At 37.3% G+C, this 72,089-nt stretch overlaps 1 pseudogene; it reads right to left on the reverse strand.

Moving 5' to 3' along the window:
- Positions 1-18,849: 18,849 nt before the first annotated feature.
- LOC131901564 (sulfotransferase 2A1-like) lies at positions 18,850-57,104 on the reverse strand (annotated as a pseudogene).
- Positions 57,105-72,089: the final 14,985 nt, after the last annotated feature.

Here is a 72,089-nt window from a genome sequence, read left to right on the forward strand (position 1 = left end):
ATGGTCTTATTAAATAAAAACATGGAGCCAAATATAGGGGTAAAGCCTTAGAGAGATCAGGAAAACAGGAAAAGCTACCAGCCAACCTTACCTCACCAACTCTGTGGCTTCCAAACGAGAGATACTTTCTGTCTACCCATGCCACTTTATGCCTTGCTTTTCTAACGTCTTAATGGCTCTTAGAGCAACTACCTCATTGCCTTGTCACTGTCTGTCTGTACAGACCTCCAGATCTCTATAGTTGGTAATGGGATTAAAGGCATATGTCAACACACTTGAATCTCTTCCCTAGTATGTCCTTGAAAAAACAGAAACTCTGCCTGCTAAGTGATCAGATTAAGGCCATGTGCTACCTGAATTTGTTTACTTAAATGGCTGGTCTCTCACCCTTATTTCCATGGAAACTTTGTTTCTAAAAGCACAAATAAAATATCACCACATTTCAGCAGGAATAAAATGTTCTCACATTTCGCCTTTTTTCATCCAATAAAAATTTTAAAAAAGTAAAAATGTATAATTAATATAAGAAAAACTATATACAATAAGTACAATAACTATATTCAATATATACAAGCAATAAAAACATCAATAATGTCTAGTCCATTTGCATTTGACAGATTTAGAGAAAATATTCATTAATCTATTCTATTTTGGTAAGTCCAAAATGTATCTAATTCACTTTTTATCCTAACTTATATTACCAACAGAATACTATCTTATGATGTCTTTCAAACTTATACACTTAACATATCTTAGTGAGTTTCTTTTCTAAATTTCTTAAGTAGGAAATTTGTAACTACACCTATTTATTGTTTAACTCCCTTGGAGACCAAAGGAGGAAATAATATTACCTAGTAAAACAGGAAGTGCAAACAAGCGACTTCTAAAAAAATGAGAGTTCACAGAAACTGTCAGCTGCCTGGACGGTCATCTGAGGTTTCTCTGAATGTTGAGGCATCATCTTCAGCCTATGAGCTTAGGGTATCTGACAGACTCATTTGTGAAGTAGGGTGTATGCAAGGCCTACAGCTTGACATCATATTTGGTGCAAGTGTTCCATGTGCCATATAAACTTGAGTTCTACCAGTGTCCTATCATGATTCAGGAGTTTATGTTTTTGGTTTTGAGCCTAGCCTTTAAGGATTGAGCCATCTCTCAAGCCCAATTCACGATTTTAAATTCTGGAAATTGTTGTTGATTTTGGAATTCGGTTGTTCATTCTTCTCAGCTTGTGGGTGGCTTCTTCTCAGAATCCCATCATTCTCAGCTTATGGGTGGCTTCACCTCCTTTATTAAATGCCAGTCTACCATTGAGGGGATGGATTCCATCACCCTAGTTCCATCACTCCTTTGTAGCTAGAGTTTTCCTGCCTGGCCCACAGTCAGGACAAATCTCTCTCACCTGCCAGTCCCACAACCGCTCAGACCCAACCAAGTAAGCACAGAGACTTATATTGCTTACAAACTGTATGGCCGTGGCAGGCTTCTTGCTAACTGTTTCTTACAGCTTAAATTAATCCATTTCCATTAATCTATACCTTGCCACGTGGCTCGTGGCTTACAGGCATCTTCACATGCTGTTTCTCATCGTGGCGGCTGGCAGTGTCTCTCTGACTCAGCCTTCCACTTCCCAGCTTTATTCTCCTTGTCCCGCCTACACTACCTACCTAGCCAATGGCCAATCAGTGTTTTATTGATTGACTAATCAGCAACACATTTGCCATACAGAACATCCCACAGCACTTCCCCCCTCCCTTTTTTTTTTCAAAAAGGAAGGTTTTAACCTTAACAAAGTAAAATTACATATAATTTGGAAATTTGGGTGTAGCTTCTCTTACTACTTCCTGCTGGAGGGGGGCACTATATCTTATGGGGAAACAAAGAAAATTTTAGGATTATGGAGTAGTCCATGAGGGTGTATCGTCTGAGCCAGTTCCCTTCAAACCATTCTGGACATTGGATCATCTGGGCCATGGTGTCATCGAAGACCTTTCAGGGGGTCTTGGCTGGTCAAACCTGATGTATCTTAATCTGGAACAAATCCATAGCCTCTGGCTTTCTGTGAGAACAAAAGCAGAGACTCTTTTCCAAAGCAACATATCCTTATATCCAAATTTTGAAGTCAAGGTATCTTTAAAATATACATTTTGGCATAACTCAACAGCTTTTAAAATCAAATGTTTTTCTGCAGTTAAAAATCCCAAAGACAACACAATCCAGATTCTCTGTGTAATATCCATTTTTACATGGCTTATTATTTATACTACCTTTACTGTCTCTTTAAAGACTTTATTTTTAAAATGATATATTTGTTTATATAACTGTATATATCACCTTTTTGTCTCTTTCAAGCCTACGTATATTTTACACACATTTAAGCTATTACATCTGAATCTGTCTTATTGTGAATCTATTGCTTTAAACTGCAGCAGCTGTGGCTGCTGGCTCCACCCAGCTCAGCTTCCCAACATGGTGGTGGTAGGTTTTCCACCAGCTCAGGGAGGTATTGTGGGTCTATGCTTTTATCCAAACAGCGTGTAGCCCAGAAACCTCTTTTTTCGTTTTGTACTAGCAAAGGCTAAATCCACCATGCAGCTTAATGTGCCACTTGCAGAGGCCTCATTCCCGCCATACTGCAGGTTGATTACACACGCTAGGAACCCACCAGTAGCTCAAACCAGCAGCTGCCGCTCATTTGAGAGAGACAATTAGGAACTGTTTTTAGCTCTGCTTTAGAATCTTTTTTTCTCAGTTTTTAGGTGGAAACTCTTGCCACCATGTTGGATGCCATTTGTAGCTAGAGTTTTCCTGCCTGGCCCACAGTCAGGACAAATCTCTCTCACCTGCCAGTCCCACAACCGCTCAGACCCAACCAAGTAAGCACAGATACTTATATTGCTTACAAACTGTATGGCCGTAGCAGGCTTCTTGCTAACTGTTTCTTACAACTTAAATTAATCCATTTCCATTAATCTATACCTTGCCACGTGGCTCGTGGCTTACCGGCATCTTCACATGCTGTTTCTCATCGTGGCGGCTGGCAGTGTCTCTCTGACTCAGCCTTCCACTTCCCAGCTTTATTCTCCTCCTTGTCCCGCCTACACTACCTACCTAGCCAATGGCCAATCAGTGTTTTATTGATTGACTAATCAGCAACACATTTGCCATACAGAACATCCCACAGCACTCCTTCAAGAATAACTGTTTCAGTTACTGTTCCACTGCACACCAGAAGCCATCAGGGCACTGTTTGTTCAGCTGCCTTCCAATAAAGGGGCACTGTACCTTTTCTGGATTGCAAAGCCACTTTGGTAATTGTGCCATATTGTCTGGTCTCAGAGGACATCTGTTGGCAAAGCTGCAACCACACTTGTCATGGCAAGAATTCGTCATCCTTTGTTTTGTGTACTATTTGTCCATTTTGGACAGCACACTGTCAGCAGTCAATGTGAGGTCACTTTGTTGCCCAGCGGCTAGCTTTGCCACAAAATGTTCACTCCATATGCATTTCCTTCATTGCCCATATCTTCTCTTAAGTAGATTGTCTGTTCCTGGCAGCTAAGTGAAGCCTTTTTCTAGAATAAGTTAGTACTCTGTATGACCATTAACATCGTGACAAAAAATTTAATAAATATGTTATTATATATTAATCTTATAAATTTTGATATAAAATTCATATCTTAAGAAAAGTATAAATAATCTAAACAGAACCAAAAATTGAGATCAGTGGCAATAGAACAGTTCCTTAATTTTTTGGTTTTCTCCTGCCTATTATCAGAAGATGGCTCTTTCTTCTGACATGATACAGAGAATTTGCATTTTTCTTTTAACAACATGCTTGGGTTTAGAGAAGGAGAGAACCATTTTCCAACTTCAAAGCCAAGTTAATTTTTAATTGAAATGGGACTACTTAAAGATCATTTGTGTTAAGCATCTGTAGAGAAGAGTAGAAAAAAAAAGATTTAAGGAAGATTTATGAAATTTTATATCTCCTATCTGTCCTATTTCTTCAGATGTCTCTTTTATCCAGTATTCTTCAGATTCCTTAGCCTTCATTCTTCTGATAGACAAAAACAAAAACCTCTCCCCCAGTCTAATTTGGGGATGTTTCCGTTTTGGCTAGTTGTATCTGATTAAATGAAAAACATTTGTTACTTGTGTAAGTTAGTTTTCAATTGGATGGTCATACTGGTTGATGAACTATCACCTCTTCTAATTAAGAGGTCTTTCCTGTTCAAATCAATCCTTTATCACTTTTAATGATATCTATAGCTTTTCATCTCCTGTAGAAACAAAAGCAAAATATCATCCCCAATGTAAAACATGTCCTGGTTTCCATTCTGATTTGCACATCTATAAAGTATATAGGCTAATTTAATACTGTATTTTTTCTATTATCTAATGTCTCTCCACAGCTGTTCCTCTATTCTTATTAGCACTGAGAAAATTCAGTGCTAATAGAGCACTATGTAATCTATTTCTGGGGGTTTTTGTTACCTTTTTTCCATTTTTTAGCATATTCTTTAGAGTTGTATTTGATCTTTCTGTGACTACTTGGCCTGTAGGATTATGTGGTATACCTGTAATATGCTTTATCTTATAATAAGCAAAAAACAGTTTCATTTTAACAGAGACATATGATGGATCATTGTCAGTTTAATTTGTTCAGGTATACCCACAATAGCCATCACTTCTAGCAAATGTGTGATTACAGAATTAGCCATTTCAGAACCAAAAGCAGTTGCCCATTGAAATCCAGATTAAGTATCAATGATGTGGTATATATATTCCAACTTTCCAAATTCTGCAGAGTAAAACATCCATTTGCTAGATTTCTTTCCTCTGAGTACACTTTGGGTTAAATCCTGCTGGTAGTGGAGTTTGATTACAAATAGAACAAGTAGAACGTTTTCTTATAATTTCCTTGGCTTGTTGACAGGTTATGGAAAAATCCCTTTTTAAAAACCTTTACTATTATATGATTTTTTTTATGAAATTCTGAGGCCACCAGCAAATTTCCTATCAATAATTTGTCAATCTCATCATTACCTTGTGCTAGAGGGCCTGACAGACCTATATGGGATCAGATGTGAGTTACATATGAAGGATGCTTTCTATTCCTGATTATATCTTGTTACTGAATAAATAACAAAGTTAGTTCTGACTCATCAGGTATAAATTTTGCAGTCTCAATATGTAAGACTACCATTTCAGCATACTGAGAGTCAGGAACTATTTTGAGAGGTTCAGAAAAATCCATTAATACTAACAGAGTAGCATAAAATAATGGTTTTTGAACTGAATTATAAGGATTTGAATCACTTTACTTATTTTTTTTTATTTTTACCCTGCCTTTCCTGGTATGTTTTCATCTGTATAAAATGTATGGGCTTCAGATATGGGTGTTTCCTGAACAATTTGAGGCAGAATCCAATCAGCTCTCTTTATAAGTTGAATACTATCATTTTTGGGATATTTGCTGTTAATCTCTCCCCAAAATTTACAGCAAGTTCTTTGCCAAGGTTCACTTTCTGCCCAGAATTTGTCATTTTTATCTTTAGTTAAAGGCACTACAATTTCTGATGTGTCTATTCATGCTAATTGACAAAGTCTGAATTTTCCTTTTTAAATTTAGTAAGAGATCTTTTCCACATAATTTTTTTAATTTTTTACTCGTTTACTTGGTAGAAATATTCCTTCCAGTGTATTATCTTCCCTCTACACTAAAATTCCTGTAGGATAATGCTTACACTGCAAAATAACCAAGATGCAATCAAGCTTTGGATCCATATGATATACATGTCCTTCCTGTACTATCTATTCTACCAAGACCAATTCTCTCGGCTTTACCAGACAATTCTCTTGGACTATTTAAATTCTTATCACCTTTTAAGGTTTTGAAGAAATTACTCAGTTTATCATTTTTTTACCCCAATAGTTTGTGGATTGGAAATGTTTCCAAATAAACTTTGAAATTAATTAAGAATCTCTAATAGATCTCTTCTAATTTGCACCTATTCGGGTCTAATTTTTGGAGACCTATGTTATATTCTAAATAGTTAATGTAATCTCCTCTTTGTATCTTTTAAGGAGCAATTTGCAATCCCCAACAAGGCAAAATTTTATTTACTTCTTCAAACATTTGTTCTAAATTATCTGCATTTGAATCAGTTAGTAAAATATTATCTATGTAATGATAAATTATAGATTTGAGAAACTGTGTCTGTATTGCTTCCAATGGCTGTTGTACAAAATACTGGCACAGGGTTTTGCTATTCAACATTCCTTGTGGGATAACCCTCCATTGATATCTCTTAACCAGCTGAAAATTATTATAAATAGGCACCATGAAGACAAATCTTTCTCTGTCTTTTTTCTTGTAAGGCTATTGTAAAGAAATAGTCTTTTAAATCAATACCTATAATAGGCTATCTTTTAGTTAACAGAGTAAGCAAAGGAATTCCAGATTGTAGAGAGCACATTGGCTGAATTACTTTGTTAATTGCACTTAGGTCTGTTACCATTCTCCATTTACCAGATTTCTTTTTAATAACAAATATAGGAGAATTCCAAAGGCTGGTTGATTCTTTGATATGCTGGTCATTTAACTGTTCTTGTACCAGCTCTTCTAAAGCCTGCAGTTTCTCTGTTGTTAAAGGCCATTAATAAACCCATACATCTTATCTGTTAACCATTTTAAAGGTAGAACTGTTGGAGTCTTTGAAAGATAAACAGTTGTTGTGTCCTGTACTTGTACAATCTGGATTGCCAGTGATCTCTCTTTGTAATAAGACCTCCTAATATTTCTCTCAGAAACATGTGTTAGTTTATGGTTTGCTTCTGAGGTTGGAGGAATGCTAATCTGAGTATTCCATTGTTGTAATAGATCATGGCCCCATAAATTCATAGCTATATTAGCTACATATGGCTTTAATGTTTTTCTCTGTTCTTCTGGAACTATACATTTGAGCCATCTAGAACTCTGTTTCACTTGAGATAATGTTCCAAACCCTAACAGCTGAACATTATCTCCTGAAGAGGCAAATTTGGATGCCAAAATTCTGGTGCAATTATTGTAATATCCACATCTGTGTCTACCAAATCGTCCAAGAGGATATCATTTTCATATTTTTAATTTTTGTATTTGTTCATTTATAGAATTTTGCCAAAAAATTGCTTTATGGTTTCTCCTGAAATTTCTATTCTCTCTGCTATAGCTGTTTTATCACCCCGAGCAGCCTGGTTTATACAAATAGGCATTTGGCTATTTAATTGTTCTGAGAAGGGGTTTCTTCTATGTTGACAGGAAAGGTCTCAAATTAATTTGCTGTGGGTACCTGCATGAGACCTCTCTGGGTATTTTCCAAGGGCAGAGGAAAAGGATTACCTTGTCTGTCCCTTGTTAATATACACTCCTTGGTCCAATGTTTACCCTTACCACACCTTCTGCATAATCCAGAGTGGAGGGGCCTTCTGTTGCTGTTGTTTCTTGAATTAACATTCTTTCTAGGAACACCCTGTTTACACTCCCTTTTCAAATGACTTTGTTTCTTAAAACTGAAACATCTGACATTGTTTTTCCTCAAAGCTTTAGAAAGCACCTCTCCTCTCCACATCTCATCATGGTCATGAGACTCAATATTAATTGTTTCCCTGATCCAATACTCCAAGGGTGCTGATCTGGCCTTTACTGGTCTGATTATTCTTTTCCATGCTGCATTCACATTCTCAAAAGCCAAATATTCCATTATTATCTGTCTAGCTTCTGAATTTTGTAATATTCTATTTACTGCTGAAGACAGCCTTTGTAACAAATCCATGAAGGATTCTCTGGGGGCCCTGTATAACTTTTGTAAATGATTCATTTTTCTTTCTTGCTTACTCAATTCTCTCCCATGCATTCATGCCTCCATGCAGCATAAAATTAAGGTTTGGTTATCATATAAATATTGTCTTTGGATATTAGTGTATTTGCCTTCTCCAAGAAGCTGATCCTGGGGAATTTCCACAACTCCAGGCCTATATTTTTGCGGTATTGTTTTAGCTTCCTCTTTGAACCATATTATCCATTGTAATTGAGTCCCAGCTTCTAGGACAGCTGTAACTAATTCTTTCCAGTCCTGAGGGACAATTCTATTACAAGTTAACCACAAATTTAACATATGCTGTACAAATGGAGAATGCATACCATATGAGACTATAACTTCTTTACATCTCCTTGAGTCTAATATTTCCACTGGAGTCCTGTTAGCTTGTACATACCCTTGAAGAGGTAATTTCTATAAGGTTACCAGTAGATTAAGCTTGTTTGTTTGAAAACAGGCTGTATCTCTGAAATCATATAATTCAATACTGAAATAATTTCACCTTTATATTCTTCTGTCTGGGTCTAAATTTTTCTATAAGTCATTTAAACAGGTTTTTCTAAAGTCAATTGTAGATGAATTTCTAATCAGTCTTTTAAATAAGAAACATAGAGCTAAATACAGGAGTGAAAGTTTAAGAGATCAGAGAAATATGAATAGTCACCAGCTAATCTTAAATCACAATGCTGCTGTAGCTTCCAAAGCCAACCAGCTTCTTCCTGTCTAACATGTACCTTTATTGCCCTGCAGTTCTTCCTTCTCATTGGCTTTTAACACAGACAACTCACATCCTCATCACTGCCTGTCTGTGCAGACCTCCAAGTCTCTGTGATTGGCAATGGGATTAAAGACATGTTTCACCACTCTTTTCTGTGTCCTTGAACACACAGACTCTGCCTGCCATGTGATCTGATTAAGGGTGCGTGCTACCACTGCCTGACTTTTGTTTATGGCTGGCTATGTTTTCTGATCTCCAGGCAAACTTTATTTATTAACATACAAATAAAATATCACCACTGTCAGTCCTGAGAGGTTCACATTTAAATTCTTCTCTCTGGGTCACAATTTATATGATTCATTTTAACAAGTTTTTCTAAAACTCTTTCTTATAATGGCACTTAAGTTGACCAAATATTTTAATACTATAATAAAGATGATTAAACAAATAATACTCATAATTGCTGTTATTATACATCCCATCAACATTAATTATCCTCTCATTTAATTGTTCCATGTTCAGAATGCCTAATGTGTTATCAAACTGAGACCAAATTCCTTCCCTTGTAAAAATGTTTTCCATTTTTAATGTGGGAAAAAAATTCTCCTTTAACTAATTTTACCCTTTAAAATATCTTTATTGATTTACCAAATCTGTCTTCTGCATAGAACAGTAGAAGTCTGAGGAAATTTCAAAGCAGTTACCAAGTGTTGTGGCAGTACAAGATGGAAATCCAGAGAGAGACAGAGGTGGTGGGAGTCCGCTACCCACAAGTAGAGAGAACACCAAAGAGATTCTGGCCACATGCTTGGGCCTGAGTCATGCAACTGGTACTGGAGCCAGGGGCTCTGTAAGCCCAGAAGTAGTCTGGCTGCATGTAGCTCTGGCCACTTTGCAGCTTCAGCTGAGGGCAGTGCCCAGCTCTGGTGGTGCTGGGACCATGAAAGGCCACAGGCAATTGGATTTTCATGAATTCCTGCCCCACTGTTGGATACCAACTACAGATGAGTTTCTAAATGGTCTTATTAAATAAAAAACATGGAACCAAATATAGGGGTGACAGCCTTAGAGAGATCAGGGAAATAGGAAAAGCCACTAGCCAACCTTACCTCATCAAATCTACAGCTTCCAAATACGAGCTACTTCCTGTCTACCCAAACCTTTATATACCTTGCTTCTCTGCCCTCTTATTGGCTCTTAGCTTCCTTGTCACTGTCTGTCTGTACAGATATCAAGGTCTCTATAGTTGGTACTTGGATTAAAGGCTTGTATCACCACACTTGGCACTGCTCTCTAGTATGGGCTTGAAAACACAGAGATCCTGCCTGCTAAGTGATCAGATTAAGGGCATGCGCTGCCTGACTTGTTGACTTAAAATGGTTGGCCTTTTAACCCTGATCTCCAGACAAGCTTTATCAAAGCACAAATAACTATCACCACATTTCAGCACAAAGAAAATATCACCATATGGTCTAACAAAATTAATCTCTAATTTGCATTAATATACAAAATTTGTATACAACATACAAAAATTCAATCTGATGTAAAGTATTTAAAACTACTAGTTGATGTTTAAGATATGATTCAGTAACCTATCCTTTTTTCCTATCATTTCTATGACATTTTAGAGAAGATTGAGTAATCTACCTCTTTTCTATATCCTCTTTTTTTTCTTTCACAGTAGATTCAACAATCTACTTTTTTATCTTATCATTTCTATATTTTTATAGTAGATTTAATAATCAAATTTCTTAACTTATCATTTCCATATAACACATTTCTCTATCATACCCCTTACTTCTTTTAGAAAGATATAGATTATGACCAATAACAATTTTTAGCCAACCAATAAACATAAACAAACATCCATAATCTATTTTTGGGAATGTGCACACAGTTTTCCAGGCTACTTCCCTCTTATTGGTAGTGCTTGTAGTCTTAGGGGGACAGAAATAATATTTAGAATATGGTCAAGTCCTGTTTAGAGTGGTCTGTGAGGCAGTATCATCTCAGCTAACCATCTTGATATTGTCCTGAGCAGTTTGTATTCCCAAGCCATCTTTGTGTGGTGTTATTCAGATTAATGGAATTATCATAGTCTACATGGATTCATCATTGTAGGGTCTCATCATCTGTTTGGAGACTTCAAAGTTGCTGTTAGGTGTGGTCATGTTTAACTGCAGAAAACTAATAGAGCCTCAAACCTAAAATTATGTACAGGCTTGATGCAGCCTTTTTTGCTAGAATTGTCAGCACTCTATATGACCATTAATATCATGCCAAAATTATATATATATATATATATATATATATATATATATATATGTATATATATGTATACATATATATACATATATACATATATATATTATAAATTTTGTTATGAAATTTATACCTTAAGAAAAGTTTTAAAGAGTCAAAATATAACCAAAGTATCATGAGATTCATAACAATAGAATACTCCCTTAATTTTGGTTTTTCTTCTGTCTCATATAAGATGGATCTTCTGAAATGATACAGCAACTTTGCATTTTCATCTTAACAAACATGCTTGGGTATAGAGAAGGAGAGAGCCATTTTCTAACTCAAAAGTCAGCTTTAATTTTTAATTTAACTATGAGTATACAAAGACCATTTGTGTTAAGTGTCTGTAGAGAATAGAAGAAACAAACATTTAGGAAGATTTATGAAATTTTATCCTGTTAGATATGTGATACACTAATAGGCCAACTTACTCTTTTTCTTGGAATATTTTCTCTGCATGATTTTTCCTTTTACTTTAGATGTCTTATTTGTCCCGTGTTCTTCAGATTCTTTAGCCTTCCTTCTCCTGAAAGAAAAATACAACCGCTTCCCCAATCCTAACTTTGGGGGCTTTCCCTTTTCTAATATTCATCAAATTTGATTTGTTTTCTCTTTAAATTTTTGTTTTGTTTTCTAAAGCTGTAATTTTTTTGTTCTCTTTTCTATAGCTGTTCTACCACTCAGAGCAGTATGTTCTTTTTTTTTTTAAATAGGCATTAGGTTCTTTATTTACTCTAGAAAGGAGTTTTCTCCGTGATTACAAGAAAGGATTCAACAGAATTTGACATGGGGGGGCTGTGAAAGGCCCCTCAGGGAGTTTCCCAATGGCAAAGGCAAGGGATTACTTCATGTGTCCATTGTTGATCTACATTCGTTATTCCTGTATGTGCCTTTGCCACAACATAATCTGCATAATCAGCAGTTCTGTTGGGATTACTCCTAAATAAAAGGTTATTTATAGGAATGCCCTCTTTTCAGTCCCTTTCTTTGGTGACCTTGTTAGACTCAGTTAAGACATATATAAAAATTTTTCTTTCAAACTTCCAAAAATCAGCTTTTCTTTCTAAGCATCATCATGGCCATAAGATTCAATATTTATTGTAACTCAGATCCATTCATCAGAGGGTACTTGTCTTGCCTGTAACAGCCTAATTACCTTTTTGTATTGTGCATTAGAATTTTTAAAAGCCAGAGATTCAATTATTATCTGTCTAGCTTCTGAAATTGGTGTCATTGTATTTACTGCTGAAGGCAGTCTTTTCAAGAAATCATTGAGGGTTTCTTTTTGGCCCTGTATAACTTTAGTAAATGATTCATTCTTTTTCTATGTGTTCAGTTCCATCCCAAGCACTCAAGTATGCCATTCCGCATAAAGACAGAGTGTGGTCTTTATATGAAGATTGTCTTTGTATATAAGCATAATCACCTTCTCCAAGAAATTTGTCTTCCAAAATTTCTATACCTCTAGCTCTATTTTGTTGTTCAATGGTCTTAGTCTCATCTTTCCACCAGATTCTCCATAGTAATTGAATACCAGCCTCTAAACTGCTATAACCAAATTTCTCCAGTCTTGGGGGATAATTCTATTACAAGTTGATTATGGGTTGAACATCAGCTTCATGAAAGATGAGTGGATGCCATATGAGATGGTTGCTTCTAAGAATCTCCTGAAATTTAACATTTGCTCATGAGTCAAATCAGTTCTTACAAAGTCTTGAGGATATAAAATCACTTGGTATTTCCTGTAAGGTTTCTGGATAGATTAACATTGGTTGTTTGAAAGACTTAGGCTGTTTCTCTGTTACTGTATAATACAATATTGAGATTGGTTCTTTTTTAAATTCTTCTGTCTGGGTCTGAATATCTCTATGATCTGTTTAAACAAGTTTTCTAAAACTTTTATCTCTGGACTGATATTAACCAACTTTTTTAATGATAAAATAGAAATGTTTAAACAAGTAATATTTATCATTGATGTTATGTAAATCCCATCAGCATTAATTATCCTTTCATTTAATTGTTCCATTTTTAGAGCATCAATTGCATTATCAAACAGAGACCAAAATTCCTCCATTGTAAAAGGTTTCCCATATTTCATGTAGGAAGAAATCCTTCTATTAACTAATTTCTCCTTAAGAAATCCCAACTGTATCATCAAATCTGCTAACAATGAGATTCAGATGATTGTGTGGCAGCAGCCAGAGGAGTTTACCAAGAGAAAGCCAAAACCCACAAGGAGAGGAAAGAAACAAAATATCCAACCATCTGCATGGGGAAAGGGTTTAGAAGTGGCTAACTCCTGTCATTTTTGGAGTCAAAAAATACCTACGAAATTTGCTGCAGAGAGTCTGCAACAAAAACTTAGCCAGAAAGTATAGAACCCAGCCCAAATGAGGTGAAGACTCTGGCTGTGTGCAGATCAGCCTGAGCAGGGGGGACTGCAAGGCCACACCAAGTGGCTTTTATGTGAATTCATGTTTCACAAGTTGTATACCAGATGTTACTCAAATTCTACAAGGTCTTTTAATAAAAAATCTGGAGCCAGAAATTAGGGTAAATACAAAAAGTTCGGAGAGACCAAAGAACAAGCGATTTCTTACAGCTAGGACTCCTCAGCCTGAGAAGCTTTCCTCACCTCAAAGATTTTAGATCCTCTCTTCTCAACCCCCATACACCTCTTTTGCTATGCCATATTACATCTTGGGGTTAAAGGCATGCTTGATTCCCAAGAAAAGGCATGAGATCTCAAGTCCTGTGGTTGAAAGTGTGTGCCACCTCTGTCTGGCTCAATTTTTCTCTGAGACTGAGTCAATCTCATGTAGTCTAGCGTGGCCTTGAGCTTACAGTGGTGCAGACGCATCTCTGCCTCCTGAGAGCCATGTTTAAAGGTGTGTGCCACCAATGCCTGACCACTATGTCTAATCTAGTGGCTGGCTCTTTCATCTGATGTTCAGACAGGCTTTTTTTATGGTACACAATATATCACCACAAGCAGGAGTAGCAAAAGCAAATTTGTTTTTAATGACAAATATTAAGGAGCAATAAAAACAGAAAAACTAGATCATTCAAAAGAAATTGGTATTAATCTTATTATCCAGGAAAGAAAGTTCCCATGTAAGTAGCAACACCAACAACTGTTTAGTCTATTGTAAAACAGTTTACTTTTTCATTATAAAATTCAATATTCCCCAGGAAGCTTCCTTACACAGGTGTATCTCTTGTTTAGTAGTGCAGTTTCTCAAAGTCCCCTGTGCAACCATTCAACACATTGTTTTCAGTTATTGCCATGGTTCTTTCCTTCCCAGGAAACAGTAACTTACCTTGTGATAAAATATGTAATAAAACTTGTAGCTAGAGTTTTTCTGCCTGGCCCACAGTCAGAACAAATCTCTCTCACCTGCCAGTCCCACAGCCACTGAGACCCAACCAAGTAAACACAGAGACTTATATTGGTTACAAACAGCATGGCCATGGCAGGCTTCTTGCTAACAGTTCATATAGCTTAAATTAATCCATTTCCATTAATCTATACCTTGCCAAATGGCTTGTGGCTTACCGGCATCTTCAAATGCTGTTTCTCATCGTGGCGGCTGGCAGTGTCTCTCTGACTCAGCCTTCCACTTCCCAGCTTTATTCTCCTCCTTTTGCCGCCTACACTTCCTGCCTAGCCAATGGCCAACCAGTGTTTTATTTATTGACTAATTAGCAACACATTTGCCATACAGAACATCCCACAGCAAAAACTATTGAGCCAATAATACCTTGAGGACTCAGGACAGTGGCTAGAATTCAAATCAACTCAACAAGAGATAAACTACAGGCCTTAGAACAGGTGGTACAAGAGCAGTTAAATTCCCAGCATACTGAAGAATCAATCAGACCTTGTAATTCTCCTGTATCTGTTATTTTAAAGAAATCTGGTAAGTGGAGAATGGTAACAGATAAAAGAGCTTTTTAAAAGGTAATTCAGCCAGTGGGCTCTCTACAATCTGGGATTCCTTTGTCTTCTCTGTTACCTAAAGGATGACCTCTTATAGTTATTGATTTAAAAAAACTCTTTCTTTTCACTGGGAAAAAGAGACATCTTAAAGAAAAAGACAAACACCCAAGAAATGTTCCAAGAAAAAGAGTAAATTGACCTGTTGGTACATGGTATATCTCATAATTAACAAGATAAAATTTCATGTCTTCCTAAAAGTTTGTTTTTGATGATCTCTATGAGCATATAATGAAAATACTCTTTATGCAGTCCCAGTTCAATTAAAAATTACAGCTATTTTTGGAGGTGGAGCATGGCTCTCTCTTTTTCTAAACCCAAGCATGTTTGTTAAAAAAAAAATTAAAAATCTCTGTATCAAGTCATAAGAGACTCTAGAAATGGGATAGGGAAAAAATAAGGGACTATTCTATTGCCACTATTTTCATAATACCTTGGTTTTATTTTAACTCTTTAAAACTTTTCTTTATATATATATATATATATACATATACATATATATATATATATTATATATAATATTCATGGTCATAGTGTATTAAATAATCCTAGAAAAAAGGCTTCATTTACCTGCCTGTACATGATTTGGGGTATGAGTCTCTATCAGTTTTCTGCAGAGTACCATGACCATACATAACAGTGATTTTGAAGTCTCCAAAAATGATGAAGGGACCACCCAACAAGGATTTCATCAGGAGGATGATAGTACCACTAAGAGGATAATCACCACCCAAAGATCAGCTTTGGACTACAAACTGCTCAGGACAATTTCAAGTTGCCTAGCTGAAATGATCCAGCCTTAGAGTCTACTTAAACAAGGACTTGAGAAATAATCTTTTATTATTTTAGACAAAAAGGGGAAATGTGGTTATACATTGTACACCTGGATAAAACTTATCTGCGGATCAGAGGACAGAGCCAGGCACTAGATTAGAAATAGAGACCAGACAGTGATGGCACACAGCCTTAATCCTCTCACTCAGGAGACAGATCTGTCAGTGTGTCTGTGAGTTCAAGTCCACAATGGGAACAGAGCCAGATGTCAAGGAATACATCTTTAATCCCAACTCTTGAGATCTCATGTCTTTGCTTGGGAAGCATACAAGCCTTTAATCCCAGATGCCAGGGCAGAAAAAGGTTTATAAGGTGTAGATGTAACCAACCATCTATTAAATAAGAAACACAGAGCCGATTCAGAGAAGAAAGCCAAGAGGTCAGAGCTAAGAGCCTTACCCTTCCTGCTTCAGCCAAGAGAGCTCTCTAAAAAAGGGCCTACTTCCTGTCTGTTCATCTTTATATAGACTGTCTGTCCTGCCTTCTTATTGGTTGTAAACCCAAACACATGACTGCTTCATCACTGCCTGTATGTACGACCCTCCAGGTCTTCTATGGTATTGAGATTAAAAGCATGTGTCTTCAATGTTGGCTGTATCCTTGAACACACAGAGATCTACCTAGCTCTGTCTACCAAATGCTGGGATTAAAGGCATGCGCCACCACCGTCATGCACTTGCTATGGCTCTAATAGCTCTGACCCCCAAGCAACTTTATTTATTAGCATACAATTAAAATCACATTTCAGTACAAGTAAAATACCATCACAATAAGGCCTGAGCAAAGAAGAAGTTTCTCTCTTGTGGCTGAGGATTTTGTATAGGTAAGAACATTGTGGGTTTGCTCTGCTTCTCCAATCTTTTAGCTTTTACCTCAATATTTGGCTCTGGGTTTTACTTTTTTATTAATAAGACCATTTAGCAATTTGTGATACACACCTATTAACTGATTTTTCAACAGTGAAATTTTAAGTACAGATTATAAGCAGTAGCAATGATAATATATATAAAATTTTCATCTCATTGTGTATATTTAAGAAATTCATGTGAGCTTCAAGCATTTACATCTTGGATCCATCTATCACAACTCATACTCTTGATAAGTACTCCCGTAAATCAACAGCTTAAGCTTCCCTACTTACCTACTGTCAATTCCTAGCATTGGGATCTATCTATCTAACTATCTACCTATTTATCTGTGCATCTAGCTATCTAACTCTGATACTCTTAGGCTTCAGACTATTTGCACACCCTATTACCTATGGATCTGGAGGTTTCAAGCATATACCCAAGAAAAAGATTTTCCACTATGCTCATTAACTCTATCTTTTTTTCTCCAGTCTATATCTGTCCCATCAGATTTCTCATTATTTAAAAAATATAAACTGCTCCAAATTAAAATCAGGTACCCTTACACTTGCTGTAAACCATATTAACTTGATGTTTCTGATGGAATTCCAAACTGGCCTGAGCCTCTGGCTTTAAGTAGAATTTTCATACTGCTATAAAGCTCTTTGCCTGCCCCAGGTTGTCTCTGTAAACCTAGATAGCAATCAAAACAGATGTCTCCAACCTTAACTCAACTCCTTCCTTCCAATCTTTGATAAGCACTCCAAACATCCAAGGTCTTGACAACACCATTGTAATTTCAGCCAAGAAGCAGTTTCAGAACAGATTACATAGGCCTTCATCACCAAAAAACAGTCTGGAATGTCAGGACCAAAAACATCCTTAGGACAAATGGCTAAATTGGTGCCTATTAGCATACCAAATGCATGCTGGCCTCCATGCTCTCATGGCAAATACTGGTACAGAGTTCACACAAGTATTCAGCATCCTGACGCCTCTTTGCTCTTCTCACCCCAGTCCCTATCCTAAACTTACCCAGGTCATAGACTTCTATTCCCCAGCCTCTGATTTATATATAACAGTGTCAATTTGATAATGCCTATTCTTGGCACTCTTTATCTTCTTGGCCACCCTCTCTCATCTTATTCTGTTTTAGTCTTGCTTTCTTGATCCCCACGTAGTGGCCTGGCCTATTCTGCTGGCCATGTTCTGTGTACTACTTTCTCTCTTTGCTCTGGACTCTTCTAGATGCCCCTAGGTATATTCTCCATCATACCTAAAATAAATAACTTCCCTGTAATCATAAAAAAGAAAAAATATTGCATTATTTCTCCATTCCGAACATCTATATTTAAATATAAGTATGTTTATAGGACACTCAAGCAGAGAGGTGCTATGTGGGAGGTGAAAGTGCTAACATGAGTGAATGTACGGCACTTGGCAGTAGAGGGGCAATACTGAGAAAATGGCAATGATGTGCATGTATGAACCAGTTTTATAATGAATCCCATTATTGTATACACCCAGTAAAAATTACTCAAAAAGAAGAAAAAAGCTGAAATACAAATACACAGTTGTGAGAAGAAATGTAAGTTTATGAAGATATTCTACCATACAGTAATTAAATTATGTTTAATGTCTCTATAAATATAATTTATTTACTTTTTGCCCAGATGTAACAGAGGAAAAATTATCTAAAAATTTCTGTAGTATGTTTTATATTTCAGATATTACAAAGGTTCCTTTAAGCTGGAATTCTGTGAAGCAAATTGGACTTAACTGTCAATGTATAGTAGACCAGTCATAATAGGAACAAATATTTGATAACTCAAGACTACAAGATTCAGGGCTGGAGAGATGATTCAGAGGTTAAGATCACTGTACTACCCTCATAGAAAACCTGAATTTACTTTTTAGGACACAAATAAAGGAGTCTACAGCACATGCAGTGGCAACTCCATGGGAACCAATGCATTCTTCTCATCTAAAGGTACTACACACAGAAATATATGTGCACACCCATGTGCACGATGCACACCTACAACATGCACTTGTGCACACACACACACACACACACACACACAGACTCATATAAAATAACCACCACTACGCAATTACTATGACCACTATTACTACTGCTATTATTACTACTAATACATTTTAGAAAAAAACCTACACAATTCAATAATAGGATGTATTCTATGACCATATCCACTCAGTCACCTGTACAAGGACAGGAAAATAAACACCAGTGTCCATATAAGTTTTTAAAATTTTAAGAATTTATTTCCATGGAAACAGCCCTGGAGGAAAACCAGCCATTTTCTCCTGGAATACTTTATCAAAGGTTTCAGCTTGAGCTACTGTAAAGTGATTCTTCCAGTCCCCAGCCACACCTGGAAAATGTGAAGCAGACACAGAGATGGGTTAATGATGATTGTAAATCTGCTCTCATTCCTTTATTCACATGATTTTACCATCTGCGTAAGTAGGAACACACAGTCAATAAAGTAGAACTAACAGTTACTCTATGGAGAACAATTCTTATGCTTTGAAAAGAATGCAAACAGACTTGTACCTCTGTGTAAGTAATGTCAACCATCTCTTATACCAATTTTTCAACTCCACAATATATAACAACATGGACACTGGATCTATATTTTTAATGTCTAGATTATGTTTCCTTCTCACTAGACATGCTTCCATCATACTATCGAGCCCAACAGAGTTTCATATCTCAATTACCCAAACACACTTAAATCGTTCTTTCTTCCTTTTAGGGTTAACTTATAACTGTTCTGCAAACTATGCCAGCAACTTTTAAAACACCTTTTAAAATTAATTCTAATTATGTGTCTGTAGCTGCATATGAATGCACATGCCTGCAGAGGTTGAAGATATCAGATACCATGGAGCTGGATACACACACAGTGGTGAGCTCCATATCAGTCATCTTGATATTTCCATCAGATACAACAGACACAAAATACTGCCTGCTGAGTGCATCCCAGGATGTCTGTTTTCAGTCAGTATGGAGTTTGCTGATGTGTGAAGATGATTTCATTCCCAGTATTTTTTTTAACCATGCCTTGGTTCTCATAACCACATTCTAGGAGGTTTTAGGCTTGGACGTAGAGATCTCCTATAGTCCAAATTATCACATTGTATTATGTGTTCCTTAATCATGAAGTGTTGATGTATTCCACATAGTTACTTCTTTTTCTTCTGTTTCCCTATTTTTGTGATAGTGACCCTCTCTTCCTATCTTCTCTCCATGTAGAATTCTACAGGTCTTCTCCTTGCTGTATTTTATTTCATAGCTGTGACACTTTGATGAATTTCCTCTTTTTCAACATGCTTCAAATATGCATCTAATATATTTGAAAAGTAAAGTATTTCTTAAATTATCAGAAGCTTCATTTATTAATGTGTATCAGACATACAAAAACATTCTCAGTATGGAATTATTGAAAGGATTAGTGAATGAGGAAGAAAGATAGTGGCCTTGTTACCATTTTGCTGATGAAGAAAAATTAGTCCTTGAGAACTTACCAGCAGTATAGTGATGCTTGTAGATTTGAAGCCAAAAAGACTGACCACAGAAGTCATGTTTTTATTGTTGTTGTTGGTTTTTTTTGGTTTGTTTGTTTTGGTTTTTGGTTTTTTTTTTTTTTTTGGTTTTTTCGAGACAAGGTTTCTCTGTGTAGCTTTGCGCCTTTCCTGGAACTCAATTGGTAGCCCAGGCTGGCCTCGAACTCACAGGGATCCGCCTGGCTCTGCCTCCTGAGTGCTGGGATTAAAGGCGTGCGCCACCACCGCCTGGCTAGAAGTCATGTTTTTTTTTCCTTACTAAAATACAATATTTGTGTATCACATAAGTTAACTTTAAATGCCCAGTTGTACACATTAAAGAAAATATAATTATTGATACACAATAGTCAAATAATATACCATTTCTTGCGATGACTGTAAGAGTGTCATCTATTGATACTGGAATCTATCAATGCCCATTGCTACTTTCAGCTTCATTATTATACTCATTAGTGAAACAAGTTGTGTTATTGTATTCCACAGTAATCTTGAATCTCATAAGCCAGACTGGATGCTGAGCTATCAGAATCTCAGCAAATTCACTATGTCTGCAAATGGAATGAATCAATCCAGATGAGAGAATCATGTTTGTGGAGTGGACTCATGAAGTTCTCAGTCCAACCATCTCAAAATCTTGTGTACCTTTCATGCATATATTTTTCTTCAGTGCTTCTTTCTAAAAACCTCCTGAAACTCTGATGTGTCCAGGGTCAGCAAAACCCTAATGCACAGTGGCTTAACTCCTGTTGGAAAGGAACTTCCTCCTAGTTTCAGAGGCTGCAGTCTCATAAAATGTTGTTTTTCATACCCTCCTGGCTTTTTTGACCTGTAGATAGTGGGCTTCTCCATAGGTCTTCCCTCTGTTTCTCAGATTAATATCTTTTTTGTACACCAGAGAAAATGATTACTGACTCAAGTACTCTGTCTAGTAAATATCTACTGTGAATGAGGGTCAAAACCTTTGTAGTTTGTCAGAAGACATTTCCTCCCATGTGTCTTGATTGTGGCAATGTCTTTATCAAAGTTATGTCAACTAAACAGAACAACTCTCCGGTCTATATTTCATGAAGTATCTAAATATTGAATCATAATGACCAAATTGTTTGTGGAAAATTGTTCACTGGAGCTTTAAACTAAATTAATCCTATCTAGCCTGATAAGTGAGTCTCCCAGGTAAATATTAGCTCTTCAGATTATCTCTCTAGAGGCAAGGAAATGTATCTCTCTGGTGTCCTGAGAAAAACAACTAAAGGACAAAAAAAAGTTGAGTGAACTCCTCTTGTTCAAAGCTAGTATAACATTTAACACAATTTTTCATGCATTATGCTTTAAGGATTCGGTCTATTGGTAAGTAATGAAATAAGTTTTAGAATTAATCTTTGATATGCTCATACTTTCCATATTAAGCAAAGGAATCAATCTAATGTAGGAATTAAGAAGATCAACATTTTCCTCATTCTTCTTATTCTTTTCAAAATGTTTCCCAACATATGCATCTCAGCAACTTCTGCACTGGAGTCATGAATCAGGGTGAGGGGTGCAATGAAGTTTGTCTCCCCCTTCATTGACCTGCTTTCTTGTGGGATTCATGGCTTATAGTGAGTTTAATACAAGGAAAACAATTTCTTAGAATAAAAGTTATCTTTAAATAAACAAGAAATGGGTGTCTTATATGATCACTATGATAATTAAAGCACATATGAATTTAGGGCCATATCCTGTTTTTTGAAATAACTACTATATATTTTTCTCCTAAAAATATGATACATGAAAATACTATGTTTTAGAAGAGACTAAACTAAAATCCCAATGTGGTCTCATTCTGGAAAAAAACAGAGTTGGAAAAGAGGAAAGTACAGTTTTCTTCATGTAATTTTGTTCTAAACTCTATTTCATCTATTCCAGTGCATCTCAGATAAAACTTTTGTTAGTTTCAGTAGTCTGTCTCTATTAAACAAGCCACCTTTTTGTTTTGGTATTTCATTGAAGTCATTTTGTACACATACTCTTTTATCTCTGCCAAATTATTATTTACTTCAGGAAATCCAATAATGGGCTATTTCTTCTCTTACTTGAGGTCTTCAGTTCTTGTACAGAGAACTCTATCTTCATAGAGTCTGGAGCACAGGAGTCTGAGGTTATGGGTCAATGGCAGTGGACCCTACCATAGGCCTCAGTCCTTAGTGTACAGATGACCATTTTCTTGAGTTGACATTTTGTGTGCCCAAATCTGAGTGTAATTTCCTCTTGTGAGGATACCAGGAGTACTGAATTAAATGCAATACACTAATGACTTTAACTTACTTATCTCTATCTATACTCCTGATGTCCTTAGAGTCTTATGACCTGATCTTCACACTGTAGGTTGGAGGTTGACTGAAGATTAAGAATGAAGCATGTAAGTAATTAGAAGAGGAAAATTAAACCTGTAACTCTCTACTTTCTGCATTTATATCCAAGTTTTTTAGGCATCCCCAAATACCTCACATCTATCTCATTCCTTCTTCAGCCCTGAGTCCCATCTCATTAATTATTCACTAATTTGGTGTGGTGTATTCTGGCAGTCACTCCTCAACTGCACAGCTATGAAACCATACCAACAATTTGCTCATAGCATAGAGAGGTGGCACAGACATAGAGAAGATGAGTATTCCCATTTCAAGGGAGACAATTCAGAAGAAAGACAGTAAATACGATTGTGAAGCAATCCAAATTGAGCTTGGCAAATGTCATCATATTTTAACACTGGAGGATAATTCATTTAGTTCTTATAAGTTCTAATCTTAGCCTGCAATGGATCAACAATCTTGACCTGTTGAACATCTTTTAGAGCAGTGAATGGAAGTGTATTTTGTGGTTATCATCCATTATATATCTTTGGTTCTTTCCATTAAACATTTTCTTAGAGTTTAGGGCTATGATACAGAAAGCCTAAGAAAGACAAACAAAAACATGTCTCTCATTTTCCATTGAGGATATTGAACACAACCCTCTAAAATCCCAAGAATATCTCCCAGAAAAAAAGCAATCTTTTCAGTGTTTCTGAAGACCATGTCATCACCACAGAAAGATTCCACTGCAAGGTCTCTGAGACACTATGAGAGATGTGCAACGACCATTGACATATTCACAACAATTTCTTACAGCTTCATTGGAACAAAAAACCCTTCCACTTATTCTTACATATTTTGGATATAAAGAGTTTCTTCACCTTTTCTCATGAGGGCCAAACCATTAATAATCACATCTTTAATGATGAGACTAAAATTAGACACATTTTTTTCTTTCATGGCTTGGAAGGAGCTGTACTTGAGGACCATATCTAGCTCATCTGGCTCCAGTTTCTTTCCTAGGAAGTCACAGATCTTCTCTATGGTTCCCCTTGTACTCTAAAAGAAAAATCAAAACAAAAATGAGGGTAATAGAGAAATCTGAGAGAACAGATGCAGAGAAGGTAACTACAGATGGAAGATGGAAAAAGAAACATGAAGAATGAAATGGCATCATAAAATGAGAAAGTATTCAATGGGGTTTAGGAAAGAAACAGGCCTTGTAAAGAGGGCAAGAGTCACACATAACATTTGTATATTTAGTCAGCTTGCAATGTGACTGATCTCTGGCCCTTAAAATACAGAGGCTGCGATTTTTATTATGGGGGACTTAATATTAGATGGGTCTCATATAACTTAGGATGTCCCCAAATTTACGTTGTATTGAATGAAGACCTTAAACTTCTGATCATCTTGTCTCTAACACTTTATTGGTGTATTCACAGGTGTATGCCAACCTACCTACTAAATGCAATCGGATTTTTGTCTTGAGACAGTATGCTATGGAGGGAGTCCTATCTGGTCTGATGCAAATTGCTGTGGAGACCAGACTGACCTTAAAACACAAAGAGGCTTTTCCCCTTAAGTGCAAGCATTAAAGGTATGCACCAAGATACCAAACCTGCCCTCTGTTTAACGATACTTATAGAAATACTTATAGACAGCAGTCAATGTGAGTGAAGGCAATATGCACAAATAATTTGATCGGGGCTCACGATACTTTTTCCTATGGGTAACTGAGCGTAACACAGATTTAAAACACTTTCATAAAAATGTTCTCAATAATTTTTACTTGGGGCTACTGCCAATATTTTATTTTGTTTTGAATTATAATTTCATGCTGTTACTTAGATGGGCATCAAATGCACAACCTTTTTACCTCAGACCGCCCAGACTGGGATTATAACTGTGCACTGCCACAACTGGCTCACTTCTAGGAGTTAGTCATAAGAATGCAAAACTTTGGAATAAGGAAGACTTTGCTTAGAATCCAAGCCCTACAAATGGGCTCATAAAGGAATTTTTGGCTCTAAACTTTTATTACATATTTTATCACAGACTCAGTTAATATTTAATGTAAAGGTAAACAACCATGGCAATAACTGAAAACAGTGCATTGAATGGTTGCAAAGGAGACTTATGGGAAAATGAATAAGCATGCAGCAGAGGTGGGTAATGAAGTTTCCTGGGAAAATTGAATTTTACAATGAAAAATTCAAATATTCCTCAAAAGACAAAGTATCTGATGGATGGCTTTGCTTTTTACATGGAAAATTTCTTCCCCTGGAAGATAAAATCAAGAGAGCAAATTATTTTGGAATGATTCAAATTTTCTGTTTTTGTTTATCCTTAATATATTTCATCAAAGATTATTTTTCTGACTCATGCCAGGGAAGTAGGTAGGCTGACCACATGTTTTCTCCTTTTCTTCTGCTCCTCACGTCCCAATTCGAAACTCTCATACCAAGTTCTACCACAGAATATCTGTGGCTACTCCCCCCATCTAGAGTGGATCCCAAAGAGCTTCTCCTCTTATCCTGACTCTTCCAACTCATAGGATTATCCCAATCCCCTACTTCAACTGGCCCTCCTTGGGAACCCACAGATTACTCTGACCAGGGAATTGTAAGCTAACTATAGATTTTTGTCTCACTCTCCATTCCTTTGAGTCCCATCCCCCAGTGTTATCCCTAATTCTGCATCAAAACACCTACATCAGACACCTCCATCTCTAGTGGATCTCAGAGACCCTCCTAAATACCCCTACCATAAATTGTTGATTGGTCCCACACCTCAAGTCAATCAACCATTTCCCAAGAACCCACAGGCAAAACTGGGCATGGAAGTAGTAGACTCAATGCAGAGCTTTATCTCTCCATTTCCTCCTCAAGTCCATTCTCCTAGTTTCACCCTCATCTCTGTGCAGAACACCTGCTATAGTCTCTCCCCAAAATTCCCCAATATAATGTGTATAACATAGGTCTTAGTCTCCAAAGCTCCTTCTACCTACTCATTCCTTTCCCCTCACCTCCAGATCAAGAAGACACTCCATAAGAACCCACATGTCACTCTGACCAGGAAAGGAAGTAGGCTAACTGTAGATCTTCACCTTTACCTGCATTATCCCAACTCTGATCATTCAGTTTTATTCAAAGCCTTATATCAAAATTGTGCTGTGGCCTATCCTCACTCAGTGCCCCCATTTCCAGGTGATTATCTATGCAGTTCCTGTGGAAAACTGCTTTCTTCCATCCTGGGGTCCTTCTTATTCTCCACTCATAAGTCATCACCTTTTGTAAGTGCTATGGAATATTCCTACACAGTGTGTAAATTATGCTCTGATTAATTTAATAAAAAAGTTGACTGACCAATAGCCATGTGGTATAAGGTTAGGAAGTAAACCAAATTATGGAGGAGAAAAAGAAGGGCCAAGAGAGAGTAAGCCACTGAAAAAGTAAGATGATACAGGCAGGTAAAGCCACAGGACATGTGGCAATACATAGATTAATAAAATGGGTTAATTTAAATGTAAGAGCTGGTTAGTAACAAGCCTGAGCTATTGGATGAGAATGTTGGAATGATCATAAGCTTCTGAGTGGTAATTTGAGAACTGGCAGGTGGGAAAGAAATGTCCATTTACATAGGGCACCCACGATTGGGCACATGTATCCATGTAAAGTGTGAGAGAGCTTAAAAAATGTTTCTAGACATACAAAAATGAAGCCAAGAGCAGCTTCATAGTTCATGCCTCTCATGTGAGCCACTGTACAGAGACACGTCCTCTGGCTGCGACATGTGGGCTTGATCGGCAGCATAGGAAGTTCTCACAGTCTCACACAGGATGAGGTGCAGAGTGGCATTTCCCAGCCACATAGTAGGTGGCAGATTGAGGGTTTTGCTCATAAAGACAGAAAGGTTTAGAAATACACAGTAAGTACAAATTCAGACAAAAATGCCTCTAAGTAGATTACAGTGTGTTTGAAAAATGTGTATAGGCTTGGGAGAAGAAGAGAAATGATAGAAACAGTCATAGATTAAAAATGATTTTAAAAGAATTAAGTAAAATTCTTAAAATTAGAGTAATAAAAATTATGATAAGCCATATATAGATCAGAAAACACTGAGAGTCTAAATTCTATATTATATTCTGTACTGTATTTAGATTTTTTGACTGTTAATGCATGAAAAACAACTTCTGAAAGACATTTGATTTTGAAAACTATTAAATTAAACCAACCTATATATTTTAAAATTATCTTGACTTCAAAATTAAAGTCAAAAGATATGTTAAATGTGGAAAAGTTGCACTTGTTTCCACAGAAAATAAGAGGCTATGGATTCATCCCAGGTCAAGGAAAATCAGGTTTGTTTGAAGAAAAACCCCTAAAATCCTGAATACAGAAATGAGAAAATAAACCTAAAGTAAATACAAGAAATATGATGTATGTTTTACCTGCTCAAACATAAAACAAAAAAATCTTTTTGGCTAGCCTGTGTACAATGCAAAGTTTATATTTTTTAACTGAGGTATATATGTTGTAGTGGGTAGCCATTCCAGCTTTGTTCTGGAAGTTCCAACCCCCATTGAGACTTTGGCAACTGTTACGCCTACAAGGCGGGGCCAAGGGAGGCGCCCGGGGGACCCGAGATCTGGATAGGCAAACGCTCTCTTGGTTCCAGGACCCTGGATGGTGGAGGTGGACAAAGCAGAGCTACAGAGAACACTGCTGGACTGTGATACACCTTCCCCAGACCCCACGACCTACCTATCCCTTAATTTGTAAGTTACACCATTAAATAAATCTCCTTTTAACTACATGGAGTGGCCTAAATAATTTCACCAATATCTGGCACTCACGTGGGGCAAATTCCAAAGGCCTGAGTGGCTCCCGCCCTCAGCCTCCTCCCCGGCTCAGGCTCACAGGGTACCTAAACCTGCCTGCAAAGTTCCATATAACCAGGGAACACCTACATGGTTCCATTCCCGAAAAAGGGAGCAGCTAGTCCGGTCTCAGCCCCCTAGCTTAGCCCCCAGCGAAAGAGGCACTCCCCAGCTTCCTGAGTGCACGCACGCCAGCTGCGGCTCGGCTCCACCATCTTGACTCCAGCAAGCTGCAGTCAGCCAAGATCACCAGCAGGACATGCTTTGGAGCTGTACCATCGCCACCTGCTGGCTGAAAAGTGCTACTACACCCCCCAAAACCACAAAAGGTAAGTAAAAGTACCTGATAATTTTACACCTTAAAATTGACTAACAAATTTTGAGTAATTCTTGTAATATGGCTGACAACATTACCTCACAAGAATTTGAAAACCTTTTTGCCTGTATGATGAATGACATCTTCCTGGAAATATACGACCTTCCTAAGGCATATCTGGCCTGTACCATTTTGGCATTCATTGTAATAATCCATGCAGTGTTCAAACACTGGTTTAAAAACAAGAACAAAGATGAGTCATTATTGGGACTGATACAGGCTTTAAGCAAGAGCAATGAAGGCTTACGGAAAAAGATTCTCTCTCTGGAATCTGCTAACCAGGATTTACAGGCTTTTAAAGATAGCAATGAAGACTTACAGAAAAAGATTCTATCTCTGGAATCTGCTTTAATGGATAGCAATGAGACCTTAGAGAAAAAGATTCTTTCTCTGGCATCTGCTAATCAGGATTTACAAAACAGGCTTGTACCAAAAATTGATCTTATTGATAATAAATGTGAATATTTAATGGACAGAACACTAACTCTCCAGACACTATATAAGGAAGAAAGATTATCATTAATTGATAAGATAAGGTCCATGGAATCATGTGTTTCTGAGGAACATAAAAACTTCTATGATTCCATGAGAAATCTGGAGTCCCTTGCCAGAGAGGAGGTTGACTCCCTAGAACAGACCCTAGGTGCTCGTTTGCAGGCCTTAGAAGAAACTCTCAGTAAACATGACAAGGGACCTAATAAGCAGAAGGGCAAGACCATAGAGGTTGTAACATCTCCAAATGGCTCTCACACAATGGCTTATCCTGTTATCATCCATGAGAAGCCAGCGGATGACACGCACCCCGAGCCATATAATACATATACATTACAACCAATTTCAACAAGGGACTTTAAAAATATAAAGGAAGCAGTAGTTACGTATGGGATACACTCCACATACATAAAACAATTGTTAAATTCGTGGTCTACCTCACATAGAATCATCCCAGATGACTGGCATCAGTTAATTTCAGCTGTTCTAGAATATAGTCAGCAGCTACAGTGGAAAAGCTGGTTGAGAGAAGAGGCAAAAAATTTAGAACAACAAGGTAAACTCAGAGGTTTTGTGATCTCCCAAGATCAAATACTTGGTGAGGGATGTTTTGCTGACAGGAATGTACAAGCCATTTATGATGAACATACAATATCCCTATGCAGTACAGCAGCTCTAAATGCTTGGGAAAAAATTCCAGAACCTGGAAAACCAACTGAGGTATACACAAAGATATTTCAGGGACCGCACGAACCCTTCACTGATTTTTTACAAAGACTTAACACAGCTATAACAAGAGCTGTATCAGATAAAGAATTAAGAAAAGTATTAATTGAGTCCTTGGCATTCGACAATGCTAATGCAGAATGCAGAAGAATACTTACACCATTAAAGATCAGATCAGCTCCTTTGGAAGAATGGATTCAGTATACTAATGGTGTTGAGTCTAGTAACTACAGTAATGAGGCTTGGATAGGAGAGACAAATCCCAGAGGTGAAAGAAGGCCCCGTGTCACCAAATGTTTTAAATGTGGTACACCAGGTCATATAAGTAAAAACTGTACGTGGGGTACTCCTAGGAGTAATACTCCTTTTAGGAATAGCCTAAACAGGAGACCCCAACCACCTCCCGGATTATGTAGAAGGTGTGGCAAAGGCCGACATTGGACCAGTGAGTGCAGATCAAAAATAGATATACGAGGTAACCCTTTACTGGCGGGAAAGGCCTCAGGGGGCTTCTTGCAGGCCCCCAAATCAAATGTAGTACGAACATTCCCAGCCACTGTGGAAGAAATTCCTCTCCAGGACAACTGAATAAACCACTGCCTAATGTAAAAACCGATACTGCAATGGATGATAAAACAGCTCTGATGGATGGATCACAGTTTACAAAGAACACTATAAAACAAATATTTTGGCAGACTTCCATAAATGATCAAAGACCAAAGCTTAGAATTCGAATTAATGGCCTGGTTATGGAGGGACTGGTAGACACAGGTGCAGATGTGACTTTAATTACACCAAAATCATGGCATCCGAATTGGCCTCTTCAAGAGGTAGATGTCCAACTTTTAGGGATTGGCACCCTATCTCAGATAAAACAGAGTTCGAGATGGGTTGAATGCATAGGGCCAGAAGGACAGAGAGGAAGACTGAAGCCATATGTAGCAAATGTAGCAGTAAATCTTTGGGGCCGAGATCTGTTACAACAGTGGAATACCTAGATTAAAATTCCTACACTTTCAGAAAAAGAATACAGACCAATGCATGTTTCTAGGAATAATATCATCGCATGCTATAAAAATCAGGAACCAACCATTCAGGCTGTTCACAAACAGAGCACAACTGCTGTTGAACTCTCAGAAGTACCAACTGCCTTACCTTTAAAATGGCTAACTAATAAACCTGTCTGGGTTGGACAATGGCCTTTGACAAAAGAGAAGCTACAAGCTTTAGAACAGCTGGTTCAAGAGCAGTTAAATGCTCAACACATTGAAGAATCTACCAGCCCTTGGAAATCTCCTGTATTTGTTATTAAAAAAAGTCTGGTAATTGGAGAATGCTGACAGATCTGAGAGCTATTAATAAAGTAATTCAGCCAATGGGCTCCCTACAGACTGGGATGCCCTTGCCCTCTGTGCTACCTAAAGAATGGCCTATAATAGTTATTGACTTAAAAGACTGTTTCTTTACCATACCCTTACAAGAAAATGATAGAGAAAAATTTGCCTTCACAGTACTTAATTATAATAATTCTCAGCCAGTCAAGAGATATCAATGGAAGGACCTCCCACAGAGATTGTTAAACAGCCCTACTTTGTGCCAATACTTTGTGCAGAAACCATTGGAGATAATTCGTGTAAAGTTTCCACAATCCATAATTTATCACTATATGGATGATATCCTATTAGCTGATCCAAAGTTAGATACATTAGAAAGCATGTTTGAAGAAGTAAAAAAAGTTTTGCCTCACTGGGGACTACAAATTGCTCCTGAAAAAATACAAAGAGGAGATTCTATTAACTACTTAGGATATAAGATAGAGCTACAAAAAATTAGACTCCAAAAGGTACAGCTAAGGAGAGATCGATTGAAGACTCTTAAAGATTTTCAAAAGTTATTAGGAAGCATTTCCAACTTACTGGGTATCATGGGAATACCCAAAGATGGACTACAAAATTTGGCTAATACTCTAGAAGGGGACAAAGAATTAAATAGTCCAAGAGAATTATCAGCCGAAGCTGAGAAGGAATTGGCTCTAGTAGAAAAGACAATTCGAGAAGCACATGTGGATCGTGTGGATCCAGAACTTAAATGCATTCTTGTCATATTCCCCTCCAGACATTCCCCAACAGGTATTTTGATGCAGAGGGAAGATATTATATTGGAATGGATATTCCTACCATGTAAACCAAATAAGAAATTAAAGACTTATATAGAAAAGATCTCTGATTTGATTCAAAAAGGTAAACTAAGACTTCGCCAGTTGACAGGAATGGACCCAGCAGAAATTGTAGTACCTTTAACTAATGAAGAAATTTCATCACTATGGAAAGATAATGAATACTTGCAGAGAGCCTGCAGTAACTTTTTGGGAGAGATTAACAACCACTATCCCAAAAGCAAGAGAATAGAATTTATAAAGAAAACCAAATGGGTCCTTCCTCACATTGTACGACAAAAGCCAATTTCTGGAGTCCTCACATTCTATACTGATGCAAATAAACCAGGGAAAGCAGGATATAAATCAGGAGACTTAAGTAAAGTGGTACAAAGTCCATACAGCTCTGTACAAAAGGCAGAACTGTATGCCATTCTTATGGTACTGATGGACTTCACAGAACCCCTCAATATAGTCACTGACTCTCAATATGCAGAGAGAGTTGTTTTACATATTGAAACTGCTGAATTTATTCCTGATAATACAGAATTAACTTCATTATTCATACAATTGCAGGAAAACATCAGAAAACGGGAACATCCTATATATATAACACATATCAGATCCCATACAGGTCTGCCAGGACCTCTAGCACAAGGTAATGATGAGATTGATCAGTTACTAATAGGTAATGTGATAGAAGCTTCAGAATTTCATAAGAAATACCATGCAAATAGCAAAGGTTTGAAGAAGGATTTCTCCATCACTTGACAACAGGCTAAGGATATTGTGAAAAAATGTCCTACTTGTTCCATCTATAACCAACTTCCATTACCTGCAGGGAGCAATCCAAAAGGTATACAAAGAAATGAAATTTGGCAGATGGATGTGTTTCATTTTGCAGAATTTGGAAGATTAAAGTATGTACATCATACCATTGACACCTATTCAGGATTTCAATGGGCAACTCCTATGATTTCTGAAAAGGCTGATTCTGTGATTACACACCTATTAGAAGTTATGGCCATCATGGGGATACCTGTACAAATTAAGACAGACAATGCTCCAGCATATGTCTCCAATAAAATGAGACAATTCTTTGCTTATTACAATATAAAGCATGTTACAGGTATACCACACAATCCCACAGGCCAAGCAGTCATAGAAAGATCCAATCAAACTTTAAAGGATATGCTAAATAAACAGCAACAGGTAACAATGACTCCTAGAAATAGATTGCATAGTGCTTTATTAACCTTGAATTTTCTCAATGCTGATGAGAAAGGAACAACAGCTGCAGAGAGACATTGGACTACAGACAAAACTCCCGAGCTAAACCAACCAGTTTATTTCAAGGATGTGCTGACCTCAGAATGGAAACCTGGATATGTTCTACGTTGGGGAAGGGGTTTTGCCTTTGTTTCTGCAGGAGAAGAAAAGCTATGGATACCAACAAAATTAATAAAAATTTGATTTGAACAGGAAAAACCCCTTGATGAGGTGAAGTAAAAGATCATCCACCAATGTGACATCTCTACAAGTTGTAAGAAAAACTTAACAATCAAGGTTGGGGTAGGGTTCTGTTTTTGTTTTTCCAGGATAATGGAAATACCCATCTTCCAAAAATCATAAGGCCTTGGATATCTGGATGTTTACAGCAGAAAGAAAGAATCTATTGGTACCAATCTACACACGGTAAAATCTCACTGTCTAACATCTATCTCTCTATCAATATAGAAAAGTTGTGGTTCCAATTCAATTATAAGCCAAGCTGGCTTTGGAGATGGAATTGGCTCACTCCTTCTCTAAACCCAAGCACATTGCTAAAAGAAAAGTTTGAGAGATTCTTCAGTACCATATCAGAAGAGCCCTCTGGTGTGGGACAGAAGGAAACCAGTAAAAAGGGACCATTGTCTTCTAGATTCTAATTCTCTCCATGCTTACTCTTGATTTCTCAGAATCCTTTCTTACATGCTATGTCCTCTTTAAATCCAAATCTTCCATTTTGATAACAAATAAGTTTTTCTAATAGCAATCTCAGAAGTCTCCAGAAGGAAGATGGGGCCCCAACAACAACTCTACCCAATCCAGAATGATGCCATGGTAATCATCATCATACTACACTTCTTACCAGAATTTCAGACAATCTTACCCATTACTCTAAGAATTGCTGCAGAACCTACAGTTAGTCTAACTGAAATTTAACTATCTGCGCTTTCTCACAGTACCCAACAGAGATAACATCACCCCCTAAACAGCAGGAAGCAATTCTAAGAAAACGACGCCCCTTCTCCCTTAGGTTTCATAATTCTCAGGGTTATGGATGATGGTTATAGGGTTGGGGGTGGAAGGAAATATTAAACTCAGTACTCTTAAAAAAAGGAAAAGAAGAAATGGAATGGATAGGTATATGACATTATGGTAGATTATTGTGTATACTAGTAAACAAATTTAGTAAAATAGCAGCCTTAAATAATTTGCACTGTAATTTGCACTGTTATGGATTCTTATATGTTGATACAAATGTAAACTATTTTTATATTCCTGTTTAAGATAATTTGTATATTGATACAAATACAGAACTATACTTGGTATAATGTACATATATTTCTACTCTTATTTGAAATATTTGTATATTGATACAAATGTAAATTTATATCTATCATACTTTATGTATGTTCTACTTCTGTTTAGGATATTCGGTATATTGATATATATTTAAGATTATTGTCATATTGTATATCACACTATACACTCCTACCTCTGTTATAACATCTTGTGTATTGTCACAATTTTGAAGTCATCGTTCTTTACCATACACTTGCTTATAGACTGTCTACCTTGTTTATGTGAAGCCTTAGTCCTTAGGTTATTTCAGTAGATAAGACCTATAGATTTATAGTCACCTATGCTTGTCATCTCTATAGTTACGTTAGTTAGGTTATACAGATTTACAGATACATAGGTCAGATGGACAGGTAATCTTCAAACACTTCATAGACCTAGAGAATATGGCATTTAAATAACTTAGAATTCTGTCGATGTGAGACACAATTGCTCCTGGCTGCACCAATTTGATCCCGAGAGAATGTTGGGCTTCTAGACATTTCCATTTGGAAGTTTGTCTTCTTGGCACAAAATGGCCTACTGGGCAAAGAACTGCCCTTGCCTCGACAGCTGACAGTACAAATGCAATGCTATCCTTTCTGGACAAGCGGGACACAAGGAAAGCGACCACTGTACTCTGCCAAGACAGGGTAAGATGGTCTTTCAGAATTCCTGCTTCTGAAAATGGTCTGTCAGATACTTTAGGCCTGTAGCCAATTTGAATGCACCAACAATGCTGAGAAACATTAGGTGACTGTCCAGGCTGCCAGCTGTCTTGGTCTACTCTCGCAAGATTCCCGAAAGTTGCTTGCATCCATCTACCATTTCTCAGGTACCATTATATTCCTTCTCAGGTCTTTGATGGGATTGAAGACTAGCAGTTATAGTTACAACTTAGTAGATAGAACATATTAAGTATTAGATTCAGGTTCTTTAGGATAGGACACCTTTTGGAATGATCTTTGTAACATGCCATTTACCTATGCTCTATACTTCTCTGGATTTTAATATGTGTTTCTTGCTTGATATTGTTTGCATTGGTTGTAGTTCCATCTTATCTAGGTCATTATCCCTCATTATTCCTGGACAATATTTGATAACCATTCCTTTGTATATAGTCTTGTATTAGGTTAGAACTTTCTTATTTAGACAAAAAGGGGGAGATGTAGTGGGTAGCCATTCCAGCTTTGTTCTGGAAGTTCCAACCCCCATTGAGACTTCGGCAACTGTCACGCCTACAAGGCGGGGCCAAGGGAGGTGCCTGGGGACCCGAGATCTGGATCGGCGAACGCTCTCTTGGTTCCAGGACCCTGGATGATGGAGGTGGACAAAGCAGAGATCCAGAGAACACCGCTGGACTGTGATACACCTTCCCCAGACCCCACGACCTACCTATCCCTTAATTTGTAAGTTATGCCATTAAATAAATCTCCTTTTAACTACGTGGAGTGGCCTAAATAATTTCACCAATAATATGTTACCTTTAAAAGATTACATATTTTCAGAACAAGGTGACAAATCACTAATAAAAATGTTCCAGATGATCCAACAACCAAAATAGCTTTACGATTGCTAGCTTAGATGATCCAGCCTCACAAACACTCCAGCCAAAACTTAACTATTATCTTGATTTCCTAGAGTCCCTGAAAGATTACCAGCACCCACCGATCAGCAGGAAGTAGTCTAGAAAATTACACATACATTACCAAAATATTGGTTATAAATGTTTGTTTTCACTTAAGGAGGGTTGGTTCCAAATTGATATTGGTCATAATCAATCTCTTTCTAAAGAAGAAAGGGGATATGACACAGAAATTATGGGAAAAATGTTTGATTATTATGGGAAAAAAGTAGATTATGGAATTTCCTTTAATCTCCCTAAACAGTTGTTAATCTCTAAATATTAAACATTGGAATGAATTTTACATTATTTATACCAATTTATAGTTAATCTTGTTATAATGTATTATACACTTGTTTAAGGTATTTCTTATGCAACTCAATTATAAACGTAATATACAATAAAGAAATACAGATCAATAGTCATTTATAATAGTCAAATTTATAGTCTTGTTAGTTCGATGTTCTAGGTATACAAACATATATTACAAATAGATAGGTAATCTTCAAAAAGTTCAAAGAACTACAAAATATGGCATTTTAAATGTTTTAACAATTTAAGCTTTTCATGAAAGTGAGATGTGTCTGCCCTGGCAGCACCAATAAACTTCAGAATAGATGATGAACATCAAAGAAACTGTATGGAGTTTTTTTTTTTAATGAATAAAGCTAGCAATGTGGGCAAAAAACTATCATTGACTCAATTGTTGATAGTCACTGAAAAAACTGGAAGAGGAGAATGCAACAAGTGGTGACTGCCAAACTTTGCCAAGACAAGTCGGGAAGTCCTTTAGACTTCTCTGCTTCACAGTAAAGTCTGGCAGATATTCTAGGCCTGTAGGTCAAAGATGAATGTCCCATCATTGCAAAAGAACTTTGGGTGACTGTTATGGTAGCCTGATGTCCCTGTCATTAAGTAGTATTTCATGCTTCTGGTGTTTGATGGAGTTAAAGAATAAATAAGTTAATTAGATACAAAACTTCAGACTAAGATTAGATAGATAATTATTTTATCTACTATTGTCAAATACAAATGGATTTGGGAATGGCTACTGTAATTCTTACTTAATAACTGTTTCCATTGTATAGAGCTTTACTATATTAATGCTAAAACCTTCCTATTAATTTAGACAAAAAAGAGGGAAATGTTGTGGAATATTTCTATACCCTGTGTAAATTATGTTCTGATTGGTTTAACAAAGAAGCGTATTGACCAATACCCCAGCTGGATAAGGTTAGGTGGAAAAACTAAACTAAGGAGGGGGAAGAAGGGCACAGTGGAGAGACACACTAGAGATGCCAAAGGAGCAAGGTGCTGGAGGACAGGTAAAGCCACAGGACCTGTGACAATACAAAGATTAATAAAAATGGGTTAATTTAAATGTAAAAGTTAGAATTCAAACCAAAATCATTCAAAAGAAAAGGAGGAGGATATTTCATATTCATTAAGGGAAAAATCCACCATGATAACATTTCAATTCTTAACATCTATTCTCCAACTGCAACAGCACCCACATTTGTAAAAGACACATGACTAATATATAAACCAAACACCAAATCCCCAAATTAATAGTGAGAGACTTCAACAGATTATTCCTACAAGTGGACATGCCATCCAGAAATATTTAAACAGATAAATAATGGAATTAATAGACATTATGGCTCAAATTGACTGGAACATATATCTACAGGACATTTCACCCAAACACCAAAGGTTAAACTTATATCTCAGTCCCTTGTGGAACCTTTTCCAAAACTGTTCATATACTCTGTCATAAATCAAGTCTCTATAGATTAAAAAAATTGAAATACCCCACTATATACTATGAGACCACTGTCAGTAAAATTTGCATTTTAAAAACAATATAAACTGTTGAAAGCCTATAAAATCATGAAAACTGAAAAACTCCCAACTGAATTAACAATGGATCAAGAAAGAAATAAAGATAATAAAGATTTCCTAGAATTCAATGAAAATAAACCCATGACCTACCCTAACTAATGGAACACAAATAAAGTATTTAATTATTAAAAGGAAGATTCGTAGCACTAAGACCATGATTGAGGAAATAAGAGAATTCTTATACCAGAGACTTAAAAGCAAAATTAAAAGTTCTAGAACAATAAGAAGCAGACACAAATAGTAGAACAGACTTCAGGAAATAATCAAATAGAGGACTGAAATCAAAAATTAAAAACAAAGAGATCGCCGGGCGGTGGTGGCGCACACCTTTAATCTCAGCACTCGGGAGGCAGAGTCAGGCGGATCTCTGCGAGTTCGTGGCCAGCCTGGGCTACCAAGTGAGTTCCAGGAAAGGCGCAAAGCTACACAGAGAAGCCCTGTCTTGAAAAAAAACAAAAAAATAAAAATTAAACAAAAATAAAAACAAAGAGATCAATGCAAAGAATCAATGAAACACAGAGTTGGTTCTTTGAAGAAAAACAACAAGATAGACAAACTCATATCCAAACTTACTAAAAGGCAGAGAGAGAGAATATCCAAATTAACAAAATCATAAATGAAAAGAGAGACATAACAATAGACACCTAGGATAGACAAGAAATCATTGGGTCATAAGTCAAAAATGTGTACACCGCAAACTTGGAAAATCTAAAAGAAGGGAACAACATTTGTGTTATATATCACTTACTGAAGTTATATAAAGTTCAAAACAATTTATATAGATGCATAATCCCCAAGGATGCAGAAGCAGTCAATAAAAGTCTCCCAACCAATAGTAGCCCAGGACTTGATTGTACATAATTTAGTACATAATTCTACCAGACGTTCAAAGAAGAGCTAATACCAATACTCCTTAAATTATTCTACCAAATAGAAATAGATGGAATATTGCCAATTTATATATAAGGCTACAGTTACCCTAATATCTGAACCACACAAAGAATAAACAAAAATAGAATTACAGACCAATTTCCCTCGTGAACATAGATGAAAAATACTCAATAAAATACTCACAAACTGAATCCAAGAAAACAAAAAGATCATCCACGCTGATTAGGTGGGCTTCATCCCAGAGATGCAAGGATGATTCAATATACATTAATTTAATTTAATTTAATCCAGCATGTAGACAAACTGAAAGAAAAGCACCACAGGATTATCCTATTAGATGAAAAACAAAATCCTTTGACAAACAGGAACACCCCTTCATGATAAATATCTTGGGGAGATCAGGAATATTGGGACATACCTAAACATACTAAAGGCAATATATTGCGACCAATAGCCAACATCAAATTAAATGGAGAGAAAGTCAAAGCAATTCCACAAAAATTAGGAACACGACAGGGCTTTCCACATCTATTTAGCATAGTACTTGAAGTGTTATCTTGCAGAATATGAAAACTTAAGAAGAATAATGGGAAACAAATTGCAGGTGATACAATAATATACTTAATCTACCCCAATAATTCTACCAAGGAACTCCAAAACTGATAAATATCTTAAGTGAAGTGCTTGGATACAAAATTAACTAAAAAAAATTCAGTATCACTCTCTATATAAATGATAATTGGCATGAGAAAGAAATCAGGGAAACAACACCCTACACTATAGCCACAAATAAGATAAAGATCTTGGTGTAACTCTAAGAAAGCAAGTTGAAAAACAGCATGAAAACAACCTAAAGACTCTGAAGAAAGAAATTGGAGAAGATATTAAAAGATGGAAATGTCTCCTATGTTCATTGATCATCAGGTTTAACATATTAAACTGGATAGCTTATCAAAAGCAATCTACAGATTCAATGCAATATCCATCAAAATTCCAACACAATTCTTTACAGAAGTTAAAATAATAACAATACTCAACATTGTATGGAAAAATAAAAAAAAAACTGGATAGCTAAAACAATCCTGGACAAGAAAGTAACTTCTGGAGATGTCACTGTCCCTGATTTAAAGCTGTACCACAAAGCAATAGTAATAAACCTCACATGTTACTGGCATTAAAAGCAGACAGATTGTTCATTGGAATAAGATCAAGGACCCAGAAGTAAATACATACACCTGTGAACATTTGATTTTTGGCAAAAAAACACAAAATTGTACCATGTAAAAATTAGCATTTTCAACAAATGGCATTGGTAAACCTGGATGTTTGCATGTATAGGAATGTAAATAAATCCATATCTATCATTGTACAAAAATGAAGTCCAAGAGGATCAAAGACCTCAACAAAAATCCAGATACACTTAACCTGATAAAAGAGAAAGTGAGATATAGCCTTGTAGACATTGGAACAAGAGACACATTTCTGAGCAAGACGTTAATTGAGCAGGTACAAAAACTGACAATTAACAAATGGGATCTCATAAAACTGAAAAACTTGTGTAAAGCAAAGGAAACTGTCAATAGGACAAAAGGCAACTCACAGAATTGGGAAAGGTTTTAACCTGTTCTACATCTGACATAAGTGTGATACCTAAAATATACAAAGAACACAAGAAACTAGATACCAATAAAATTAATAATCCAATTTAAAAATAAAGTACAGATCTGAACAGAGGATTCTCAATAGGGGAGTATCAAATAGATGAGAAATAGTCAAAGAAATATTCAAACCTTAGCCATCAGGGAAACGCAATTAAAGACAACACTGAGTTTTATCTTACATCTGTCAGAATAGCTAAGACCAAAATTACCATTGACAGATTTATGATGAAGAGCACATGGAACAAGGGGAATGCTCCTCCACTGCTGGTGGGAGTGCAAACTTATACAGCCACTTTGGAAATAAATATGGCAGTTTCTAGGAAATTTGGGAATCAATCTACCTCAAGACTCAGTTATACCATACCACTCCTGGACTTATGCCCAAAGAACACTCAATACCACAAGGACACTTGTTCTATCATGTTTATAGAAGCTTTATTTGTAATAATCAGAAATTGTAAATAACCTCAATAGAAAAATGGATACAGAAAATATGGCATATTTACATAATGGAATACTACTCAGTTGTTAAAAACAATGGCATCATTAAATATGAATCGGTGGAAGTAGAAAAGATAATCCTGAGTAAGGTAATCCAGACCCAGAAATACAAGAATGGTATGTACTCAATCATATGTGACTATTATGTAGAAAGTGAAGGAGAACCAAGCTACAACCCACAGAGCAGAGAAGATAAATAGCTAGGTATGCTCAAGGGGGTATGCATGAGTCTCACTGTGAAGAGGTAAAATGGAGATTGATAGTGGATGGGGGAAGAATATAAGAAGGGAGAATGGAGATGGGAACAAGAGGGATCATGTGTGTGAAGGATGGGTTGTGAGAGAACTAAGAGAGACACTGGAATCTGGGAGCATCTCAGGGATGAGATGGAAACCTAGAGCAATGGAAACTTTCATGAATCTATGAGGTTGACCAATTAACACATAATATGGCAATTGTACTGGCCATCTCTTATGGCAAGATGTCCATTGGAAGGACTGGGCCACTAACCCAGCCACAAAGCCTTCTACCTACAATCTGTCCTGCCAACAGTGACTTAGGTAAAGATGTGGCAGAAATTGGGGGAGTGAACAACTAATGACTGGCACAGATGCCAACCCATATCTTGAGAGGGGATCCCCTCTGAGGGTCAGGATCCAGAGCAGTTTAACCCAGAGTCTTAGGATAAAACCAAATATGAATGGCAAAATGTCAATGAAATGATTCCTAATGATATTCTGCTATTCTCAAAGATTGATGTCTAGTGTAACTGTCATCACAGAGGCTTTACAACAAAGCAACTCATGGAAAAATATGCAGAGAACTACCCTACATGCAAACATTAGGTGGAGCTCACAGTATCCTACAAAAGAGGGTAAGGCTGGATTTTAGGTCCCAGTGATATCAAACACACCAAAAGAAAACCCACAGACTAAACTAACCTGGGCTCATAGGGGCCCACAGAGACTCAACCAACAATAAAGGGCCTGCATGAGACTGATATAGGTGCTGTTCATATATATTACAGTTGTGTTACTTAGTGTTCATGTGACACTCCTAATAATGAGAGCAGAGGATGTCTCTGACAATTTTGCCTCCTTTTGACACCCATTGTTCCTACCAGATTACCAGATCCAGCCTTAATAGAAGAGGAAGAGATTAGTTGCCCTGCTATTCGATGTACCATGGCTGGCTGATATGATTGGGAGGCCCAGCTGTATTGAAGAGTAACAGTGTAAGAGAATGGAATGGGTTGGGGTTAGTGGTGGAAGAAGTAGGAATAGGAGAGTGAGGGAAATTTTGGTTTGGACAAAAAAAACCAAAAAATAAATAAATAAATAAATAAAGCAAAAATAAATCATGAACATAATTCACTAACCTGAAGAAGGAGATATCCATCAAAGTAAAAAAAAAAAACTTACAGAACACAAAATAGACTATAACAGGAAAGAAAGGCCCTTTAGCCTATAATCATAATGAAAAAAAAAAACTAAGCCTAGAGAACACATTACAGGTGGATAGGCAAGGCTTGAAATTGGATGATTAAATGGGGAGCAGGAAATGAGAAGGACTTGAGGGAGAGAGGGAATATGAGGAGTGACAACTAAAATTAAGGAATATTTGAGCAAATATATGGAAACCTAGTACAATAAAAACTTCTTAAAATATATACATAAGTGATGGCAATATAAATAATATTATCAATTAATGAGAGAGATAGTATTCCAAATGACAATCTCTTGTTACCAAAGGAAGCTTCCATTTCTGGTATTGGGTTACATCTAATTGAGTTCTTGGCCAAAGAGATTCCATGGGAACCCCTAACACAGGCCATTGCCAAGGCTATAGGTTGCTCTCCACAGACTGACAGCAAGGACTCATTGCTGAAGACAACATCTTTATCACTCATCGAACATGGAGATGTTGATTACATACAGATTTCAGCTCTGCATTCCGTAATCTTTGTTAAAAGAAGGTACTCTGCAAACTGTCAAAAGATAAATGCAAACATGAAGCCAACCACAAATCCTCTGATCTACAATTGTGTCCTACCTGAGAGATATGCTGGAGTAATGGTGGCACAAAGCTCATAGGAGGAAATAACCAATAATTTATTTTACTTAAGTCCCACTCCATGAGATGGAATCCATACCTGACACTGCTTTGCTGACCAGAGACTAGATACCCTGGGAGCCTAGGGTAAAAGTAACTAATGCTGGTCTAACAATTTAGTGACAAAATGACTCCTAACGATATACTACTATGCTCAGATTTGTGCCTTGTTCAGCCATCATCAGAGAAGCTTTCTCCTGAAGCTGGCAAGAACAAATAAGAGACCCTCAGACAGACATTACACAGAGTGGATGTTTTTGAACAAATCAGTTCTTAATGGTATGTTTCCACTAAATCCCTCCCTCTATAGCTCAGAGAACTCCTCAGAAGAAGAAGAAAGTGTAAGAGCCAGAGAGGAGGGAGGACATGAAGAAAACAAGACCCTCCACATCAGCATGAGAAAAGCACGTATGAAGCTACATTCTGAAGCATGCTGCACTGTGCTCCATGTCTGCACCAGTTCTCTGCTCTATATTAGAATTTGCACTTTCATGATTTTATGGGCTTCCCAAGTGTTCAAACATATGGGTCTGTGATTTTTGTGCCATTTTTTGTGATGCTTTTGTTCTGTTGATTTGTCTTGTCTAACTCTAAGGTGATAGTATTCTTTCATCATATTGTATTTTATTTTGTTATCCTTTTATAAAGGAATGAATGAATGAATGAATGATATTCTAGCCACTAAGATAAAAGTTAACACCTTAACTGTCATTTGTACCTGCTGGGAGAGGGAATGTCAGGTTTCTCCACTACAATGCCCCTGTATATATTTAGTACTCCAGGGCAGTCTTCATGTTCAGGAGTAATTGACCTACATACAATAGACTCCACAGTTTTGTGTGTGTTTTGGGGATGCTTTCATTTGGTTACAGCTGGTGTTTTTTATTTTTCCTTTTTTTATTATTAGAAATTTTCTATTCATTTTACATACCAACCACAGATCCCCTTTCTTTCCTTCCTCTGACTCCCTAGCCTCCCCTCTCTAACCCCCATTCCCACCTCCTCCAAGGCAAGGTCTCCCATGCGGTGTCAGCAGTGTCTAATACACACAGTTGAGGCAGGTCCAAGCCCCTGCTCCTGCACCAAGGCTGTGTAAGTTGTCCCACCATAGGTAGTGAGCTCTAAAAAGGTTGCTCATACACAAGAGATGGATCCTGATCACACTGTCAGGGTCCCATTAAGCAACAAACTACACAAATGTCTGTCTATAAAAAGGGCCTAGTACAGTCTCATGGTGCTTTTCTCTTTTGGTATTGTTTTCATTTGGGGACTTTTTTTGACAAAGAATTTAAATTTGGGTGGGTGAGGAAAGGGAAATAATTCTGAAGGAATTGTGGGAGGGAAAGAATATGATCAAAATATATTTAAATTGCCCAGCATGGTGGCACACACCTTTAATCCCAGCACTCGAGAGGCAGAGGCAGGTGTATCTATGTGAGTTTAAGGTCAGCCTGGTCTACAAGGTGAGTTCCAGGGCAGTCCAGAAAAACCAAATATATGTGTGTGTGTGTGTGTGTGTGTGTGTGTGTGTGTGTGTGTGTGTGTGTAAAAATTTACAAATTGTTTTAAACAATAAAAAATATAATAGGGAAATCAATACAAAAAAGTTACAACTACCAGCTGCCTTCGTTGTCACCAGAGTCTACTTCTATAAGGTAAAGAGTGGCTGTAAGATTCCTTCTCCTCCTTAACTAAATTTTTGAAGAATTCTAAGGTGGGAAAGTTTATTTTTCTGACAAACTGTTTGCTCAGTGCATTTTTTTTCTCAGTAAAAATTACAATTGATATTTTTATCTGTGATATGTAAATGTGTAAATGATGGTTACTTTTCACCTATAACTTCCAAACTACTTAAATTTTTGGGTTGTTGATCAAATGAGAATACTGTTTTGCTTATATGTTTGGTTTCATTATTATGTGCCCATCATTAGAGGCAGGATTTTTTAATTAAATGAACATAAAATACACAAATGAACTTCAAAATTAGTTTCCTTAATGGTCTTTTGAAACAATGTCTCTTGTAGCCAAGGTCTCACACACACCAGACAACCAAGGATTACCTAGAGTTCTATCTTGCAATGCATGGTTTAGAGTTATGTGACACTCTTCCAAGATATGTAATTTTTTTATTTTTTAAAATAAGAGATATTTGAGACACATACATATTATTAAGGATATTTATAACCTTCAGCAGTTCATTTCAGTGAAATGAAACCTGCAAAATCATATAAGGTTAGGGGCTATCTGAGTATTAAGATATATTTCATTACTTAATGTTAATACATTTTAGATATTATCTTCTAAAACTTTTGAAATTTCTAGTGTGTTCTAGCTAACCATGTGGAACCCTCTGTACTGCTGAGCACAGGACACCAACCTCCCTGACAGATTGCATGCCTTTGCCCTCTTGTTTTCACCAAAGGGAGATGGCATTCATTTGGACACACCAGTGAAATGACACTGTTTACCCCTTCCCCATTGACCACTGGGTTATTAGCTGTATCGAATGTGGTGTATAGACAGAACTGGAAAACCAGTAGAACAAGTTTGAGCTACCACACCCTACTTCAGGGTCAAGTAGGGTGGACAAGGAGGCTGAGAGGAAATGCCAGATGCAGGCTAATAAAAGACATAGGGTGTAATCTCATATTTAGTGACTTTTCATGAGCCTACCATTGATAGAGTAGGTACAATGGGAATCCTGAGGAGTGTGGGATGCTGTATGGGGTAAAATGCTAATGGATTGTGTGATTGCTGTAAGAATGACAGTTACCTTTTTCATGTCTTCATAGCTCAGTACCAGGAAGTTGTCCCTTTCTCTCATAGACAGCCAGGCACAGGTGTGCTCAAACCATGATCCATATGGCACTGTGTGAATGGAGTAGAGAAATATTGATTACAAATAATCAAACTGAGGTCTGCCTGATATTCTTCTCTTCTCTGCAAATGAGAGGCAGCTTTACAAAAAAATCCAGTATTTACATAATTCAGTGTGATATTTTGCCTGTGGCCATGTCATAGAATCAGCAGCTGGCAACTGAAGTGTAGGTGGTTAGTTTACCAGGAAGCAAAGCTCAGATGAGTGAGTCTTAGATAGGCAAGACCTTGATGGCTTTGGCCCCAGAATGTCTCTTGCCATTGATGCTGTGCTGTTACATGTTTACCATTGATATTTTCCTCTGTTTTTTTCATGGTATGAATGGGTGTGGGGAAATCCCCACTGCCCTTAATTTATTATGACTATCCAGTGGAAATATCCCATTCTCCTGGGCATTTCTACCAGTGGATTATTATAAAGATGATTTCTTCCTAAGCTATTCTATTTAAAGCAAAGATTTTATACAAAATAATAGTATAAGGTTAAATGGAATTTTGATTATTGAGGGTTTTTAATATAGTAACTGATTGTGATAGAGGTTAGCTTAGTAGAAAAACTAATAAAGTCAAAAACAAGATATGGTGTTTCCCTGCCCCTGACAAATCAGGGGCTGCAGAGGATAGAAAATAAGAACAAGGAAATGTCACACAGCTAGTTTTTCTTGAGGATCCATATAGACTGTGGCTTAGGTTAATGATTAAATAAAATAATTCTTTTGTAGAATATTATTTTAAGGTGTGTTACCTTTGCTTAGGTTGCATTTGTTTAACTCTGTGAAGTTGCGTTATGGTACCTGTCTAAACACCTGATGGTCTAATAAAGATCTGAAGGCCAATAGTGAGGCAAGAGAAAGAACAGAAGGGGCTGGCAGGCAGAGAATATATAGAAGAATACTGGGAGTAAAAAAGACCAAGAAATGAGAAAGAAGAAGGGGAACATCAGGGGTCAGCCACTCAGATACATAGCCAGTCCCAGTAGGAGTAAGAGTAAGATTTATAGGTGTAAGAGAACGGGAAAATCCCAGAGGCAAAAGGTAAATGGAATAATTTAAGTTAAGAAATTCTTAGCCGGGCGGTGGTGGCGCACACCTTTAATCCCAGCACTCGGGAGGCAGAGCCAGGTGGATCTCTGTGAGTTCGAGGCCAGCCTGGGCTACCAAGTGAGTTCCAGGAGAGGAGCAAAGCTACACAGAGAAACCCTGTCTCGAAAAACCAAAAAAAAAAAAAATTCTGGCAAGAAACAAGTCAAATTTAGGTCGGATATTTACAAGTAAGCAAAAGCCTCCTCCTTATGTGATTTATTTTGGAGCTGGGTATTAGACCACCTAAAAGAGTGAAAAATAAACAACATAGTTGTGTCCCAGAAGTTAAGCTAGCTCAAGTTCTTTTAATCTTAATGTTGAGATATGTGTTCATTGACTTAAGTGATCATCATAGCTAAAACAAAGCTTCCAATATGACTTACAGATAGGATGAGATATTTTTATTAATAACTTTGAGATGAAAAACCTGAAGAAACCATATAAAGTTTAGAAGAGCACATAGTTGTGTGAGGGACTCATTGAGGTCAAGAAACAAGAACAAAGCAGCTTGGTTATTATTAGCAGATGGATCATTCTTGTTAGGATAGGTTGGTAATTAAAGATGAAGATTAATACCCTAATTCTTTAAATCCTGATAATTCAGAGATGGTGATTAATTAATGCCCAATTCTGCCATCTTCTTCCTAATACAAACAAAGCTATTGATGAATGAAGATACACTCTGAGTATTTAATAGACAGAAGACTGATTGTTTTTCATATATAATAATTTTGGTTTGTGATTCTTTCAAGGTTCTTTATAAGATTACCATTTGAGATAAGTAATGAAATGACTGACCCTTCCTTTGTAACCACAAAATCCAGCTTGCCAGTAAAAGACTGGCTGAGAAATATATCTTACTTGCTTTTATTCTGTTAATCTATACCAAGTTGCTGGATATGAATGTATGAGAGTTCTTGGGATAATTTGTTTTTCATCTAAAACATGTAATATGTAGGATGTTTAATCATTTAAGGGAAATTGGAAATCATGATTTCTAACTGTATTCATTGTAATCATTCACTTGAAAAATAGAATGAAATCACATTGCAATTTTTATATTGCCTGAGAAATTTTGTTGATATATAAGCAGTAAGAGAAAAATAAAGAAGAACAAACAGAAAATGATGGAGAAATACAAATGTTTGTGTATGTTTCCTCCTTTTTTGCTGTCCCAAGAGAGTTAAATTTAGTCCTCTCTCTGTCCCCAGCAAATTTAGTTTTACTCCCTCAGACAGAAAATTCAAGTTAAGTGATTAGTTTGCTGACACCATAACTTCCCATTCATTCCTTGAGTTCCTGAAGGCTGGTCTTCATGGCAATGATAACATTTGTCACACACACACACACACACACACACACACACACACACACACAGAGAGAGAGAGAGAGAGAGAGAGAGAGAGAGAGAGAGAGTAAATAAGTAGATAAAATTTTGTTCATTAGTAAACTCATCACCTTACAGATTTATTTCTGATACCATGAGGAGACATCCAAAAGGCAAGCAGCAGTGACAAAGGCATGAGTTGGTAAAATGTGATCAAAACAATACAGGAAGCCAGAGGGTTCTGAGCATGTCCAGGTTGGGACTTTTTATTACCATCATGTCTGGCAAGCTCTATTAACCCCTTCTGAGGGAGATCTCTTCCCACTAACAACCACCTCTAAGGTTCTACAACTTGTGGATAGTGACTCTTTAAGACCAGAGACTCTAAAACACAGACAGCTAGAGACGTTCAAGTCATAGCCTTCCACATTCAACCCAATGCTTCATTTACATTCCTAGTACTACTGTGATGTGTTTTCAATAGTCAGAGTGTCCTAAGTGTTCCTGGTGTAGTTATGTTGTCTCTTCATGTCTCACCCTCCATTGAGGGCTTGCATTGTTCCCCATTATCTAAAGAACCAACTGAATCAAGTCAGGAGAGAAGGTAAGACTTAAGCCAGTGTCAGAGCAGTAGGATACATGAATTCAATGAATCTAAGATTTTATTGAAACCTGGTGGTGGTAAAGGATCTACAGAGAAAGTGTAGAGATAAAGTGAATTGCATAATATATGAGACAATTAAGTCCCTCAAAGAGACTAAAAGCTGGGCTCAGGTGATGGCTCAATGGAAATCAATTGCCTTGTATGTCACAAGACCTGTGCTCATTGCATGAGTTGGCTGTTTGAAACCTGGGGCCTATGCAGGGTTGCTTGGCTTGGCCTGGGAGGAGGGGACTGGACCTGCCTGGACTGAGTCTACCAGGTTGATCTCAGTCCTCAGGGGAAGCTTTGCTCTGGAGGAGGTGGGAATGGGGGTGGGCTGGGGGGAAGGTGAGGGGGGGCGGGAGGGGAGAACAAGAGAATCCGTAGCTGATATGTAGAACTGAATTGTATTGCAAAATAAAAATAAAAAAAAAACAAATTTAAAATAGTTTAATTGGCAATAATAAAAATATTTGTAACATCAAAAAAAATGTCCCATATAATGTTTGAATACTTGGTTCGCAGATGGTGTATATTTTGGGAAGATCAGCAAGTATGAACTTGCTGGAGGAAATATGTCTCTGGGGTGGGATTTAAGGTTTCAAGGACTAGGACTGTTTCAAGTGCTCTCCTTCTGCCTCCTGTTTGTAGGTTGAGGTGTGAGGTCTTAGGTGTTACCCCCATGCCATGCCTGTCTCCTGGTGCCATGCTTCCTATAATGGTGATGATAGACTCTTATCACTCTGGAACCATAAGCTCCAAACAAAGCATGCCTTTAATAAGTTGCTTTGTTCATGGTGTTTTATCACAGCAATAGAAAAGTAATGAATACACCAAGGATGCAAAGTCCTCATTACTGAAAACCTCAATACACTGAAGACAGAAACTGATGCAGATGTTAGGAGATGGAAAATGTTCCCATGGTCACAGACTAGAAAAATTCATGTTATGAAAATGCCCATCCTAGCAAAAGCAATGAACAGACTCAATATAATACCAATCAAGATTTTAGTATTATCCACAGAAATAAAAATAAATAACCTTCAAATTGATACAGAATGGTTGAATGCTCACTCCTAAGTGCAACATTACAGAACTGCCTCTAATGCTCAGGGATCATTGCAGGGTTGCTCTGATTGGTTGGTAAATAAAACACTGATTGGCCAATAGTCAGGCAGGAGGAAGTATAGGCGGGACAAAGAGGAGAATAAAGCTGGGAAGTGGAAGGCTGAGTCAGAGACACTGCCAGCCGCCACGATGACAAACAGCATGTGAAGATGCCAGTAAGCCACGAGCCACGTGACAAGGTATAGATTTATAGAAATGGATTAATTTAAGCTGTAAAAACAGTTAGCAAGAAGCCTGGTACAGCCATAGAGTTTGTAAGCAATATAAGTCTCTGTGTTTACTTGGTTGGGTCTGAGCGGCTGTGGGACTGGCAGATGAGAGAGATTTGTTCTGACTGTGGGCCAGGCAGGAAAACTCTAGCTACAGCCACCACCATGAGAAACATGCTGTAAGATACTGGAAAGCCATGAGCCACGTGGCAATTTATAGATAAATAGAAATGGGTTAATTTAAGATACTAGAACTACATAACAAGAAGCCTGCCATGGCCATACAGTTTATAAGTAAAAAAAGCTTCCGAGTGATTATTTTATTAGTGGGCTGTGGGACTGCAGGGGCTTGGTGGAACCTGGAGAGAAACTTCCCAGCTATAGTTCTGTAGTTTTTTGTTTGTTTGTTTTCTTTTTTGAATATTTGTCTGCTCTTTGTATCAAGATGATACTTCAAACAATACTTTGATAAAAAGTCTTAATTTCCTTCTTTCATGTAACAGTTCAAGAAGTTTGCTCTACTCTGAAGGTCTGGAAATATCATCCAACCTGTACATTGCAGAAGGGGGAGCAGAAAGGATGTTGAAGCTGGAAAAGAGAAAGAGAAGGGCTGGAAAATGCTGACGTGTGGGCATGACAGAGCAAGTGTAGTTATGATCTAAAAGGAACTGAAGTTGCTGCAAAGATTCTGCATTAGACTAGGCCAAAAATGAGTCATTGTGGACTGAGGAAGATACTCAAAGGACACTAAACTCCATAATGAAATTATGAATACTGAATGATTCTGGGTGGTAGGAAGACACTGTCTTCAGTTGTGTCCCCAGTGAGGTGCCAACTAGGTTTCCATTGGCAGTTCAAAACCCACATTCCCACACAAGATAATAGTCATGGTTAAATTGGATGGGTCATCAATAAAGAGACATGAAAGTTATAAAAGAGAACTGTAGGGAATGGGGGTTACTAAAGGTGAGAGGGAGATAACAGAGGGCAAAGGGTTTCAATAAGCAGAATATAAGTTACACATCTTTGAAATTTCTAAAGAACAAATTCAATAATGAATTCATACAAAAGTACAAACAATTCCAGATAATCAAAGCAACCTTGGAAAAAGATAGGACCTTATTTCAAGTTCTACTACAGAGACAGAGTAATGAAAACAGAAAGCACTAACACAAAACAAACATGTGGATTAACTGAATAGAAAACCAAGACATAAGTTCACACAACTGAAGACACTGTATTTTTGACAAAATATTGAAAACATGCATTGGGCCAGGCAGCAGTGGTGCATGCCTTTAATCCCAGCACTCAGGAAGCAAAGCCAGGTGGATCTCTGTGAGTTCAAGGCCAGTTCTGGTCTACAGAGTGAGACCCAGGACAGGCACCAAAACTACACAGAGAAACCCTGCCTTGAAAAATAAAAAAAAAATTCATTGGAAGAAAAAATGGGATCTTAGGTACATGGTATTTTGGAAACTGGATAGTTATGTGTAGAAGAATGAATATAGATCTTAATTCTTTATCACACATACACAATACACAAATACACACACGCATTCACCGCAATCATAAATGTACCAAGACCCTCAACAGAATACACAAAACTTTAAAACTGCTTGAGGAAAATACAGGAAGTGCACTTTGAGAGGTAATCACAGGTAAGGACTTTCTAAATGCTACTCATCTCATTCAGAAAATAAGGCCAATACTCAACAAGTGGGATCCCATGAAATTAAAAGATTTCTATCGACCAAAGGAAATCATTAATCATGTGAAGATTCAGCTAATAAAATACAAGAAAGCTTTCTGAGTTATATGCTCCCAGACAATGTGTATCTAGTATCTACAAAGAAATAACAATGATAAAATATTCAATATGAAGAAAAAAACTGGAGCAAAAACTTGTGCTATGGAACCAAAAAGTATACCATAAAAGAAAGACAGTGCTTCATATGTATTTTTAAAGTGTTCATCATCATTAGCCATCAAGGAAATACAAACAGAAACTAAAAACTATCTAGGACTCCATCTCATCTGTCAGATTGGCCACTGTTATTAAAAAATATATATGCCACAGTTGTAACATAGAGAAAACCTGTCTCAAAAACAACAACAAAGACAAAAAATGGAAAAAAAAACAAGTAAATGTTTGAAGTGTATGTTGATAACATTTAAGAAGAAAAGAAAATTTAAAAATAAAGGAATGAGAAAGGAGTAGATGCAGATAACGGACAAGACTGTTGAAAGAGAATATAGGCTAATGTTTTTCTAGTTCTATATTTCTCATGGATTTTTGGGTTTTGTGGTCATATATTGAGTGAAATATAAACAATATTGAAAGTACAACATTTAATATGAAGTTTCCCTGCTTCTCTTTTGGATACCAATTCTAAATGTATACAAGAGTCTCAATAATTTTGGTGAATCCTGTTTTTATTTATGTGCAAATTGTTTTATAATAAAATTTAGTTTTTAATTTTTTTTAATTTTCAGAAAAATTGTGGGGAATTAAAAGCACTGGTATGAGTGTAAACTATACAGCCATCATTTAAATGACTATGGTATGCATTCAAATGCTTTAAACAGAAATTCCACATGACCCAGCTATCAAATCTTAGGTATATATTCAAACTAGGTAGGTATATACTACTACAGACTTAGATATATACAACTAATAGGTACTTGAACAGTTGTGTTTGTTGCAGCTCTGTTCACAATAGCTACAGAACAGGTTTAGCCTAGATGCTCATCAATTGAAAATAGATGATATTATGATATATAGACACAATGAAATTTCATTGAGCTCTAAAGATGAAATTAGGAAATTCTCAGTAAAATAGTTGCAACTGGAAAATATACTTAATGAGGTAACACAAGCACAGATAGACAAACACTGCATCTTTTCTCTCATACTTGGATCCTAGACAAATTCTTAGCATGTTTACCTTGATGTGTAAATAAAGGAGAGGAAGGCAGAAAAGAACCATTAGAAGAGTAGCAAGAAAAAAGAGACCTTAAGGAGAGAGAAGTACCAGGACACATATGGTATCAGTATGAATGAGGGAATATGAGACTGATTGTGTTTATTCAAAGATGGGGTGGGTAAATTGGGATAGAATTAACAAAAACCAAGAATATATGAAAATGCCATATAGAAACTCATTAGTTTATAAGCTCATTTAAAAATATATTAAAGAGTTTAAATCAAGGCAGCTTTCATGAACAGATACTACTGCTCCCAGAAGCTATTGGTTTAAAAATGGAAACTCCACTGCAATTATTGGGATACCTCCCTAGGAGTTGTTGCCTAAAATGGGCCTGAGGTTGCAAATAATCTAGGCAATTGTCACTGTTGTCAGTTGCCCACAAAAACTAGTTGGTAAGACCCTATTTCTAAAGGCAACCTTATAGTCATGTCACAGAACATAAGGAAAACAAACTGAGAATGAACTGAAATATGTCTTTCTCCTGAATAGCCCTCATTGTTACTGAAGGTTTTATGTAGGCTACTTTTGGGAGATTCTTGTCAATAATATTACTCAGCTATGGACACTGATATCTATACTTCAACCATCCATACAACATATGCCCCCGATGTAAATAATGGCAATTGTGGTATCAGAGTAATGAATCATTTTCTGATTGAGAAAAACTCACATCTCATACAGTCAACATGGTTAACTCTCCACGCTGGAGAGGGAATATGTCCTGGTGATGTTGCTGTCACTGCTGTTCTGCTCACCACAAGCTATAACATCTTCATTAGTACTGGAAAAACTAGATACTCCAAATATTGCCAGGATGGTATATCACTGGTCAAGCCGTAGCTGTGCCATTAGGCAGTGGCTTGTGAGAACAGGAAGACTTCACAATTAGATTTATAATGATAATGATCCTTGGATCAAGAGTTTGGTAGAGTGTAGAGCAATAAGCTGGAGTCAAGAGAAAATTACAAAATATACTAAAGGCTAGAGATATAACCAAGATATATAACAAAAATGGCATTGGAAGTTGAACCCCAGCAATAAATAAACAGAACATGGTAGTGGGTGCTTATAGTCTTATAACTCATTAGGTAGATGGAGGCAGAACAGACCTTCAAGGCAATCCTTATCTGTATAGAGAATTCAAGACAGGCCAGCCTAAGCTATATCACACCTTGTCTTCACAAATGTATCTCAGCCTCCCTCAAACCCTATATTTAAACAGGACACTCACCATTTCCTTTGAGGAACCATTCAAAGTAAGTTTCTAGTGACTCTGGCATCTTAATAAGGTTTGACTTATCCCAGAAAAAATAACCAGACACAAGAACATCTCTAGGATTTCTGAAAACATAGATCACCTTAAATAGAAAAACATGCAAATGAAGGTCAATATAGTATAAACCACCTTATATATGACACAGTTTATATAAAATGTTAATTGAATATCAATGAGGTTTCTAAAAGCATTTGTTATTTTTATTTGAATGAAATATAAACAGAAGTGCAAAATATCTATATTTATAAAAATCTTTTATAATTTTATTTGATTTACAAAAATGTAACAGCAAAATGACTACAGTCATTAATATTGAAAAAAAACAGCAACAACAAAAAGCCAAGATTGATTCAATACTTATAAAGATCAATATCTTACTGTGAGAAAGACTATCCATCCACTGTGAAAGAATATCTCATATACAAAGAGTAATGGATACTGTGCTAAAGCTATGTGAAAAACGACAAACTAATTGGTTTCTATAACTGTAAATATGAAGAAAACTCTAAAAAGAATCATGATGCAGAGTTTAATGCTAATGTTTCATTGCACAATGGTGAATACAAAGACACATGAGCCCCTAAAAAAGTGCTGAGATGGAGAGAAATAGGCTTCCCTTGGGAAAAGCATAGCAATTGGTTATACAATATCAATTTCTTAGCCCTGAAAACTTACATACAGGTAACATTGTGCATACTGAGAAGATTGTACCAAGATATGTAGGAATATGTAGATAAATACACAGATGTAATAAAAAAGAGAATATAAATTTGAAACACAGAAAAGAGTGGTATAGTAGTGAGCCTGGAGAGAGGAAGAGAGAGGAGGAATAATGTATGTAATTATAGTATAATCTCAAAAATAGAAAAAATAAATTTAAAAAAATAATTTTAAGGAAATGAAATTAATATTTTGTATCAATGCTCATTTTGACATTATAGTATAATTCATCTTTTAGACCTTAATTTCTCCAGACACAAGTCTCCCAAATCCATATAAGACACACACATATAGTTTAATGGTCACAACCTCATTGTGATAGTTTCAAAAGAGATTATTTTCTATGTTTGTCTTTATGGTTTAACCATAAATACTTATAGGTTCTAAGGTGGAGGGACTTCCAAAAAACTTTCTTATTAACAATAAACTGTGGTAGGTCAGAACCTGTATGTCTCTGGTTCCTTCTGGAGATCTTCTTTCAATGATGTCAGTGATTCCTGTGGCTATTGATCTCAGTGGACAGCTAGACATAGCAAGACACAGTGGATACAGAGAAGCCATGATTGTTGAACAATCTCTCAGATTACAACATTAGTGCCTGGTGAGGCTGTTTCCCCTATAAACAAGTCTGCTTGGGTGATTCACCCATTTGACATGGGCTATATGAAGAATTAAGATTAGCTAATTGACTTTTATCACAACAAAACAGTAATATCCACTGTACACTAGAATTTGAACTCAACTTGACCTGTATGTGTAGTCCCTGAATGCCCTACTGTAATAATACATTTTTTTCATACATATGCCCAGGATCACTGAGAGATGGTTGATATCCCAGTACTCTGATACAGTCTGTGAAGGGGACATATTAGCAGCATCTAGTGTGTGAGAATCCCAGCTTTCCTCACCAAATCTACGCAGAGTGCATTTCAGGCAGATCTCCAAGGCCCATCATGGCACAGTAAGTTAAATGTGCATTTGGCCAAAGTATTCTCAACCACTGGACACTGACCTTGGCCTTGGATCTGAAGAAAGATTTGGGGAAAAGATGAATAGGGAGGTGGGAGCTCATGAGGCATGGTCCTTCCTTATTGATTAACATTGCATATCCATTTTGAGTCTCTATCCAGGGTGAGCGTTCCCAGACGGGCACAGATTGGATCCATTTGGGATTCCCCTTGGTCTGAATCAAGCAAACAATCTCAATCAGCCAGTTAGTTCCTGAACAAGAAGGAAAAGTTATTGTCATTCATTTCAAGAGCACCTGTGAAAAGCTTTAAATAGAAAATACAACCATATAATTTACACTGCAGCTGTTTTCAATCACAAAGGCATGTGGTATTCACAATATTCACATGGTATACATACAAAATATATTCTTCCAGCACACTCAAAATGCTTCAACTAACGAAACTGAGAATCTTTACTCAGTAAACTCTACCTGCCTACTGAACATCCCCTCCTTTCCTAAAACATCAACATTCTACATTCTGGTTCAGTAAATTCAACTATCCCAGATATTTGTCAGGGATTCAGTCATGGAATCTGTCCTTGAGATGGGGATCCTTTCATTTAATACAATGTCATTAAGATGCATCCATCCCGCAGTGTATATATGAGTACTGCTTCCCTTTTGTAAATAAATTCCTTTGTGTCTATTCACCATACACACTTGTATTTGTGAGTATATGCTCGTTTGTCAGTGGGTGTTTCTCTAGCTTTATTCTCTGGGCTATTATTTGAATCCTTTTCCTGCAGTTTACTGCCCTTGGATTTTCCATGTTATTGCCCTTTGATGTTAGCAACCTAATACTTAACCAATGGTTACTGCTTCTGCCATCTACCAATACCCCTCCCCCAGATGACCATGATGCCTTTCTTGGTTACCTGAGTTTTGAGAATCTTTCCTCTACCTGGAGAAGGCCCATGGTAATTCTTCTAGCTGACATTGTCCCCTCCTCCACATATTCTTACATTCATGCCTTTTTCTCTTGATGCTATTTCATCTGTTTATTCTCATCATTATCTCTCTTCTACTCTCTTCCTCACAGAGACAAACCAATGCCAGAATCCGCTTTAGGAAATACTGTCATTGTTCAGTAGTAGTGCTTGAGCTGCTCCTCTGACTATACCGGTTAGGTTAGAGATCTTCCTCTGAGTAGAAATGCTCTCAGATACAGCTCTCCATGACCACAAATCATTGAACACATGAGATATATAAAGCATTCCATTCACCACCATAATGAATGATTATTAAAGCCCTAACCTTCCACAGACAGTTCAGAATCATTCTCAATGATGTTTCTTACCTGACTTTGGGTAAGTCAGTATGACTGTGTCTTCATCTCTGATCACAAACTTATCATGACTTTATTCAATTATTTTTTTTTCATACCTTATAGCAGGGAAAGGTATTCCTTCAAACCAAATGTAGTCTGACATCCCAAAGAACTATTTCTTGGTGCTATGATAATTCCAGTCTTGGCCACCTGTTCAGCTTAAAGCAAATGCTGACAGGTAAAATTTATAGTGCAGGCAAAAAAATCATTAGCATCCCAAAGTTTGTTCTGAAATGAGCTGCTGATATGAAGAAATATAGATAGATTGCAGAAACCAGTCAAAGGTTGCTGTATTCAGCAACTGTGAACTTATTCAGTGCTTGTTTTGGAGAACTGTGAGCCTTAGGTCATGACCCCAAACCAGAAACTCAAAAATAAGTACTTAGACATAGAAATAGGGCTTAATTTAAAATAATTTCTAATAGACTCATATGGTGGTATTGTGTTCCCTGAAATATTGTGCACCCTAATAAACTTATCTGGGGTCAGAGACAAAACAGCCACAATATTAAACATAGAGGATAGGCAGTTGTAGCACATGCCTTTAATCCCAGCAGTTGGGAAGCAAAGCTAGGCAGAAATCCATGTGTTCAAGGATACAGCCAAGCATGGTGACTCAAACCTTTAATCCCAGAAAGCCAGTCTTTAATCCCAGGGAGTGATGGTAGAAGGCAGAAAGGTATATAAGGCGTGAAGACCAGGCACTAGAAGCATTTGGCCTGCTTAAGCATTTGGCCTGGTTAAGCATTCAGGCTTTTGAGAAGCAGTTCAGCTGAGACCCATTCTGGATGAGGACTCAGAGACCTCCAGTCTGAGGAAACAAGACCAGCTGAGGATCCGGCAAGGTGAGGTAGCTGTGGCTTGTTCTAGTTCTCTGATCTTCCGGTTCACCCCAATACCTGGCTCAGGTTTGATTTTCTTAATAAGGACTTTTAAGATTCCTGCTACAGACTCAGCTTTCAGAATGATTTCAAATGGGCAAAAAATTTAGAGACCATAAAAAAAGGTTGTCCTGAAAAAAATGTCCTGTACAATTATTTTTAAAAGTAGGGATTGTTTTTGATAAACTCATAGTGCCTTCACTGCACCATGTGATCCTCACCCTCGCTTTTCTCCTCCATTGCCTTCCCCCTTTTCCTATATTCATGATTCCTTCTTTAATTTTCACTGCTATGTTTACATGATCACACGTTTATATAACCTACAAAGTCCATTTAGTTCTTTTTGTATGTGAATATATCCTCAGATGAGCACTTGGGATTGAACACCAATATGGGATTTCCCCTCCTGAGGCAGCTGACTCTGTTTCCCTCTTTCAGCAGTCATTGACCTGCTGTATTCCTTCATCTAAGGATAAGATGATGTCAAAACTTCCCCTGTCCTTATTAGGGTAACAACTGGTGCCATTATGAGGGTTCATTTGGGTAAATATACTGTTGAGAGTTCATAGGTGTATTTTTTTCTATCATGTCTATAGGATATATGCTATCAACATATCTTCAGGTTCTGGTGGGCATTCTGTCCCCTATTCTGCATTTTTCCCAATCCTTAGATAGAAGGGATTCATTGTAAGTAAGTTGTGCAACTCTGTGAGTTTGTTTCTGGGCTTTGGCACCAAAATGTGACTTTTGCAACTCTGGGGGGAAGGCATCCTGACTATTTGGGGAGTCAGGTGACACCTTGAGCTTCTAGGACAGCTCTGACAGTTGGAACTGCAATGACAAAGCTCAGCCCTGGAGGGTGAAGTATCCTGGATACCTAAAGTGCTAGGACAGCTCAACCCTGCAGATATTTCAGATATCTTGAGCTTCTTAAGACAGCTCAGCAGTGGAGGGAAAGGTTTCTCAGATACCTTGAGCTGCTAGGACTGCTCTGTTGGCTGGAGCTGCAATGAAACAGGTCAGCCCTGGAAAGGAAGGTATTCTGACTGCTTGGATGAGTCAGGCCTGGAGCTTCTAGCTCAGCAGGGAAGGGTATCAAGAGTCAGGCTAGACATAGTGTGGTGGGGGAAGTTCTCCCCACAGGATTTAGCAATCCAGCTCCTTTTCTGCAGAGCCACTACAGCTGAGCTTTTCTCAGCCTCCACTTAATGGGTGTTCCTAGCAGAGCTCCACTTCCCCATCCTAAAATGTTGCTTTTTTTGCTTCACTCCGCGAAAAGTGAAACCTCTGCTGAAATGTAGCAATTTCCTTCAGCTCCAGTGAAAAGTTCTTAACTTTTTCAGCTCCCATTTGCTCAGTACCCTGAGAGTAGTCTCAGCAAGATTCCTCTGTTCATCTCCCCCTTGCTCAGCTCCCTGAAGGATGTCTTAGCAAGGTTCTCTTCAGCCCTGCCTTGCTCATCCCCCTGAGAGTAGACTCAGCAGGGTTCTTCTCTTCAGCTCCCCCTTGCTCAGCCCCCTGAGGGATGTCATAGCAAGGTTTATTCTGTGCAGTGTCCTACATAATCCATGCATGCGTGGTGTGACCATGTGATCTATGTGCATGTGTGGAGTAGCCATGTGGGCCCATGTGTACACACAGGGGGTAGTCCTTAAATGGCAGATCATGTGTCCCCTCCTCCTCTCTTCTCATGTTTTCTTTTAGCAAGCCTGAACACATCTATCCCTTTCTCTTTGTCTTAATAAAACTTTTGTTAGTGAGTTTTGTTGCATTCCATGAATTTTCCTTGCAGAGTAAGAGTGAAACCAACACCAAGAGCCTTTATAAGACCAATAGTTTCTCCCTGAGTCACAGAATCAGCTAGCTTGAATTGGACCAAGAGCAGCTCCCTGATATAGAGATCTGCCAGCTCCAACTAGACCAAGTACTAAGTAAGATTGGTCCCAGAGGGGCCCCCTGAGAAATAGACACAGCAAGCAGAGTGGACCAAGAGCAGCTCACTCAGACACAGACCACTTTTGCACTTATAAGAGGAAGAGAAGTGTAGACATCAGTGCAAAAATACAACAACATAAAAAACAATGTGATATCACTGGAAGAACCTAGGCCTACTACAACAGCAAACCCTGAACATCACAATGTAGAAGAAGCAGAAAGCCTTTAAAGCAGAAATAAAAAATTCCCATAAAGAAACTGAGGAAAATACAAGCAAAAAAATGGGAAGAAATTGAGGAAAAGACAAACAAAAAATGGAAGAAATCAATAAATCTCTTAAATAAAGGCAAGAAAACCAGGAAAAACCAATTAAACATGTGAAGGAAACAGTTCAAGACCTGGAAATTGAAATAGAAACAATGAAGAAGACACAAACAGAGAGAATGCCGGAAACAGAAAATCTGAGTAAATCAACATGAAACACAGATACAAGCACAACCAACAGAATACAAGAGATGGAAGAAAGACTCTCTGGTACAGAGGATACAATAGAGAAAATAGATTCATCAGTCAAAGAAAGCACCAAAGCCAAAAGAGACATAACACAAAATGTCCAGGAAATATGGGACACAATGAAAAGGCCAAACCTAAGAATAATAGGGATGGAAGAAGGAGAAGAATACCTACTCAAAGACAAAGAAAATATACACAACAAAATCGTGGAATAAAACTTCCCCAAATTAGAGAAGGAAATACCTATAAAGATACAAGAAGCTTATAGAACACCAAATAGACTAGACCCCCCCAAAAAAAGTCCCCTTTACACATAATAATTAAACCACTAAACATACAGAATAAAGAAAATATATTAGAGCTGCAAAGGAAAAAGACCAAGTAACATTTAGTGACAGACCCATCAGAATAACACCCAATTTCTCAATGGAGACTTTGAAAGCCAGAAGGACCTGCACAGATGTAATGCAGACACTAAGAGACCATGGATGCCAGCCTAGACTAATATACCTAGCTAAACTTTCAATCACCATGGACAGAATGAACAAGACATTGCAAGACAAAACCAGATTTAAACAATAACTATCCACACATCTGGCCATAGAAAAAGCACTAGAAGGAAAATTTCAACCTAAGGAAGTCAGATACACCCATGAAAACACAGGCAATAGATAACCCCACAGCAATAAATCCCAAAGAAGAGAAATACACACACTCTACCACCAAAAGGTAACATGAATTAACAACCAATGGGCATTAATATCACTTAATATCAATGGACTTAATTCACCTATAAAAAGACACAGGCTAACAGAATGTAAATGAAATCAGGACCCATCCTTCTGCAGCATACAAGAAACACACGTCATCTTCAAAGACAGACACTACCTCAGAGTAAAAGACTAGGAAAGGATTTTCTAATCAAATGGATTTAAGAAGCAAGCTAGTGTAGGTATCTTAATATCTAAGAAAATAGACTTCAAACTAAAACCACTCAAAAGAGATTGAGAAGGAAATTACATACTCATCATAGGAAAAATCCACCAAGATGAAGTTTCAATTCTGAACATTTTTGCTCCAAATTCAAGGGAACCCATATATTCAAAAGAAACATTACTAAAGCTCAAATCACATATCAAACCCCACACATTAATAGTGGGAGATTTCAACACCCTACTCTCATCACTGGACAGATCTTCGAGGTTGATATTTAACATAGAAATAAGGGACCCAAATGATGTTATGATTCAAATGGACTTAATTGATATCTACAGAACATTCCACTCTAACAAAAATGAATATACCTTCTTATCAACATGCCATGGAATTTTCTACAATTGATCGCATACTCAGTCACAAAGCAAATTTCAACAGATACAAAAAAATTGGAATAACCTTCTGTATTCTGTCAGACCACCATGGCTAAAAGTAACATTTAAATAACAACAAAAATTACAGAAAGCCTACACTCTCATGGAAAGTGAATAATGCTCAATTGAATCACCAATGGGTCAAGGAAGAAATAAAGAAAGAAATTGAAGACTTCCTAGAGATCAATGAAAGTGAATGTACTACATACCCAAACTTACAGGACACTAAGAAAACAGTGCTAAAAGGAAAATTCATAACACTAAATGCTCACATAAAGAAGTTGGAGAAATCTCACACTAGTGACTTCATAGCATACCTAAAAGCTCTAGAACAAAAAGAAGCAGAGTCATCCAGGAGGAATAGATGCCAGGAAATAATCAAATAAAAAGCTGAAATCAATAAATAGAAACAAAGGGAATAATACAAAGCATAAATGAAACAAACAGTTGGTTCTTAGCGAAAATCAACAAGTTAGACAAGCCCGTATCCAAATTAACCGAAAGACAGAGAGCGTCCAAATTAACAAAATCAGAAATGAAAAGGGAGACATAACAACAGACATCAAGGATATCCAGAGAATCATCAGATCATAATTCAACCCCTGTACTCCACAAAATTGGAAAATCTAAAAGAAATGGACAATTTTCTGAATAGGTACCATATAGCAAAGTTAAATCAAGACCAGATAAACTATTTAAATAGACCAATAATTCCTAAGGTTATAGAAACAGTCATTAAAAGTCTCCCAACCAAAAAAAAAAACCAGGACCAGATGGTTTCAATGCAGAATTCTACAAAATTTTCAAAGAAGAGTTAATACAAATACTCTTCAAATTTTTGCACCCAATAGAAACAGAAAGAATGTTACCAAACTCCTTTGATTAGGCTACAGTTACTCTGATTCCCAAGCCAAACAAAGATGCAGCAAAAAGAGAATTACGGAACAATTTCCCTCATGAACATTGATGCAAAAATACTCAATAAAATATTCACAAACTGACTCCAACAACATATCAAAAAAATTTATCCACCACAATCAAGTAGGCTTCATCCCAGAAATGGAAGGATGGTTCAACATACGAAAGTCTGTTAATGTAATACACCATATAAACAAACTTAAAGAAAAAAAACACATATGATCATTTCATTAGATGCTGAAAAGGCCTTTGCCAAAATCCAATACCACTTCATGATAAAGTTCTTGGAGAAATCAGTAATATAAGGAATATACCTAAACATAATAAGGGTAATTTACAGCAAACCACCACCATTAAATTAAATGGAGAGAAACTCAAAGTGATTCCACTAAAATCAGGAACAAGACAAGGTTGTTCACTGTCCCCATATTTACTCAATATAGTACTTGGAGTTCTACCTAGAGCAATAAGACAACAAAAGGAGATCAAGTGGATACCAATTTTAAAGGAAGGATTCAAACATTCAGTATTTGAAGATGATATGATAGTGTATATAAGTGACCCCAAAACCTCTAAGAGGGAACTCCTACAGATGGTGAACACCTTCAGTATTGTGGTAGGATACAAGATTAACCTTAAAAAAAGTAACCCTTCTATATACAAATGATAAATAGGATGAGAAAGAAATCAGAGTAACATCACTCTTTATAATAGCCACAGATAATATAAAATACTTCAGGTTAACGCTGACTAAGCAAGTGAAAGATCTGTATGACAGGAACTTTAAGTCTCTGAAGAAAGAAATTGAAGAAGATATCAGAAAATATAAAGATCTCTCACACTCATAGATAGGTAGGATTAACATAGTCTTATGTAAGTCTTGGCAGTCTTACCAAAAATAATCTACACATTCAATGAAATCCTCATCAAATCCCAACACAATTTTGCACAGACCTGGAAAGAACAATACTCAACTTCATATGGAAAAACAAAAAACTCAGGATAGCCAAAATAATCCTGTACAATAAAACAACATCTGGAGGAATCACCACCCCTGACATCAAGCTCTACTATAGAGCTTGAGAAATACAAACAGCTTTGTATTAGCGTAAAAACTGATATGTGGACCAATGGAATAAAATTGGAGACCCTGACATTAACCCACACACCTATTAACACATGAATTTTGGCAAAAAAAGCCAAAACTGTACAATTAAAAAAGAAAACATCTTCAACAAATGGTGCTGGCATAAGTGGTTGTCAACATGTAGAATATTGTAAATAGATCCATATCTGTCGCCATGCACAAAACTCAAGTACAAGTTAATCAAATATCTCAATATAAAAGCAGTTACACTGAACCTGATAGAAAAGAAAGTAGGAAATAGTCTTGAATACATTGGCACAGGATACCATTTCCTAAATATAACACCACTAGCACAAACACTGTGAGCAACAACTAATAAATGGGACCTTTTGAAACTGAGAAGCTTCTGTAAGGCAAAAACAGTATAAATAAGACTAAATGACAGCCTACAGAATGGGAAAAGATTTTCACCAACCCCATATCTGACAGAGAACTGATCTCCAAAATGTATAAAGAACTCAGGAAACTAGACATCAAAATAACTTACAATCCAATTTAAAAAAGGGGGGTATAAAGCTAAACAGAGAATTCTCAAAGGAAGAATTTCAAATGGCTGAAAGACATTTAAGGAATTGCTCAACATCCTAAGTAATCAGGGAAATTTAAATCAAAATGACTCTGAGATACCATCTTACACCTGTCAGAATGGCTAGGATCAGAAGCACTGCAGAGAATTTACATTGGAGAGGGTATGGAGCAAGGGGAACACTCCTCCACTGTTGGTGGGAATGCAAACATGTACAGCATTTTGGAAATCAGTGTGGTGGTTTCTCAGAAAATTTGGCAATCAATCTACCTCAAGACTCAATGATACCACTCTTTGGCATATACCCTAGGAATTCTCAATCATATCACAGGGCACATGCTCAACTATGTTCGTAGCAGCATTTTTCATAGACGCCAGAAACCAGAAAAACCTAGATGCCCCTCAATTGAAGAACAGATAAATAAAATGTGATACATATACACAATAGGGTACTACTCAGCAAAGAAAAACAATGACATATGAGGTTTGCAAGCAAATGGATGGAACTAGAAAATATCATCCTGAGTGAGGTAACCCAGACTCAGAAAGACAGACATGGTATGTACCCACTCATAAGTGGATACTAGATGTAAAACAAAGCATAATCAGACAACAACCCACAACTCCAGAGAAGCCAGCTAACAAGGAAGACCCAAAGAGAGACACATGGATAGCCCTTGGAAGGGGACATAGATGAAATTTCCATGAGTAAACTGGGGATGAGGGGTGGAGAATGGAGAATAGGGAATAGGGGATGAGGACATAAGGGAATGAGATGGTTGAGCTGGAACAGGAATGGATTTGGAAAGCAAGTAAATAGATACCATGACAGAGGGAGATATCATGGGGATGGAGAAACTTGGTGCTAGGGAAGTTTTCAGGAATCCCCAAGGATGACCCCTACTTGGACTATTAGAAATAGTGGAGAGGGTGCCTGAACTGAACTGGCTTACCCCAGTGATCAGAATGGTGAATACCCTAACTGTCATCACAGAGCTTTTTCTCCAATGACTGATGGAAGCAGCTGCAGAGATCCACAACCGACCATCAGACAGAGCTCCAGAAGTCCAGTCAAAAAGAGAGAAGAAGGATTATATGAGAAAGTGCATCAGAATCGTGATGGGAAAACCTGCAGAGATGACCAAACCAAACTAGTGGGAACTCATAAAAGTTGGATCAATGGCTGTGGAGCCTTCATGAAACAGGATCTGCTTGGGGGCCCCCTGACTTTAGGATTAGAATCCTTCCCTGGTGCATGAGCAGGCTTTTTGGAGCCTACTACCTATGATGGGACACCTTGTGTAACCTTGAGACCAGGGGAGAAGGGCTTGGACTTGCCTCTACTGGATGTGCCTCCCCATGGGAGGCTCTTGCCTCTTGTAGGGAGTAGGTTGGGAGGGGCAGGCTGGGAGTGTAGGAGGAGGGAAAAGTGGGATCTTTGATTGGTGTGTAAAATGTTTGAAAAAATTCTTAACAGAACTTGTGATCCTCCTGCCTCTGCCTCCTTTAGCAAATCCTACCGGCATGTGCTACCACAACCGGAAAGAAAAATAGTATAGCATGGTAAAAATCACCTTGGCCATGGTGTCTGTTCAAAGAAGTAACACAATAAAAGGATATTTTTATAATAAAAAGTCTTCCAAAGAAGAAAAACATGGCAAGTAAGTATTATCACAGAATTCTAACTTCAAAGAAATCTACATTCTAAGAAGAGCTAATACCAACAAATCCACAAATTATTAAATAAAATAAAAAGAGAAGGAACATTGCTGAATTCGTTTTATGAGGCCACAGTCATCCTGATACCCGAACCACACAAAGATATAACAAATAAAGACAGTTACAGATTAAATTCCCTCATGAACATTGAGACAAAAATACTCAATAAAATACTCACAAAAGGTATCCAAGAACATATTAAAGAGACCATCTACCATGATCAGATGGGTTTTATGCAAGAGATGCATGGAGAGGTCAACATACAAAAATCTGTCCATGTAAACCAACATATAAACAAACTGAAAGAAAAAAAGCACATGGTCATCTCATATGTTGCTGAAAATGCCTTTGAAAAAATACAAGACTTCTTCATGATTAAAGGCTTGAAAACATCAGTGATACAAAGATCATACTTCAAAATAATAAAGGCAATTTACAGCAAGACTAAAGCCAACATCAATTCAAACAGAATCTCAAAGCAGTTGCACTAAAACCAGGAAAACGAGAAGCCTATCCACTCTTTCCATATCTAGTCAATATTGTCCTAAAAGTTTTAGCTAGATCAAGAAAGAGCTAGAGAAGGTCAAGGGGATACAAACTGGATATGAAGTCACAATATCATTAATTTCAGGTAATATGATAGTATACATAAGTGACCCCAAAAATTCTACCGGAAAATTCTGTACAATAAAAGAACTGGAGGTATCAACATCCCAGGTTTCAAGCTGTACTGCAGAGCTATAGTAATGAAAACCTCATGGAATTGGCATAAAAACACACAGATGGATCAATGTAATTGAATCATAGACTCAGACATAAATCCACTCATCAGATTTTTTTTATTTTATAAAAGTCAGAAATACACAATGAGAAAAATAAAGCATCTTCAACAAATGCTGTTGGTGTTACTGGACGTTGGCCTGTAGACAAATGCAAATGGTGTAGATCCATATCTATCACCCTGCTCAAAACTCAAATCCAAGCAATTCAAAGATCACAACATACAACCAGAAACAATGCACATTATAGAAGAGAATGTGGGGAATAGCCTTGAACTCATTGGCACAGGAGACAACTTCCTGAACAGAACACCAAGAGCAGAAGCACTAAGATTAGCAATTAAAAATCGGCACCTCATGAAATTGACAAGCTTCTGTAAGGCAAAGGATACTATCAATAGTAAAAAACAACAGCATACTGAATGGGAACAGATTTGCACCAACTCCGCATCTGACAGAAGGCTAATATCCAAAATATAAAAGAATTTAAGAAACTGGACATCAACAAACTAAATAATCTGAATTTAAAAATTAGGTACACATCTGAATTCCCAGCAGAGGAATCTCAAATGGCTGAGAAGGACATAAAGAAATGTTTGGTACCCTTTGCCATCATGAAAATAAAAGTCCAAATGACTCAATGATTGCATTATATACCCCTCATAAAGGCTAAGGTCAAAAACACAAGTGATAGCTGGGTGGCGGTAGCAAGTGTCTTTAGTCCCAGCACTGGGGAGGCAGAGGCAGGTAAATCTCTGTGAGTTCAATGCCAGCCTGGTCTCCAGAGCAATCTTTGGGACATCCAAGTTTATAGAGAAACTCTCTAGAAAAATAAATACATTTTAAATTAAAAATAAACCTAAAGTGACAGCTCTCTCAGGCAAGTATGTGAAGAAAGGGGAACACTCTTTCATTGTTGGAGGACACTTGCTCATCTATGTTCATGGCAGCTTTATTTATAATAATAAAAAAGTAGAAACAGCCTAGATGTCCCTCAACCAAAGCAGAGATAGAGGGATCAAAGACATGGGCCTCTTACAGACAATGCTGTTATGAACATAGCTGAACAAGTGCTCTTGTGGTGTGGTTGAGCATTCCTTGGGTATATGCCCAAGAGTGGTATAGCTGGATCTTGGGGGAGATGGATTCCCAATTTTCTAAGAAAGTGCCATATTGATTTCCAAAGTGGTTGTACAAGCTTGCATTCCCACCAGTAGTGGAGGAGAGTTCCCCTAGCTCCACATCCTCTCCAGCATAAGGTGTCTTCAGTGTTTTTGATCTTAGCCATTCTGACAGGAGTAAGGTGGTATCTCAGAGTTGTTTTGTAGCCAGAACATGGAAACAACATAGATGCCCTTCAACTGAAGAATGGATAAACAAAATGTGGTACATATACACAATGGAATACTACTCAGCAGAGAAAAACAATGACATCATGAGGTTTGCAGACAAATGGATGGATCTAAAAAAAATCATCCTGAGTGAGGTAACCCAGACTCAGAAAGACAAACATGGTATGTACTCACTCATAGCAGGATACTACATGTGGAACAAGGATGACTGGACTGCTACTCACATCACCAGGGAGGCTACCTGGAAAACAGGACCCTAAGAAAGACACAGGGACCGCCCAATGACAGAGAAATGGAATGAGATCTACATGAACAGCCTGGACATGAGTGGGGGTAGTGAAGGGCAAGGGTCGAGGGAAAGAGAGCTTGGGGGAGCGGGAGATCCCAGCTGGATCAACAACAGAGAGGGAGAACAAGGAATAGGAAACCATGGTAAATGAAGACCACATGAGAATAGGAAAAAGCAAAGTGCTAGAGAGGCCCACAGAAATCCACAAAGATACCCCCACAACAGACTGCTGGCAATGGTCGAGAGACAGCCTGAACTGACCTACTCTGGTGATGGGATGGCCAAACACCCTAATTGTCGTGCTAGAAACCTCATCCAACTACTGAGGGATCTGGATGCAGAGATCCATGACTAGGCCCTGGGTGGATCTCTGGGAGTCCAATTAGCGAGAATGAGGAGGGTTTATATGAGCTAGAATTGTTGAGACCAAGGTTGGATAAAGCACAGAGACAAATAGCCAAACGAACGGAAACACATGAAATATGAACCAATGGCTGAGGGGTCACCAACTGGATCAGGCCCTCTGAGTGGGTGAGACAGTTGATTGGACTGATCTGTTTGGGAGGCATCCAGGCAGTGGGACCGGGTCCTGTGCTCATTGCATGAGTCAGCTGTTTGAAACCTGGGGCCTATGCAGGATCGCTTGGCTCGGCCTGGGAGGAGGGGACTGGACCTACATAGACTGAGTCTACCAGGTTGATCTCAGCCTGCGGGGAAGGCTTTGCCCTGGAGGAGATGGGAAAGGGGGGCGGGATGAGGGGAAGGTGAGGGGGGCGGGAGGGGGGAGAACAAGGGAATCCATGGCTGATATGTAGAACTGAATTGTATTGCAAAATAAAAAATAAAAAAAAAATAAAATAAAATAAAGAAAACTGACAAGAAAAAAAAAGACGTGGGCCTCATAAACAAATAACCAGGTCTCATAATTGCTCACAGAGACTAAAACAACTTTTCTATATGTTTTTAACTTTTTATATTTGGTGTCTAAAAAAGTCCATTCTAAAATACTATCCTCTGTTTGCATAATAAGTCCAGTAGGGAAATGGGTAGAAGGTAAAATAACTAAAATACATTCACGTTTGGGAATTAATTGATTCAGATATGCCTCTTGTAATCATTTTCCTTTTGGGACAGTTCTCTATCTGCTTCAGCAGTTAGATCTCTCAGACTATTTAAATATGAATTCATGCAAAATCTTAAAAAAATTACCTAATTCTTGACCAGCCAATTCAATATTGAGTCATACCCAACTAATATTTCCCAATGATATTTGAAAATCATTATGAGTTTGCAATTGATGTCTTCTGATCTGAACCTTTGGGGTTGAATATTTTGGTTGTATGCCTCCTGACTTGATTCTGTTAGTTCTTCAGATAATGGCAAACAATCCAAGAGTGCAATGGAGGCTGAAACATGTACAGAAAGCCTTAGATTAGAAACAGTGAAGACACTGTGACTGTTGAGAACACATCACCATAGTCCTAGGAATGTAAATGAAACTTTGGGGTGAAGCTTTTGGGCTGTGCCTGGAAGGTCTCTCTCTAGTTGTCTGTGTTTTGGGAGGCTAGGGTGTTAATGAATCACTATTGAGAAGTGGTGAAAGCCTAGAGGTTGATGAACTACTATTGAGAAGAGGTGGAAGCTTAGAGGTAGATCCCTCAGCAAGAGTTAAGATAGTTCTTTATACATGACAGTAATATAAAGTCCAAGTCTGGCCATGCCAAGAACCCTCTGGCTTACTGTATTGGTATGATTGCTTTTTCCAGCCCACTAAGAGTATGTCTCCATATAGTATCAGGGGTAAAGGTGTGAGGTGATTAGTTTACTAAAGAATTTGATATAATCAGCTCACTATCTGGGTGTATGTGTCCAATGTCACATTGTATATTTTAAATACTAGTTTGATTTTTCTTAGTAAAGCTGTCTGCATTTCCAGAAAAGTGAAGAATATCAAGCAGACCTCACTTTCATTCTTTATAATCAACACTTTCCTCTTCCCTTCATACAGTGGTATATGGATCATGGTTTGAGTACACACATGCCTGGCTATGCATTTGAGAAAGCAACAACTTCCTGCTCCTGAGCTACAGAGACATGGAACAGGTATGTTTAACTCTTACAGCAATCACAAAGCCTCTCACAAACTCACCCCATGCAGCACCTCACATTCCTAGGTATTCCCATGTCAGTGTTAGGCTAATGAAGAGTCAATAAAAGTGAGATTATGTCCAATGTCCTTTATTGCCCTGCATCTGGCATTTTCTCTCTAGCCTCCTTGTCCATCATCCATATCTTCTTTACCCTACTCCACTCTGGGGTAGGGTGGGGTAGCTCACACTTGTAGTGTAGGTTTTTTAATTGTCTATGCAACACATTCAATACACCTAGTAACCCAGTGGTCAGTGGGGAATGGGTAACACAGTGTCACTCCACTGTTGTTCCCAAATATAAGTCATTCCCCTATGGATGGCAAGAAGAGGAACAAAGGCAGGAAATCCATCTGAGAATCCTGGGAGAGCACAAGTGCTGAAGCCACATGAAAAACATGAGTGAAACTCACATCTGACTAGGCATGTACAGGATGCAGTCAATCAGGGAGGACTGTGTCCTGTGCTCTGCAGTAGAGAGGATTCTGCATGGTGGGCTAGAATACACTGGAGATTTCAAAACTCTTAGTAGAGAAAAATCTAAAATTTGGAACATATAGTAATGCCATATTTGTAAATAGACTGATAGGCCACACCCTTATCAGATCATTGCAGCTTTCATTTCATTGAAATGCCCCACAGAAGATTATCAATATGATTAAGTACTGTGCATATTTCTCAAATATCTCTTATTTTAAAAATTTAAAAAAAAATCTTGGCAAAGTGTCACATGACTCTAAAACCAGCACTGGGAGAGAGAGTTAGATTCAGAATTTCTAGGTTATCATTGTTTGTATGGTGGGTTTGAGGTCAACCTTGGCTAAAAGAGACATTGATTTACAAGATCATTAACTAACATATTTTTAAGTTCATTTGTGTATTTTTTCATATAGTTAAAAAATTCTCCCTCTACTGATGGACACATAATAATGACACTAAGCATATAAGCAGAAAAATATTCACATTTGATCAGCAACTCAAAAGTTTAAGTAGTTTGGAAGTTATCAGTAAAAAATAACCATCACTTATATATCACAGATAAAAAATATTAATTGTACTTTTCACTGAACAAGAAAAAAGTGTGTACTCTGTCAGAGAAAACACTTGCCCATCCTTAGAAGAGTTGAAAAAATTTAGTTAAAGAGGAGAAGAAACAGTCTTACCTGTGTACCTTTTATATTACACTCTGGTGATGATGAAGGTTACTGACAGCTGTAACTTCTTTGTGTTCATTTTCATTTCCCCTATTAACTTTTTATTATTTAAAACAATTTTAAATTTAAATACATTTTGATCATATTCTCTCTCTCCCACTATTTCTTCCAAATTTTCCCCTCCTCCTTATCCACACAACCTTAAATTCTTTCTGAAAAGACAAACAAAATCCAAATAAAACAAAAATCCCCCTGTAAGAAAACAAAATAAAACAATACCAAAAAGAGAACAATAAAAACACTGAACTGCAACAAAATGAAACACACACACACACACACACACACACACACACACACA

The sequence above is a fragment of the Peromyscus eremicus genome, unplaced genomic scaffold (assembly GCF_949786415.1).
Source record: "Peromyscus eremicus unplaced genomic scaffold, PerEre_H2_v1 PerEre#2#unplaced_112, whole genome shotgun sequence".
NCBI classification, from domain to species: domain Eukaryota; kingdom Metazoa; phylum Chordata; class Mammalia; order Rodentia; family Cricetidae; genus Peromyscus; species Peromyscus eremicus.